The following is a 69826-nucleotide window of genomic DNA, read 5'->3' on the forward strand; positions in this document are numbered from 1 at the left end:
TCTGTCTTTTCGTCATTTAAAAATAATAGTAAAACCAGGCTATGTTGATCCTCTGGAGAATGTGGAAACATGAAATAAAATAAACTCCAATATTGAGTTTAAATGCTTTCTCTGTGCTCTAGGCTGTGCAGTACCCCCATCCATATGCTGAAGCCCAGACCCCCCATGAGCACATGGACAGGGGTTGTTCAGGGGGTCGGGTTCATGGGGCCACGGGGGTGAAGGGGCCCTGATAGGACTAGGGTCCTTGTGAGAAGACAGGGAGGCACCAGAGGCTCCTCTCCCCCAAGTGAGGACTTCCCTTCTTGGGAGTAGACCCTGCCGGCATCTCCATCCCAGCCCCAGAACCATGAGAAGTCGCCTCCTCTGAGCCCCTGGACACTGCTGCTCTGTGATGGCAGCCTGAGCAGACCGAGCCACCCCCTGAGACGATGCATCACCGACTCCCCCAGCCCGATGGACAGAGACCCAACCTGATTCTTTTTTTTTTTTTGATTCTTTTTTTTTTTTAAGATTTTATTTATTTATTCATGAGAGACAGAGAGAGAGAGAGAGAGAGAGAGAGAGAGAGAGGCAGAGACACAGGCAGAGGGTGAAGCAGGCTCCCTGCAGGGAGCCCGATGTGGGACTCCATCCAGGGATCCCGGGATCACACGCTGGCTGAAGCAGCACTAAACTGCTGAGCCACCTGGGCTGCCCCCCCCCCCAACCCGGTTCTGTCAGTGTCCCCACCGTGGACCTTCTACCGAGGGACATGCAGGTCTGTCCACTGCCTGTCCCCCCAAAGACCGTCTACCAAGGGATGTGCAGGCCTGTCCACTGTCTGTCTCCCCTGTGGACCGTCCACCGAGGGACATGCAGCCCTGTCCACTGTCTGTTTCCACCGAGGGACGTGTGTCCAGTGTGTCACCAGCCCCAGCAGCATTGCAGCCAGCCCCCCGACAGCCTGTCCTCATGTCCCGTGAGCCTGCTCTCCACAGCATGGGCTCCCTGAAGGGCAGGGGTTGGACCATGTGCTTTCGAGGGCATCATGTCCCCAACTCTCTCCCGGAAGCTTGCGGTTCCATGGCTCTGCCAGTGGTGTAGGAGAACTCTCCTGCATTGTCCCCAGCACTGGGTTCGATCATTCTTCATTGCCGGGAGTGTAGGTCACAGAAAGTAGTATTTCACCCGTGTCCCCACGTTGCTCTCACCGGTTCCAAGGGAAGCGAATCCTGTCTCAGCGGTGTGCACCGTGGACTCGTGGCCTGTACCCACCTTCTGTCGGCTTCTCTCTCAGGTCATGATTGTTTCAGACTCCGTGACAGGAACAGGAGCTGTGGCCCGCCCTATCTGCTGCACCTGCGCATCCCCGGGCAGGGGATGTTGGTGGCCTTGCCCCTTTTGGCACCAGACAGCCTTGACTCGATGACTGAGGCTTTCTGGTCTCGTTTAAGGCGGCCACCCTGCTCCATCATACCAGCAGTTTTCTAAATTTTCTCCCGGTCGTTTGTGCCCTTAGGTGTGAACGTTGCTGCTGCGTGGAGTGTGAGGTGGGTCCAATGTCCTCTCTGTGTGGGGGGAAGCAGGTCACAGGGGCTGGTGCCACCTAGGAAGCCAACCATGCCCCTCCTCACTGGGCCCAGATGACACGTCAGAAATGGAAACACAGACATATTCCTAACATCAAAAGTATTTTTGTCGCTTTTTTTAGAGCATTTGTTACCTTCTACTCTTTGTCTTAGCAGTTTGTAAACCGCCATAACCTTTGTCCCGAGCCCCAGTCCCTAGACCTCACTGCTGAGTATTTGCTTCTAGCGCCTTCTCAATTTCTGTGAACTGAAAGAATAAAAGAATAAATGCTTGCAGATGTGCCGCGTCTTCTCTATTGGTTCTGCGACATGTTTGGGGACTGTGCCTACGGTTTTGGGAAGACTCTTGGAAGGTGATGGAACATCAAGGGAGAAGGAGGATTCATCACCTGTTAACTGCCTGGTATTTCGTCTGATGCTGAGCGTCTGTGGACCAGGCGTGGGCCGGTCGAGCCCAGAGGAATGGGGAGTCTGTAGACGAGGCTGGTGTTTCTAGACAAGACTCAGGGGCTGCGGCTCTGTGCTCTGGTGGGTCCAGCTTACCCAAGGGGCAGCTCCCCACAGCCAGCCTCTGGGCCAGGAGGTGAGCCTGTGACAGGCCCCCCGTCCCCGGCTCTGCCCTCTCCCTGCCCCCGCGCTCACTCTCTGCTGTTAGCATTGCTGCTTGCATGGACTTGAAAGTCGGCCATGGTCACCATTGCGGGGGCAGAGGCACCATGGTCCGCGATTAATCGAATATTCTAGTGAAGGCAGAAAATGGCAGCTTTAGCATTTGGGCACGGAGAAGGATTAAATGCCACAGCACCCTCAGGGAGAAGGAATAGAACAGATGATTCAGTACCTTTGAACAGATTAGAAATAACAATTATGAGAGGGCACAAAGTGATGGGAGAGAACGGAAGGTTGTCGCTGCTTAGCACAGAATAGGGTTAATTAACCAGATGCTGGCCAGGCGCACTTCCTTTCGTCAGTACAGACAGCAGGTGTCACAGGAGGTGCCAGTCCCCAGCTGACCCCAGTCTTCCGGGGCCCCGGAGAGGATGGAAAGCCCTCCCCGTCCTGTCTCACCTCACATGTCCTGGGGGTATGTTCACAGCTCCACCCCAGCCCAGGGGACAGGGGGCCACCTGGTGGACCCAAAACCAAACCTGCATGTCTCTTGGGGTTGCTATGACAAAATACCGCAGATGGAGTGGCTGAAACAGAAACCCGATTTTCTCACAGGTCAGGAGGCCCAAGTCGCCAGCCGCGGTGTTGGCGGGCCTGGGTTTTTCTTGAGCCCTCAGGAGACATGGGTTCCCATCTCGCCTCACTTCCGGCAGTGGCTGTGACCGAAGTCTCTGCCTCTGTGGGCACAGGGCAGTCCCCTCTCGGGGCATCCGCATCTTCTCCGCGTCAAACAAGGACGCCAAGCCTTTCGGGTCAGGACCCATCTGGAGTGAATGCGATCTCATTGAGCTAATCGTGTCTGTGAAGACCCTGTTGACAAATAAAGCTGCATCCACAGGTACTAGGGGTTGGAGCTGGACCGTGCCTTTATGAGGGGGACACAATTTGACCCACGACAGGCTTGCTGACCAGGGGCTTTCCTGCCGCCTTTGTGCTGCCCTGAGACTGCAGGGTTTTCGTCTCTACCCTGTCATCTGCTGGGCAGTGTCGGGCGTTGGGGGTGCTGCAGTGGAGGGGGGGGCACTATTGCCTCTGCCGCCCTCGTCATGCTTGCAGGCTGCTGAGCCACGGCTGGCGGAGGGCCACCTGGCTGGGGCTGGCCTTCCCACCCTGCCCAGATCCCCATGGCGGGCACCGCGCCCTCTCCCTGCAGATCAATAAATAAGGGTGTTAAGGGAAGCGAACCCTAACGCTGGCCCCCGTGGCCCCTCTGGAAACCCTGCTCCCTCCCCCCGCCACTCCCAACCCCATCTGGCTGTGCGGCTGAGTGCCATACCCTTTGTCTCTGATGTTCGAATTCATTTCCGGTACATGAGGCTGTTCTCATCCAGGCTGGTTCAGACCATTTGGCAAGAATAATTTCACAAGCCTGGTATTAGGCGCCACACAAAAGTCTAAATACATAATGCATTTTGTAATTCTGTCACACTCAAAACAAGCTGTCAAAACTGTCTGCATGACTTATCCTTAATAAATCCCTAGTCCTGTTAATTGCTCCTTATTCCACTGAATAAGAGTTGTCGGAATCCACAAATCGGGTAAAGAATGGAGGGATAATGGGGGATGCATTTAGAGGATTGCCACTGTCTCTCCCCCAGGACAGAAGGGGCGAGGGCTGGTGGTGGGCACCGTTCAGCCGCGTGTGGGGAGGCCGGGTCTCCTGAGCCGTGGCCTTGGGCCTGGCAGTTTTCACACCATTCTTCCCACGGAGACTTCAGAGGGAAAGTGAGGCACTGAGTGCCTCCGACAAAGGTCACCAGGATGGGGGACCAAGTTCGGTGGCACTAATTCTCCTAGCAACAGTGACTTCGGGGGCACCTCCTTGGTGCTGCGGGGCGTGTACAGCAATAGAGATGCACAGATGGGTCTCAGGAGGACAGCAAGGATACCCAGGAGCACCCCATGGGGGCTGGAGGGGTCTCTGTCCACTGGCCCCCGACACTCAGGGAAGGCCTGCAGCATCGGGCAGACCTGCTTGCCTCTGGCTTCAGCACAGAGACTGGTGTGTGGACTTGAGCAGGAGCCCTCCCTGTCGGAGGCTGCATAGGCTCTGCTGTCTTGGGGTGGGGGAGCAGGAGCGGGCCCGAGAGCATGCCCAGGGGCTGCACACTGGCACTGGCCCCAAACGCTGGGTAAAAACAGCTTTGCTCTCCTTCCGGGGCGATGCAGCTTGCTCACCATGTGTGCACATGTGTGCACGTGAGTACACACGCATGTGTGTGTTAGACATATTTAGAACTACTGCATCCTCCAGGAGAGAAGTGCTGTTGGTATCCAGGAAGGGACGAGCAATGCTGGTGAAGGAGTGGAGACAGAACCACATCACGTGGGCAGGGGTCGCATGGGCAGGGGTTATGTGGGCAGGGGTCACGGGAACCGCAGGAACGAGACCACCTGGGCTGAGGGGCTTGGCCCACGGAGCAGGGCTAGGCACGCGGCTTCCACAAAGAGCCAGACAGTGCACAGTTTAGGCTCTGTGGGCTTGTCTGCCACTGCGATGTGGGTGGACGGAAGTGGCTGCGTCCCAGGAAGCTTCATCATGGACGCCGGTATTTGAATCTCATATTATTTTCATATGTCACAAAATCTTATTCTTCTAATTATTTCAGCCAATGATAAAATGTAACAGCCAGTCTTGGCTCACGGGCTGTATGCACACAGGTGAGGGCCCCCAGCACTAACAGAGGGCTCCACCCCTGCCCGACATGGTCCCTGTGTGACGTCAGGTGTGGGGGGGCAGACCACCAGGCCACCAGGGTTGAGAGGGCAAGGACCACCATGATTTCATTCAGTGCTGCCTCCCCATGTGTAGCACAACCTAGCACGTCACAGATGCTCAGCAGGCAATGGCCACGGGATTCGCTGTCACTGTGTAGGCTGTGACCTGTGCTGGACCCTCTCTACTGTAGGCGTTGCTTTATCCAGCATCCTTGGGGGTCCTGCCTGTAAAGCCCCTGGCTGTGAGTCCCCAGTCCCCAGCACAGCACTCCATGGATCGAGCTCAGTGAACTTGCTCGGCCTCCACGATCGTAGGGCCCAGCTGCTCAGCTGACCTCCTTGGGAGGCCAGTTGCACCCACAACCCAGGATCCCAGGGCCTGCAACAATAGTGGACCAGGATTTCTTCTCTTCGGGAGCTTTCTGGGGAGTATTTCTTACCCTTAATTTGGAAATGTAACCTTCCAAGGTCTGGGTACCAACCAGCAGAAAGATAATATTTATCGAAAGAAAGAAAGAGAGAAAGAAGAAAGAAAGAAAGAAAGAAAGAAAGAAAGAAAGAAAGAAAGAAAGAGAGAAAGAGAGAGAGAAAGAAGAAACAGATTTAACATTATCTCTTGGGCATCATAATTTTTAAATAGTGAAAAAGGTGATTCCGTTCTGATGGAGCAACATAATCTCCTACCTACTTCAGAATGCATTGGCAGAAGCTGCGGGGACGGCGAGTGCCGTGAAGAAGTAAAGGAGCCGGTGTGGCCGCCAGAAGGGTGGTGAGACGTGCCTCGGGGTTGCGTCCTGTGCTTCTTGCGGTCGTGATGGATCTGGGCTATGGGGCCTTCCGCCACCTGCTCTCGAGCTGGAATGAAGAGCAGAAACGGAGACCTGGGGTATCTGAGGAGCCTCAGGACTGGGCAGCCTGTGCTATCAGTTCTCCTTGGGGGAAACCATTGGAGAAATTCAGTGATTTGGTCAATAGCTTATTTTTAGAGTTGTCTTTCTGTCCTTAGCCTGCCTGGGTTTAACGGGCTGCCCAGAAAGGGCCAAGTTGAAAACAAAACTCGCTGAAGTGTGTATCAAGGACGACTTCGTTACCCCGAGTTGAGGGCCACGTCCTGAGAAGATAACCCAACAGAAGAAACGCTGCATATACAGAAATGCAGAGAGGACTTATTTTGTAAATGTCGGAGATCCTGTAAATGTCCCGACGTCAAGGTGCTGGGACCTGGGCTATAAATCCCCCGGGGGCGAAAGGCGATGAGACCGTGCCCCAGAGAGCGGTGTGTGCTGGAGGGCCCGCAGCTGAGGTTGCACGTGGCTGGAGCTGGAAGGGGACGGGGTTGGGTGGCCGCACGTGAGTCCTGTTGCTCGGGAAGAGGCAGCATTTTATTGAATACTCGCTCGTGAGCGTGGTGATTTATGAAGACTCGGGGCCACGATGAGGAAAACCAAACCAAGCCCAACAAAAAGCATGTTCTTTAACATGAACAAAGTAGATTTATTAATAGTCTCTTGGCCACAGACATGGGTTGGGTTGGTCTCCGCCAATTCTCACATTTGCACACGGTCTTCCCAGCCCAGAGGGGATGGCAGAGACCTGGAGTCCGAGCATCGGCGGGACAGCAAAGACAAGAGGGACCTCATCCTCAGCCCCCGAGGCCTGGCGGTCTCCTCAAACACTAAGAGCTTCCTAATGACCTCCCCACTCAGCACCTACACGACATCCGGTAGCCTCCCCATGACCTTTTTTTTTTTTTTAAAGATTTTATTTATTTATCATAGACACAGAGAGAGAGAGAGGCAGAGACACAGGCTGAGGGAGAAGCAGGCTCCAAGCAGGGAGCCCGATGTGGGACTCGATCCCGGGTCTCCAGGATCACACCCCAGGCTGCAGGCGGCGCCAAACCGCTGTGCCACCGGGGCTGCCCTCCCCATGACCTTCTGAGGCAGGAGGAGGGGCAGCCTCCCAGCGTGACGTGGCACAGACCTTTCCATGCTGCCTGGGTGGGCGCAGGAGGACATCGGGGTGCCCTGGGCCTGCAGGGCTCTGGTGCAGGAAGACGTGCTTCCACAGGCTTCCAGCCCCGAAAAGCAAAGTGGAGCATGGCTCACCACTGCCCCGCCCACCGTGCATTTGAAGAACAGAACAGGAAAATGATGCCACTCGGTAGGAGCAAAGCAATGGGTTGGAGAATGTTCCGCCCTGGGATCCAGTAGAAGGGCTTATGTGGGAGATGGACCAAGGAGCTGCTGGCACCTGATACCGTTCTTCGCTTCTCAGATTTCTCCGAGCATCCATAAAGGATCTCGGGTCTGGAAGTGTGTTTGCTAATAAGCAATACGGTGTCTCATTGCACTCAGCATTCGTCAAGAAAATGGGGGCATTTGGCTGCCCCCCAAGATGCCGTCTGCATGACATTTGGGTCTGAGGACCAAGGCATCTTTCTCAGGCCATCTCATACCTGCTTCTGAAGACGAGGCTTTCAACCAGATCACACCCTTCCTCCCATGCCTGTTGCCTGCTTTTTCTACATGAAACATGGCAGCAGTGACGAAGAGCCCGGCTTCTGCTACGGCCAGCTTGGGCAGCTACAAGCTCATCTCCACCATGGGCATCATCCTTGGGACACCGAACCTCACAGCCCACACTTACTTCCCTGTCCACACAGGCTGCCTGTGCACCCTGGTAATGTACAGAGCTGGGCACGATAGGTCTGGGCAGGGCCAGGGCTCTGGGACACCAGTGCCAGGGGCTAGAGACATGCTCTAAGTGCCAAGGGCCTTGGTGCCCATGCTGGCAGCCCTCGATGCTGAGCAGACAGGAGGGGGAAGGTGCTGTGAAGAGAGATTCGTAGGGCTCTGCAGCGATGCCGAGGTCGCCAGTGTGTCCCGCTTCTCTGACGCGTGAAGGACATCTCTCCTCGCGTCTCATCAGTAAGGAGGGCGCAGAAATCAGTCTACGCTCCTTAAATTGGCGTCACTTTAAGGACACCTGCAAAGTAAAACAGCCTCTATCAAAGTGAAAATAATAATAGCACTTTCCACTTAATGTGCCAGGCTCTGGAAGGATTTCCCTAGCAGTTTCTTGCCTGCTCAGGGACAGCATAAGGCCTGTGGCGAGGTTCCCGGACAAGCAGGCAGGTCAGCAGCTGGCTAGGCCAAAGCAGACCAGAATGGAGGTATCTGGAGGCTCCCCGGCTCAGCATGGCAGCGGGACAAACAGAGAATATGGGGTTCTCACATGCGCACCAGGGCAGACCCGTGCGCACACTGTGCTGGTCAGCATTGGTGGCTCAGCCGGGCCAGGGTGTCCTCATGGTGCCCAGCCTCTCTGGATTCCCCGCCATCTCTGCAGAGGTGCGGCGTGATGGGCTTGGGCTGTGGCTGCCATGGCTTCAGGTTGAGACCTCGTGGTCTTTGACTGTGTTTGTAGCTCGGGCTGCCACCAGCAGAGACTGAAGACTGGAGGGCCTTAAACACCACAAACTTAGTGTCTCTTCATTCTAGAGGCTGGGAGTCTGGATCCAGGTGTGGGCAGGGCGGGCTCCTCCCAAGGCCTCCCTCCCCGGTGGGCAGACAGGATGACCTGTCTGGGTCCTGACCTCTTCTTCTTATAAGGAGAGCAGTGACCCCAGGTTAGCTTCATGACCTCTGCAAAGGCCCTCTCTCAGAATGAGGCCACATTCTGAGGTCCCGAGGGTGAGAGCTTCAACACAGGAATTTAGAGGACACGATTCAGCCCCAGAGTGCCCCTACTTGGTCACTTGGTGGGGGCGTGGCATGTGGCTATGGCTGAGGGCAGTGAGAAAACAGCCTGGCCCCGAGGACTGGCTGGCAACATTCCCCAGCTGGGCTCTGACCCTGGCTCTGCCCTCTTTGTGCCTGTCTCCTCGCCTGGCAAGTGGGGGGCAGGCTGCAAGGTCCCCAGGCTCCAGGAGCTGAGGGTGGGAAGGCAGGAGATGTGGAGAGCAACAGCCTGGCAGTGTGACAGCTACCACCCCGGGGGTCTGGGCCGCGGCTGGCCGTGGACGCCTGGCTCTTCACCCAGAAATGGGGGGGGTTGGGGACACACCTCGTCCCACACAAAACTAGTGTTAGGGATAGAATAAGGTAAGATTTGTCCAAAAAAATGGATTTTTAACAAATATTCCAGAGGTATGCTACCGCTCACGACGGTCAAGAGCTCCTCTGTTGAACCTGCACACGGGTGTGCAATGTCTTTGGCTCTTTCTCCCATGGGAATGGATTTGGGTTTCCACGCCTCTGCAGTAAGTGTGACTCCATCCAGGGACTGGTCAGTGACGGACTGTTGAACGTGGCTGAGCCCTCGTGTCACCACGTGTGTGTGTGCACAGCACTCGGCTGTGTGTACAAAGAGGATGAACGCACACAGCACACCTGGACACACACACGGACATGTGTGCACATGCGGACACACTTGTACGGATGCACGTGCTGAAGGTTTCTGGCTGGAGGAGAACCAAGGTTCAGAGTCTGGGGTATCAGCCTCAGTGGTGTCTCCGCCCTTTTGTTCCTTTTGGATTTTTTTTCCCAATCAAGTGAATGTGTTCCTTTTTTTATTAAAAATGTTTTTAAAGGAAACTGCGCTGTCCTTCCGGTCCATGGAAACCAGTGCGTGTGCACCTCCACATCCGTGAAGGGAGAACACGGGGCTTCCAGGATCCCGCCCTGCTTCCTCTGAGCCGCTGCGTTTTCTAAGGAAATCTTATCATTTGCCCACAAAGTGGGGAGAGGCCACCGTAGATTTCAGAAACCCGAGTTTTCACCTTTTCCATTTGTGGAAAGTGTTTGGCGAAGGTGGTTAGAAACAAGCAGCCACGCGACTCAGTGTGTGTTTTGGGACCGCGATGGTAAAAGATCCCCAGGTTTGGGGAGAGGGCAGGAGGCTGTGAAATAAGGAGACAGAGACCGTGTGAATGAGAGCTTTAGCTCCACCGCTGGACAGGGAGCCACATGACCGCTCGGAGCAGTTGCTGGGCCTCCACCAGGCCGGCCCATCTTCTCCCAGGATCCTAATGTCAATTCAGAATCACAGAGGAGTCCCCTTCAAAACCACCTGAGTGATCCATCTGACACGTCATGGAGCTCAATAAACATGTGCTGAATGAACAGACACACGCACGTCTTACTCTGTGGACACTGCCACGCGGCTGCCTCTGCCTTGTTAGGCACCCTCCTAGCCACGTTTTTTTCTTTGAATCTGCCAGATCCTTCCGGGATTTGCCAGTGAGGGCACAGCTTAGGAACACACAGAACACACCAAGAGGGTACCCGGAGCCCTTGCTTAGGGTGATTTTTTTTTTTTTTAAGATTGAAAACATTGTGACACTTTCATGCAAATAAATGCATTTTCCCCTATTTTGCCTAAAATGTGTGAAAATGAAAGGTTTTTCTTGAAGATGAACAGACTACTCTATAGAGCGGGAAACCAAATGTGAGTGCCAATTTTGCATTTGATAATGAAAGTAAAGTTTTTTTAAACTTCCGGGAAAAGTCAACTTGAGTTCAATGACCCCATCTAGGGTTCAACAATGATGATCCATTATGTAATTTTTCTCTGATTCTGTTCATCACTCTGAAGTTGGAAATAGGCCCCAGAATCTTAAAAAAAAAAAAAAGTGATTGAAACTTTCAGTTTTGAATTGTAAGAAAATTTCCCCCAAAACCACATTGGTCTTTTTTCCTTATTTCTAGTTGCCTCAACAACCTGAGCATATACTTTGTTATAAGATGTCCAAGAATAAGAAAAGGAGACACTTGTAAAATATTTTATTTTAAATGATAAGAATGACTCTTTTCATTATTCAAATTAAAGAAGGCAAAAGTTGATGTTATTTTCATAAATTGACTGTGTCTTTGTGGCAAATCGTGCTGCAATCTTTGTGTTTTTTCCCCCAAGGTTTTATTGATTGCAGAAATTCACCTGTTTTCACATAGAATTAATGGTAACTGGAAACTGATATTAATTCTGTTATCTGTTGGCTGGCCTTAGTTCCCTAAACAAAGGCTACTTAAAAATCTCTGTTATTGATTAAGTCCAGATGGAATTCACTTCTTCCGATACACAAAACACGGGAAGATTTGTCCGTCTGTATTATTCCTCATCGAAATGAGCTCCTCTAGCTTTCTAATTATATTGTCTAATAAAACTAAACAGTCGATTCTATTTGCATATTATATGAAGTGTTATACAACAAACTCATAGCAGTCAATTAACATAAAAGCTAATTATATATCTCATCATCTTACAAGTTTCTGAATTCATACTTCCCCTGTTGTAGCCTAGAGCAAAGGAGGCTTGAATGTTCACTTCTAAATATTGACTTTCAACTAATATCAGAAGTGATTTCAATATTCTTGTGGATGAAAGGGGAGTGATTAAGCTAGATGCAATATTTGCTATCATGCAATTAAAATTTCTACACTAACTAAACCTCGCGAAAGAGAATCTTTGCAACAATATGAGATCAATTAGCAGCCACTTAGCAGGTTAAGTCCTGGTTCCATATCTGAGGAACGCTCAAAATAAAGAAACGTGGGATTTATTTGAGATGGCCGGACTGTCAGCAAAGAGACAGATCTACTGCGAGGATGTTTCCATGTCCAGTCGCACACTGCAACATCATCGCATCCCCGCCTAATTGTGATAGCTATCAAGCAAGAAATTCGCTACAAGAGGAACAGAGGCACAGTAATGAACGCACAGGGGAGGCAGCCTGGGACCGCGGGCCGGAAGGTGCGGCTCGGTGATCTAGAGCGAACCCCTCTCCGCTTTTCCAGAGAACCCAAAGCCAAAACTTCCAGCTACTCTCCACCTCCCCCCAGTGCCCCCTCCCCCTTTCAAGTGTGGGTAGGTCCTTCCACCCCCATTTCACTGCCCGCAGAACAGGCACAGGGGGGCAGAAGACGCGGAAAGAAGAAAAGAAATAGACACCAAGTGGGATCGAGATCAGAAGCTTTCAGAACGGCCAAAGTTAGGATTTCCTTCATTTACCATCGAGTCCTAACGGATCGCTTCCGTGCGCGAAAGTCCTAGCAGGGGAGTCGGGTGTAAAGGGAATGGAGATAAGGGAACAGCCAGTGGATCGGGTTTCTCCCGGCACAGCGATGGCGACGGGCTCCATTCATATTGTAATGAGGTTAGTATCTCCGGGCCCGGCCTTCCAGGGTGGAGGCTACCCTCCCCTCAGATTACAATAGGAGTTGCTTTATTGACAAGTACTATTCAAAACCTTCATAGTATTGAAAGAAAGACTTCGTTTTATTCCACTTGTCTCAAGACTTATTGCACTCTTATAATCAAAACACTGTGAGGGCAGAAAAAGGCCCAATTATTCTATGAACAGTCTTTAGATTTCCTGGAGGCCGCTCAGCCAAGTGGACTCATTTTAAACACCAATCGTGTGCGTTTTAACAAACGTGGAAAGAGCTGCGATGCTTCGGCGTCTTGTTCTTTAGAATCTTCCCGCAAAATGGGATGCTTTGATTGAGATTTTAAAATATATATTTTCTTAATCTTCTGAAAACAGCCTCCGGGAATCTCATGTGGGGTGCTTTTCCTTTCTTGTTTTTAGTGGAGATTGCCGTGAAGCACTTTCTGAGCTATCTGCCGACAAACATTTTCCACTATTCAAGAGCGCTTACTCAAAAGAGCCAACCAATGACATCTTTAAAAGCCCGTGTGCCTTCAGACTCGGAAAATCGACAACATTCGCGTGTTGATCTCTGGATATAACATATTTGTGTTAAAAACCGGCACCGTGCTAGTATACTCAAACATGTAAATGGACACTTGCAAAATTGAAAAAAAAAAATCCTGTTGTGTGGAAAGTTTTAAGGTAGAGACTGTTTTTAAAAAGTGCCAGCCCGGGAAACAGACAAAAAGCATCTCAAAAGTAAGCTGCGGAGGCCTTCCACCCATTAGCCTCTGGTTTGCTCCCATCTGAGATGCTCGGCACAGTTCAGGACAATTTAAAAAAAAAAAAAACATTTTGCAGAGTGGTCTCAAGTCAACGTGAAATACTGGGATGCGTTGAGGGTTCCCCAAGCTCTTCAGGCTCAGACCCCTGCCCCCAATGATCGCCACCCCCACCCTGTTTACTTTTCCAATCGGAAGGAGTGAGGAGGAGGGGAGAGAGCCAGAATTTCTCCCTTACACTTCGATTTTTTTTTAGGGGATAGAGTCTACTCCTCTCTGTGAAGTAAAATGCTGCTTTGCTGACACCCAGAAAGTGCCATGAACCGTGTCTCAAAGCCATCAGCTAAGGAGATACACTTAAAGCAGGCGCCTGGCAGAAGAAAACCATTATTCTGCTAATGATTTGCCTGATTAACTGTAATTAAGAATTTACCTCTGTGTTTTATAACTTGCAGACCCAATCCATATTCAATCCTTAGCTCCTGTAAGGTAATAAAACAGATTTTCGGTTTGCTAGTTAACCCGTGTATTGTGTTTGTTTGTTTGTTTGTTTGTTTGTTTGTTTAACAACGCAGGGCTCGGTTGGCATAATGGAAAGTGTAAGTAAAACACCATTTGTATTCGGGAGGCACTTTCGGCCACTTCCTTTAGGCTCCTTTGACTGTAGACATAAAAGCACACACACACGCTCGGGAGTTTGTAAAAACTTGGTGTTTCAGTGAATAAACAAATGCGGTGGTATATTCCAGCTCAATGCAGGATTTAACTGCGAGAAGGAAGGCGTGGGCCTGGAAAGGACCGGCCTCAAACCAGGTTTTGGGGGCCCCGGGGCGCGCCAGTACCGTGCACTCGGTGGGGGCCGCGGAAAGTTCATCAGTGGGGTGTCTCTGTGCGGTTCTCCCCCTCCGCGTCTGGAGGCCTCCCTCCCCCGGGGGCGGCGGTGCCGCGGGGCGCGGGGGAGGCGGGGGGGGCGGTGCGGGCGCGGCCCCGGCACCTGCGGCCAGACGGCGGGGCGCGCGGGGACCCTTTGTGCGCCCCGAGCGCGCCTCCAAGCCGCGCGGCCGCCGGCACCGGAAGGGTTCACACTGCGTCTGAAAGGGGACAATGGAGTCTGGATACATCAACATCGCAGAAACCGAGTTCATTTGCGATGCAGCCCCTTTCACGGCGGTTGTCATGCAAACTTCCTACTTTGATCAGCGGAGGGTGGAGAGGGAAGGAGCCCGCGGAGGCCGGGCCGGCGCGTCCGAGGCGCCCTTGGCGGGTCCCCGCCCCCTTCCGGAAGGAGCCGCGGGGACGCAGCCTCCTGCACCTTGACCTGTCTAGACGGGCCCGAGGTTTTGTCTCGGTTACCAAGGGCGAGGGGTGCTCTTTGACCCCCGCGCGGGGCGGAGGCGCTGGCCCGAGGGTCCTCGGAATCCTCGCCGGATTCCGGAGGGAGCGGGGCGCGCGGAGACGGGCACCAGCTGTTGCGGAGCCCGCGGCCAACCCGGCCGCCCCGGCCGCCCCTGCCGCCCTCTCCCCGGCGCCCCGGGCCGCCCCGCGCCGCCCGCGCCGCCGCCGGGACTCCCCGCCCCGACCCGCGCCCGGGCGCAGCCGCGCGCTCCACCTCGCCTGCCCGCACCGAGGGCGCTCGGCCTGGAGGGGCCCACGCGTCCCCGAGCCCGCCGCCGCTCTCGGCCTCTCCGCCTCTCCTCTCGGCCTCTCTGCCCCCTCCCTCCCTCCCTCCCTCCCTCTCCCCATCTCCCCATCTCCCTTCGCTCCCTCTCTCTCCGTCTATCCCTTCTCTCCCTCCCCCGCTCCCTGGCAAGTAAATAATCACAGCCGTTTTCTGCAGTCGGTGCCTTATCTGCATGTTCCGTGACCTTAGAAAATGATCACCTGTATAAGAGGACCTTCTCATTCGAATTTAGTTTTTTCCCGTCCACTCTCAAACACCCGCACTCTCTCAAAAACCCCGTGTAGGCTAACTTCTGAAATTCTGTAAGCTGTAGCATAGTCGTGCACAGATGAAAGGAGGAAGGCCAGCATCCTGGCGTTCAGGGGGTGGCCAGTGTCTCCGCGCGCCTTCCCTTCCCGCTCCTGAACCCCGTGCACGTGAAGGCAGCAGCCTCCCTGCCCTGTTGTCTTCACAGATGCCCTTAGCCCACTCGGAGGCTTTCCTAGCAGACCTGTTGGATGGAGTGTGTGAGCGGATGAACGACTACAAGCTAGAAGAAGACCCTGTGACCAAGAAGAAGGCGTTTAAGAGATTTGCTCCAAGGAAAGGAGACAAAATATACAAAGAATTTAAAAAATTCTATTTTTATTCTGATGCTTACAGACCTTTGAAATTTGCGGTAAGCTCTCTTCTTTGCAGGTGAATCCTGTGCTCCATGAATACATTTTTGTCCCCCCCCCCTTTTTTTTTTCTATTTGCTTGGGTTGTTGTGTTTCAATACACTGAACATTAAATTGTTATCTGTTTGCTTTATTGTCCTGCTACATTTTCAGTGTTGAGCAGGCATTTAGAAACTTGCCTTTGTGGAAACACCTCACGGGCTGTGGAGATGGGAAATATTTTCCAGAAAGTGCTGTTGCAGCCCCCAGTGACTTTAAGACACAGTTGGCATATTTCTGTGCTCCTATGGGGCTCCGGGAGGGATCCCAGTGGGTCCTGTGGCTGAGGCAGGGCTCCTCCAGGTTCCCACAGAAGGAATCAGGGGTTGAGACTCCTAGGTTAGAGTCTAAATTAAAATGAATGTCGTTTTCAAATATTTATCGCCAAATGATGGAGGAAGAGTGACACACATCCTCCTCACCCCCCTTCAGGCTTCACAGGAGAGAGAGAATTTCTTTCCTGAGTTAATTCAAGTATTTTAGCAGAAACTAAGTTAAACAAAGACTTAGGTATGGTAGCTGGCTTAATGCCAAACTTCCGTCCAGTATAGTGTTTATTTTAGATGAATGCTGGCCTCTGGCTTGCTAGAGTGTGCCTGGCAAAATATATTCCAATATATTTCACTTTACTTAATGCTGTTGAATCAGACAAAGTGATGGAAAAGCCTGTTTAAAAAATGTATTAAGTTCACACATTGGCCAAAATGTCAGGCATGCTGAACCCCTGAAATAAGGGCTTTAGCCGACTTTTGAAGATTTCATTTTAATTAAAAAGTATAGGCAATAATTCCAGGTTGAAAGTAGTCTGGAAGAGAAATTGCAATAAGTGAGTGTGCTTGCATTTCACAGGTTTTAAATAAATACATTATAGTGGAATTTAAATATTTTTAAATGCCATTTAAAAATTTTAAAGTCTTGCTTAATGAACTTGGAAAATGATTTGCAAGTCTCGAGTGAATGCCCTGCTGTAGCTTCCCAGTTCCTGAAACTGTAACCTTTGTGGGTCTCTAACACAGACATGTACTTACTTCACTTAGAATTTAAGATTTTTAAATGCCTGGGCAAACATGGGCTCCCTCTCCTCTGAAAAGTTAGATTATGGGGTAGGAGCAAAGTGAAATTATGACTGGATCTCTAAATGGTATGAAAAGAAACTTGCCTAAGTAACTGTCAAGCATGTTATCCACAGTGAAATTGAGGAGGAGTTGGTTTTGATTGCTGAGAAAACCTAATTGTTTTCACCCTTCAGACTCTGTTTTAAAACCACAACATGGATTATTATGTTAAATCTGAGGGAACCCGGTTTAACCATTTCGAGGAGCTGTGTCCTTTAAAGGGTGCTAAAAAAAACCCAAAAAAACAAAAACAAAAAAAAACGAAAACAAAAACAAAAAAACGGAAGGCGAAGACCTTTCAGCTCCACCCAGGAGACATTTCTTCCTAGTCTTGGCATTCCAATTTAAGGAAGAGGACCAAATACCAAATACAAAGGACTAGTTTTTCCTTCCTTACCCTTGTCTTTCAACAGGACTAATCAGTGGGTTAAGTCCCAGGAACATGATGCAATTAACATTCTGGGGAGAGAGTTAATCCAGGGCAATGATGTCTTAAACCGAAGGGGCTAATAAAAACGGACCACCTTGGCAATACGATTTTATATTTTCGGCTAAGAAAGTGTTGGTAAATGCTTCTTTTTTTTTTTTTGGTAAATGCTTCTTATGAGATGCCCCGTGCGTGTGGATCTAGCCACCTATGCCGTTATTCCGTTTCCGCAGTGCGAAGCCATAATAGAGGAGCATGAAGACGAAATATCCTCACTTATCGCCCAGGAGGCACACCACCTCGCTGACAAGCTGTGCAGTGAAAAAGCAGGTACTGTGTCTGATGTAACATGTGTCCTCCGCTCACCCACCCTTCTCCCTCAGCTCTGCAGCATCTTTTTTTTTTTTTTTTTTTTTTTAAACCGTGCCTTGCTGTCTCCCTGCCACCAATAGCTCTCCACTGAATCAGAAAGACACCCTGTGAGAGAAAACAGACAGACCAAACCACAGGGCTACCTCGGGGCTCTCTGGTTGGCACTTCTTTTCCTCTGCCTGGTAAAGGAAGTCTAAAGGACTCAGTTTCCAGATGTTAAGGAGCACATCCTCATCAGATTTGGATGGATCCAAAAACATTTTCTGTTTCTAAACTCCCAGAGATGGAATTCTCCATCCTGGATCAGGAAGGAGAATCTCCTAAAAACTTGCCTACAATGACAGAAGGTGGGGTCTTTATTTAATACAAGATTTTAAAAGTTTTTTTGTTTGTTTGCTGATTTGCGAGGGGTGCTGGATATTTTGTTTTTCAAGTTTATTTCCCAGAAATCCACTTCTTTAAAAAAAAAAAAAAGTCTTTTCTGGCAGAGGGTAGAAAATAATATTTGACTCATATTCTTACACTCACACCCCCACATGCACTCACACTCAGAAGCAGGAAAAAAAGGACCAGAACTTGATTTATACAAAGTTGAAACATATTACCCCCTTTGAGCCCTCCACCTGTTTGGTAGAGTGTAAGCCTTCCAGTGGAGTGTCACCGATGCTTTCTCAGTACATTTACAAGTCAGGAAGACTTTTCAGATATCTTTGACAAAATGAACGAAGCATATGGAGTGATTTAAAGTCCTGGGAGTGCTTTTATACAATTGCAGAAGCTTGAGATATTTAGCAATTGTTTATAATAAAGTATAATATACTCGTACCCACATTATCAGATTTAGTGCCAAACTCCTTAAAATAATACTCACCGCACCTTTGTAGACATATATCCATGTCATCAAAGGTTATCAAACAAGAAAGTCATAAATCCACGTTAACAGGGAAAAGTTTTCTTGCTCTGAGTAGATAATGGGATAGTTTTCTGCTTAAAATTCAGTTTAAAAAGATAATAAAAAGATGAAGTCCAGTTTTCCATGGAGTTCAGCTACATAATGTTGTAGTTTGTGAAATTCACATCTGTAAGTGCATAGCCACAATTTTCCAAAGAGAGTATTTTGGAAGTTATTCAGACAAGTCAGAGATGGATGTATGTATGTTTGAAGATACAAACAAAAATGGGATGATCAATCATGAAAATATCTGTTTTCCTATTTTTTCCTCACAAAGGGTTTGGATTTGTCATAGTCATCTATGGCAAATGCAACAATTTGCTCTATAAACACCTGTTCAGACCTTACAGAATGACCTGAGAAAGTTTGACCAAGTCTTCACAGCAGCCCTTGACACAAATAATCAGAGCCTGGGGGAAAGGCTCTGTCCCTAAATGCAGCAATTTGACTTCTTGAGTTTAATAATATCGTCTTTTCACTCCTTTTGCATATTTATAACTGGAAATAAAAATTCACAGGAACCCAAAAAAAACAAGAGCATAGGGTGGAAACCTAAGATTTATGCAGGACTGCTGGTGTGAAATAAAACATGAGATAACTAATTCTTAATAGCATTTGGTTGTTTAAAAACCGGTTAAGTGCTTACACTAATAAACATAAACATCAGTGCCTCAGAACTACTGAGAATCCATGCCAGCACCCCCAAAGGGTAACCACCTCCTGGCTTAGCATAGTGCAGGGGAGTGAGTTTTTCCAGGTGTTTCTCTGTGAGACATATTTATGGATGTTCTAAACCATTCATAAATTAAAAACTGTGAGCACAATCCATCTTAAAAAGAGGCTAGATTCGCCCCCCACCCAGACTTCCCCTACATTTAAAGTAAGTTAACACCACATAACAAGGTGGAGTTTTTTCAAACTTAAAAATTATTGCCAGAAAAGGCTAAAGCAGAAAGCCCATGGGAAAAAATTGCACTTAGTGACCCTGGTGACAAAGAAGTCGTGAGTTTGAACATACTGGGACAGTATCAGATTCCCATGTAAAAGGTGAGATGCTCACACTGTAGAAAAACTCGGCGCTTTCAGATGTAATGTATGTACAAGTATAGCAAGTGTCCTATGAGAGCACGGCGTCCATGCCCTGTTCCGTCAAGGTAATACTTTATCTTGTTCCATTGTCCAGCAACTTTGGTGTGAGTGATCTCCACGATTTAAAGATGTTTTAAAGATATGGCTGTGTGTGTGTATGTGTGTGCGTGTGTGTGTGTTTATGTGTGTACGGGAGGCTCAGAAACCACATTAATATGCTACCCAGTGTGTACTATGTGCAAGACCTTCTACACTTGAGGTCTGCTAAAATGTCTACATACTGCTTTTAGGGAGATTATTTCTTTTAAATAGATATTTCTAGAACTAGATGTTTAATTGGAAAGTTGGTCCCTTTTTATAATTTGTATATACGTGTGTACATATATCCATGTGTTTGTTATATGTGTGTGTATATATATATGAATATTGCTTTTTTCTCTTTAATGTAGCTCATTTCACTTTATTTTTTAATACTTACATAGGAGCGGATGAGGGTATATTCACAGACTTTAAAACCATCTTTCTTGAGGTATAATTGGCATAAAATTATAAGGGGTTTAAAGTATATATCTTGGTAATTTGATATGTGTATATATATTGTGAAAGATGCCTCCCATCTATTTAATTAACACTGGATCCTTTAAGTATTAGGGTCCTACAACGTACCCCCCCCAAACAGACAAATGAAGAATGATGGAAAATATATCTGTTACATTCAAAATGACCGTTTGGATTTAAAAATAACACATCAGTGGGATTTTCATGAACATTATGTGCCACCTTTTGAATAAATAAAGAAACCCTCAGTGAAAGGCGATAGATAGGATTGCAGATCGGTCTGTGGACGCCCCTGCAGCTTTATTCACTGCATAAAATAAAAGTTATCAAATCCGTCCTGTTCTTGGGGTGTGAGACAGAGTAATAGGGATACCCCATACATAATCTGTTTTTTTTTTTTTTCCCAGACAAAATAAGAAAAGTGAGTTCATTAGATTTCCTGATGGAAAATTTTGTGGCACATGACCCAGGCTTTGCCAGATTGTCATTTTAATGTCTTGAAGTCAAAATGGTGTTTCAAAATCTTAATAAGATACCAGGTCATGATAAAAAAAAATGTAGCTATATTCTACTGATGGCAGAGAACATACCACTGTAGATCATGGATGAATGGATACTCTGAGGTGTCTGGGGCTCTTTGATAGCTGGAGTGTGAGGGTATGGATGTAAATACAGAAATGTAATCTGTATACATGTTACTCCTGCTTTGATACTAAATCTTAACATTTAAACCATTAGACTGATGAATCTGTCACCTGATCATTTTGAACGCAACATACGGAATAAGGAACCAAGTATCCTGAGATGTTTAGCCTACATTTAAAGGAAAAGCATTTTTACCTTTTTGTGTATCCTTCCCAACACGAATGGGGGTGTTGAATTATAATATACCAAGTAATTACTTTCAAAGGCCAGTATATTTTCTTTTTAACGTAAATTCTGTAGTTAAAAGAATCCATAGCCTTTCTAAAGAGAGTTGGCATTAATTGCTTCCACTTAGAAAAGTAGTGTGTATCAAAGGGCTCCTTGAGTTAAATGCCAAGCATGCTGTGCCCCAATTTAAAGCATTTCTTAAATACTCCCAAGGCCATGGGCAAAATGGTACGATCCCTGGGCTTTGGTTTTTAAATATTCCAGGAAAAAATGCTGGAGGATAGAACAAAAATAGCAGAGCATTGGCAGGTGTTGAGGCCAGGTTTGGGGTCCTGGGGAGTAGATTCTACCCTTTTTTATGCCTTTGTGTGTATTTGAAATTTTCCATGATAAAAAAGTTTTTAAAATGTGCTTCTATAAAAACGTGTTTTTTACAGAAAGTTAGGGACTCACATGCTGTGATTAAATGTGATTGTAATGCTGTATAACTTTTTTTTTCTCCAGACCTCTGTGAAACCTCTGCTAACCAAACTGAGCTTTAGGATGCCAGTTCTACCAGTTAGTGAGGAGGAAAGCCACAGCTCCACAGGTCAACATCTGTTTCATATCTTCATTTCTTCATGCAAAGAAAGTTTATATCTCTTGTTTATGCCATGTTGTCTCAAGTGTGACTTTTTATTGAAAATCTGTTGTTTGGCATCATGACAAACTTGGTTCTTTCTATAGGGGAGGCTGAGGAGTGCATAAAACAAATTACCTTTGTGGATTTGGGTACTGACAGGTTTGGGAGTAAATAATTTAATTTTATAATAAGAAAAAAGTGAAGCTATTTCATAAATGAAATAAGGGTTTGATAATGCATACTGTATATTTTATCCACGTCTACAAGTATCATGTTCTATTTGATAAGAACTTGATTTGATTTCTTGAATACTTGATTGGTCATGAAATCAAGAAAATATATTGCCACAAATTCCAGATTATGTATACTTCTGGGTTATATATGATGATCAATAAAAGAAACCAACTTACTTTATATCAGGAATGAAATTCAAATTGCCAGCTTTAAACATAGAGTTTTAAAACTTTTTAATCTCTAAAATGTAATTGCGTAAAAAATATTTTTATCACGAACAATACGGTGGCCTTTCTCAAGCATACCTTTTGAATTCAGATGATTTAGAAAGTTGATTTATTATTACATTGTGTATTCTTCGAAGATGACACCAATGAGCATGCTTTGTTTTACTGAAAACTCTATTGCGTGTGTGTTGTTGTTTTTTTTTTTTTGAAAGACTTCCAGCTAACGGTTAGTAGGTATATTTTACTACTAACTAACCTATTATTCTCCCATTGGGGTGTTCTTGTCAGTGTGGAGATGGTGGGGAAGTGGGACTTCATGAGAAATTACCTATTGAACACATTTAGTACCAGGACATAATAACCTGTTCTCATATTACAATTAGTTCATTTTCTCTGTTAAATTTACATTCAATTGAATCTGATTTAATTATTTAAAATGTCAGGGTGTATCCTACACTTCTTTATTTTATTTATTTTATTTTATTTCATTTTATTTATTCATGACAGACACAGAGAGAGAGAGAGGCAGAGACACAGGCAGAGGGAGAAGCAGGCTCCATGCCAGGAGCCTGACGCGGGACTCGATCCCGGGACTCCAGGATCGTGCCTTGGGCCAAAGGCAGGTGCCAAACTGTTGAGCCACCCAGGGATCCCCCTACACTTCTTTTTAAAAAGAAATGCTCATGGTTGATGGTGAGAATTTACTAGGGAGGATGATCTAAATGCTGGCCCGAAGAGCAAAAGCTATTTGCCATGTTTTACATAACTGCCTAGAAAACATTCAGCTGAGGCTTTGGGGAAGGGATAGTTCTGAAACTTAGGAAAATTTACCAAAATTAAGAGGAAGCAGTTTCCACTTTTCTCCCTCTTCCATCCCACTTCTTTTTGGAAGTCAGATTTTTAAAATTAATGTCTCTTGTTTATCTGGGAAAACTGAGAGGCATGTCTTTTTCGGATGTGTCTGCAGCTGGTTACCAGGTATAAACCATGCATATTGTGACCCCATGAACCTGCATTACAGTGGACATAAGACGGAAATAGGATTTCAGAATCATTCGCACCATTTTCAAGTCACAGAGTAAAGTTGTGATTTAAAACACAGTCCCTACATCTTTATGTAAACCTGTCTATTTAAGATTAATTCAACATTTCGAATAGTGAGCTGTAAACATTTCCCAAACTTGGGCTTCCTTGTACGTGCGCTGCCCAGGAACGTGATGCCTTCAGGAAAACCTGGTGGATAGGTCCTCCCCACCACACCCGAAGCTGGAACATCTGTAATTGTGGAAGTGTGACCTCAGGCTTCCCAGACTCTCACTAGCAATTGTCACAAATTCTCAGATCCAGACACTGCTGATGCTTAGATCACAACAGAACATGTGGGCTCCTGTTTACAACCCAAGTGAACGTGAGAGGTATGCCTTCCTTCCCCGATGAAAGTGTCTCACGGATGGTTATGCTTTTGCTCCGACTGGAGTGAGCCACCAACCTTGCCTCTAATAGAGAACATGTAAGGTTTCACCGAATATGGCTTTTCAGTTTTTTCAGTTGTTTCTTATTTCCCAGGAAAAAGTCTTGTCTCTTATGATATGTTTGACATCTCATGCCTTTCTTTCCAGAGATTTTTTTAAAGTGTAAATATTGTAGTTAAGTCACTGATTAAATGTACATTTGTGGGATAGACACAAACCACCGCATTTCTTATGGCTGCAAATATTCTGGAGTTTCCCTGTAGGGCATAGTCAGGGTGTGCTGCTTTTGCTAATGAACAATAATGGGACAGAGTAGTTGCTCGCTTTAGCATCCCTCGGAGCCACATTCCTGCCTTCTTAATGACGTTTATTGACCCAAACCAAAACAAAGCAAAAAGCCTGGGAAAAAAAAAAAAAAAAAAAAAAAGGCAGCGCCCAGAGTGTGGCACAAAAGTTTCTCGGAGTCAATGAAAAGCAACCTAATTCTGGGTCAGGAAATTTCCTGAAGGAAAAAAGTGTGTGTGTATGTGGGGGGTGTGGTGTGATACTCATTAAAATAACGGGGAGGGTAGACACATTTGAAGCAGTGGTTTCAAGATGTGCTTTATGAGACAGGTTCTTTGGGTCTCCCTGGAAGACGCTGGGAACCTGTTCTCATAAAGAGAAACCAAATTGGCTGAGATGCACTGTTTATATTTTGTTATGTGGATTACTACTTTCTAAGAATAAGCCAAGACCAATGAATCCATTTCACCAAGGAGTGGAAAGTGGAATTGAGCCCAAGTCCCAAATGGGAGAGATCAATACTTTATTTACTAAGACAAGCCCTAAAAAAATAGTCAATAGCTGGTTATATTTGTTCTACCTATTTCTCTGCTAGGGTTGATATTTATTCATATATGTAATGGCTTTATCTAAATAAAAGAATTTTAAACTATCAATCTTAAAATTCAGATTATAATGGAATATGAGAAAAAGCTCTTCTCTGTTGTGATTTTGTGGCCTGCTTTAAAATTTGATACACGTTTTTTTAGCTAATCTTAAAAGAGCTCATCTTAAATCTTGAAGCCCATTCAAACATGTTGCATCATTTTATACCAAAATGCAATTAGCAGTGATATTAAATTGTCACAATACCTATTAGATACAAGTGTGCATTTTGTTTTGATTTTCTGCCTATAACTAAATGCACCTTTATACATTTCTTAAATTCCTCAGATTATTTGTCTACATTTAGGAACCAAATAGGTAAAAGACCTGATGAGATAGATGATACTGAAATACAGAATCATAGACAGTCATTGCCTTTAAGTTACCAAGGAAAAGATCCAGCAGGTGACAGTGTCCTCTCTGGAATCATACGTGCTGCCCCTGGCCCTGAACGTGTATTTGCTGAGGAGGAATCGCCCACTGATTTTGTCCATTTTCAGGACCTACCCTTCTTGAAGGAGATGGTGATTACATTTAATACACTATGAGCTCATTTGTCTGTAGGGACATTACCTGAAAAATCCAGTTTGGCTTCCTAAGGACAGTTTGTGATGTGGGATCTGAACTATCAGCTACAGTTCTCCACCCTTCTGAATTCTCGGAGGGCTCAGGAGACAGGTGGGAGGATAGAAACACAGACGCACGCCTGCAGATAGAAAGAAATCTGGGCACGCAGTTAGAAAGAAATCTGGGCACAGGGAAGTCAGCTGAGGCTGGGATGGCTCCAAGGTGGAGATCTCAGAGGAAAACATGTCTAGAAATTCCTGTAACTCCTTAAGGAAAAAAAAAATCATTCCTGTGATCCTTAATCTTGATGTTCAAGATTTTCAAGAAAGAAAAAAAATACCCTAAATCATAACACATCTAAGCAGATATCCTACCTCACAACAGCAAGATAGTTTTACAAAGCACATTTCATCTGCTAAGAAGTTCTTGGAGAACAACAAGCTATGAGGCTGTGCTAGAAGTAGAGCAGAATGGAATTGTGATAGGGCTCGTTATTATGGACCACAGATTTGATTTGACCAGCCACGGGTCAAAACTGTATCCCCCAAAACATAATGGCACAGAGTAGAAGCCAGTACAGTGAGGTGAGTGATTAAATAGGACAGAGAGAACCGCGTTCCCTCAAACCACTGCGTAGGCGACAGCCGACTGCACACTTGGCTGAGCTATGATACGACTCAGAGGCGCGCCCCTTCCCTCGGAGCAGATAGAGACTCCAGTTAACTTCCTCCTCCTTTTCGGGGATCTTAATAAACCAATATCTAAGGCATGCGAGTTACATAATGGAACGTCGGATGCCCAATGTCAGCTAATTAAGCATGGCTGAGACTCGGAAAGATCCTGTAAGTGATAAGTTAAAATATTAATACCAATTTTCAAACTTCATGAATAGCGAAGTTGGCACCTGAAGAGTTAGGATGTACTCCTGACATTTTATATTAAGGGTTTGCCTCAAAGCCGCTTTCCGAACAAGTGGGAATTTCTCTACAGCATAGTCTATGATTTCAACCCAGAAAGGCTCATGATAATCCTGGAGGTGACACCCCTGTCGACAGAGAGAGAAGATTTCAATCAGGTGATGTTCATTGTCTGATAGAAATGATCTTTATGGCTCTGTTGTTCTTCATCAAAGAGCGCTGATTACACACCTTCATGCCCTGTGGTTTGTAGAAGAGAGCAGAGAACCAAAAAATAGACTATTTGGCCCCCATTAAAAATGGACCCTATTTAAAGCAACATGGTATTAAAACAGGGCGAAGTCTAATACAAATGCACGTTCAATAAGCGTTATTAAATTATTAGACCTTAAGGTGAAAATATACCCTTGAACTGCCTTTATATGCAATCAGAGTGGTGATTAAATTTTAATGCCATAAGATTAAAGGGCCACTTGAGCAGGGGGGTGGGGGGGCCGGTGTTTTTTTTGTTTTTTAGCAACACCCCAAGTGGTGAACAGGAGATGTCGTGAATTAGCTCCATTTTGTACACTTTGTGGGTGCTGAAGCCTGGACCAGTTTCCAGAGTGGAAGCCTCCAGGCTGAGGCACGGGTGTGCCTGGCGGGCCGCTGTGTGTCTGCGGTGGCGCTGCCGCTCTCTGTGCCCAGGCCACGGGGAGCCCCGCCGGGCTGCGTCCGGGCACCGGCGGCGCAGCGGGGCCCTGCTTCAGAGATGCAGCCACCCCGGAGCAGCACCGCTGTTAGAACCAACACGCTCCAACATGGCCAAATAGAAGCTGCTCCCTTTCCACCTTCCTGAGTGAGGTACTTTGAACCTTCAGAAAAGAAATCTTTTTTTTTTTTTTTTTAAGAAATGCTTTTCCCCTCTACGTGGTGACTGAGTGTCAAACCCAGCTAAGTCTTTGTTCTTCTTGTTCCTACGACTTACTCCCAACGACGGCGGCATCCTCTTGCGCTCTAACCCGGTATTGAGCAACCACGCAGTGACATGATCACTCAGGGGCCCCTGGGGAGCACAGCCGGGTGACTCCAGCCCCTGGGCCCTCCAGCAGGTGAGGGGCCCAGGTGGGCAGCCCTTTGTCCCGCGCTGGCCTGCACCTCGCCCTGAGCAGCGGGAGCGCGGCCTGGAGTCCGGCCGGCCTCGTCCCAGATCCCAGACGAGCAAACACCACGGTCAGCCCATCAGGCTCAAACAAAGCCCTGGCTCCCTTCCATTTGTTCTCTCCTTGATGTGAGCCCAGCTCACCGCTCTTCTCTCAGGCTGGCCCCTAAATCCGAGCTTCATCCGCAGCTCAGAGTGAGCCCTGCACCAACCTGGAGAGGCTCCCCACCCTGAGCCCTCCTCCTGCGTGGACAGTGCCGGCCAGCCTCACGCAGACTCGGTGCCGCCTGCCTCAGGGGTCAGGTGCCCCTGTCCCCTGTGCCCCCTCAGCAACTGCCCCCTCCACGAGCCTCCTGCTGACTGCCACATTTCATCAGACCCCTGTAGGTTGTCAGGCCCCCCAGGGAAAGGCAGAGAGGCGGTGGGCAGGGTCCCCCTACATTCAGATGGGAATTTGGGGATTTTCTGTGGGAAGGGGGCCCATGCGGAGACCTCCCCAGAGGTGCCCTCCATGTGCTGGACAAGGATGGGGTCCTCGTTTTTGTCTGGAGAAGGTCACCTCCTCCAAAGCCACCACGTTTCTGAGGTCACAGTGGGAAAGGCAGACCCAGGATTGCCCCCCTCACTGGTGACAGGAAAAAATGCTGACCAGACCCCTACTGATGAGAGGTGGGGGCTGGAAATGTGTTCCCTGCCCAGGGGCCTTTAGGGGGAGCTTACCTGGACCCTCAGGGTCCGCTGCCCTGAGAAGGAAGAGGCAGAGACCATAGTGAGGGTGGGGAGTGACTGGGTGGTCCTTTCTCCATGCCCCTGGTGGCACCTTGGTGGGGGACGGTGTCTCCCAGGTGGCCCGTGACCCCAGCCCAGACAGAGCGGGACCCGACCTGGGTCAGCTGGCGGTTTTGCAGACAGGCCTGCAAGAACGCTGGGCCCTGCGAGCCTCCCCCGGGGCCGCTACCGAGTGGGTGTCCCACAGGCCTTTCCTTCCCTGCTCGCCTTCAAGCTAAACACAAACTCGGGTCATGAAAATATTTTGTCTCCTTTTGCTGATTTTTGATACAACAGAAAGCAGTTAACTTTTCTTTGTGCGGGGGGTCCCCAGGGTGGTGGAGAGCACGTGAAATCCCTTGGACCCCTCTAGAGTTTTTATCTATTTGATTAAGGGCCTGTGACCTGTTCACATCCCTGTCATCTTGCCTTTGAAAGCCTCGGGTAGGGAGAGAGTCTCCGACTGGAGCTACGAACTGAGGGACCTGCTCAGCCAAGGACCCTTCATCGAGCTGACCCTGTGGACTTCCATCCTTGGTTTATTTGCCAGCCTGATCTGCTCAGTCTCGAGCCCACTTAGCAGTCACTGCTGGTCTGTGTCTCCTCCGTTCTCCTTGGAAGACCACGTCCAAGATGGTCAAGTGCCTCCTGCCCCTGCTCCTCCTGGAGGCCTCAGGGCACGTCGGGGTCCCAGGGGCCACAGAGTGGGAACCCTTGGTCCTCCAAACAAACACTTGGGAGGTGCCATTCAGATCAGAGCAAGCTGTGTGCTGGACGGGGGTAGGGGTGGTTGGTGCCGCTTCCATCTGCCCCTCGCAGGAGGGTTCAGAGAAGGCACGTGGGTCTCTGCAGCTTGAGTCTCCTTCTTGAAAACCAGACAAAACAAAATGGAAATCACACACACACACACACACACACACACACACACACACACTGTTTTTTCTTATAAGTAAAAAGAAATACACATATTTAGAAAAATGTAGATTTATTTTTTTTAAGATTTTATTTATTTATTCATGAGAGACACAGAGCGAGAGAGAGAGAGAGAGGCAGAAACACAGGCAGAGGGAGAAGCAGGCTCCATGCAGGGAACCCGACATGAGACTCGATCCCGGGTCTCCAGGATCACGCCCTGGGCTGAAGGCAGCACTAAACCGCTGAGCCACCCGGGCTGCCCAGAAAAATGTAGATTTAAAAAGAAGAAAATAAAAATGTTCCTAAGTCCCGTCACTCAGATAATTGCATCATGTATGTATGTACACATGCATGTGCGCTGGTGGGAGTGTGTGTGTGCGTGTGGATTAGGTGTATACACCTGTTGTTCCCTGGCCCAGCCTTTCCACTCAAAGTGCTATGAGTTTCTTCTCATGTTGTTCGATACTCTCCTGCAATGTAACCTGTCATGGCTGCAAAGCACTTATTTCCCGGAGCGCATGTCACCTGTACTTACCCCGTCTCCCATAGTAGGTCCCTCAGATCATTTCCCGTATCTACCTGAATCTTTAGCAGATTAAAAAAACTTTCCATTGACAGAGGTTGCACACCGAAAGTGCTGAGGATAAGCACCTGTGAAACTGGTGCCGGGCACGGGGGTGTGAGCCAGGGGGTTTGCCACAGGGGGTTCACCACAGTGCCGCTCCCGCCCCCTCAGCTGGTTTGTTGCCACAGCAGAAAGGGCTCGGACGACCCTGGGCCCATGGGACCAGTGATGCCATCAGAGTCTAGAACAGTGCCTGCCCTCCTGCTTTGGTCCCCTATATGTGAGGATTCCAGAAAGTCTTTTCCCGTTTGGGACATTCTGTGTCTTCAGTCCAAGGACAAGATGACCTGGACCAGCCCGAGCCCTCTTGGCATGCCTGACGTGTCCCAGTCCCTGGGATGTGGGGCTGAGCACCTGCCAGGTAAGCTGGGCCTCCCGCAAGCACCCCATTGCTCCCGTGACAGCAGTGCTGGGGATAACCATGAGCACGGCCCTTGCAATCCCTTCTCCCGGCACCATGTCACACAGCTTTGTGCAGAAATACAATTCTGGGAATGTCTGGGTGGCGCAGCGGTTGAGTGTCTGTCTTCAGCTCAGGTCATGATCCTGGAGTCCCAGGATCGAGTCCCACATTGGGCTCCCTGCATGGAGTCTGCTTCTCCCTCTGCCTGTGTCTCTGCGTCTCTCTCTGTGTCTCTCATGACTAAATAAAATCTTTAAAAAAAAAAATAGAAAAAGAAAGAAATGCAATTCTTTTTTATTTTTTTTTTTTAATGCCAATTCTTATCTGCACCTTGCAGATGAGGAAACCAGGGTCTGGAGAGACTTGAGTGACCTGGTTCAAAGGTCCCGGTGTCCCGACTGTAGCATCGGTGTACCTGCAGCGTTGGGGGAGGGGGAACTCCGATGCACTGAAGGTGGGACCCTGAGATGGAGGTCCTCCGGGTTCTGATGTGAGAATACGGCAGCAGAGGACCAGGGTCCTGGGCTCGGCGCCTGCAGTGCCCCCAGAAGCCCTGCGCACGGAGCACCAGAGCAGCAGTTTGCTGCACAGACAGCAGGACTCTAGAGGCGGCACCGCTGCTGCTCAGATGTGGGCTTGTCCATGGGTGGCATCATGTCAGGAAACACTGTGTCAAGGAGAGGCAGAGGATGTGGCCCTAATGTGGGGGCTGAGCTCAGGGTGGGGACAATTGCCGTGGTCATGGGGTCGCAGAAGCTGGGTGCGGCCAGGTGGTGGTGGCCAGATGCCGTGCCCACGGCCACAGGCAGAGCTGGACTTGGGAGCAGTGGCCCCAAAACCACCCTGCAGGACTGGCTGCACTGAATACTAATAATTTAGGGTAATGCCACAGGGTCAGCCCTCTGCTCCTCAGAGCTACTTCATTGATTGTTCTCCTTGTAAAGACACTGTTCTTTGAACTTCCTTTTCTTTCTTTGGCCCCAGAGAGCTGCTGGCCCTTTAGTGAACGTGCATTCCACGTCTCAACATCCCTCTAAAGCACAGCTTCTTAACCTCTTTTCATGCCATGGAGCCTTTTGGCAGCCTTGGGAAGCCCATGGTCATGCCTTTCCTAGATGGATACATATGCGTGCGTAAAACAAAATATACAAGATCACAAGAAACCCGAGGAGATTAAAATACCTATAAAATATATTTTAATTGTGATGCCTTTCTTCTTTTTTTTTTTTTAAGATTTTATTTATCTATTCATGAGACACAGAGAGAGAGTGAGAGAGAGGCAGAGACACAGGCAGAGGGAGAAGCAGGCTCCATGCAGGGAGCCCGACATGGGACTCGATCCTGGGTTTCCAGGATAACACCCTGGGCTGAAGGCAGGCGCTAAACCGCTGAGCCACCCGGGCTGCCGATGCCTTTCTTTACTAATAAATTAGATAAGAAGATGCACTTACAGGTCTAATCAATGATTTTGAGGTGAGCAATGAGCAGAAACGCTCTTCCGCTGTATCTGCAGTAACTATAGTTCTATACGAAAGTATCTGTGGTTTCAACTGGCAATAGGGGTGCAAGAGTGTATCGCACTAAGGGAAATGAGTTAGAGGAAGGCAAATACCCTGTGCTCTCACTCACAGGTGGAATTTAAGAAACAAAACAAACCAGCAAAAGGGAAAAACAGAGCAAACCAAGAACCAGACTCTTACCTACAGAGAACACAGTGCTGGTCACAGGGTGGGGGTAGGGGTGGGGGGACAGATGATGGGGATGGAGGAGGGCACCTGTTGTGAGCCCTGGTGGTTGTGAAAGTGATGAATCACTACATTGTACACCTGAAACCAATGCAACACTGTATGTGGACGAATGGGACAGCAAGCAAAAACTTAAACTGGCAACAGGGTCACAGGCACTGCTGAATCCTCCCACGGTATCACCAGGTCTATTCTGTAACGGAAAGAACTGGTAAGTTGCTGGTGGTCATAGGTTAGTGACAACAGGATGCACTTTCCCTGCCGGAGCTCGCAGAACCCGATGAAGAACGTAAACTAAACAGAAGGAAGTATAGTTTACTAGTAACTATAGTACTATAGTAACTAGTACTAGTAACTAGTAACTATAGTTTACTATAGTAAACTAGTTGTTTAGAGAATAGACTGGGTCCTTCTCTGGGCCGAGAGGCTCGCCATTTGGTCTAAGGCAAAGCAGCAGGTGCTAACCCCACACAGGACTGGGTGCGGAAGGCATAACCAGTCAGCCCTAGCTCATATGTCCTCGTCCTCATTAGTGTCCCAGAGATTTCATCCCAAAACGCTTCCGCAAAGATCACTGAACCACACTAACCACCCAGTGAAGAAGACTAGCGACAAAAGTATAAGACGTTGGAAAAAGCATTTTAGGAAATAGGAAAAGGAAAAAAAAAAAAAAAGGAACTAGGAAAAGAGTTCCTGATAATATAAAACCCAAACCTAAATCACTAGTACAGAGTAGCTCAACTGGGGGGAATTCAAAGATTCATTTTATCAGACAAAAATCTCAAAAATTCAATCCATGGTGCTCATATTGGGGAGGACTATAAAAATAGTAACAAGATTAGTAATATGACTGCAGAAAGTTCAGATTTAAAAGAAATATTGACAGGTGTGTTAGCTGCCAGCTTCACTTATATTTTGATTGCAACAGAGGATGAGGCCATTGGGTCTTCAGGTCCCATGTGGCAAAATTCTGTGTAAAATAAAGTGTTCTGGGGTCAGGTAGCCCCCAAAATAAAAATTTCATACATTTCTGTGAGTATATACCAAAAAGAATGGACCCATGCATGACTATTTATTCATTGAACAAGTGATCCAAATGGGAAGGTGGGCAATTGGGCTCTTTCACTGGTTCCATAAATCGAAGGTGTAACTTCCACCCTTGTGTTTTCACATCCTATGGCAGCAAGATGACTGCACGACATGCGCAGGGTCATTGCTCCCGAACCAGAGATGCTCTAAGGCAGCTGCCGTGTGGTTCCTCTGGAGGAAGCGAATCGTGCTCCCTCTGTGGGTGTCGTCCTCTCCTGTTTCCCAGTGATGGCATCTCTGTTGTACGCTCCTGCCTTATGTGCACACCCCACACCAGTCCTGCATCAGGCCCCCCTCCCCCCATGCCCTGGACAAAGATGATACCTAACACCTCTCCTCCAGCTGCTCCCCCTCCTCCAGCTGCTTCCCCTCCTCCATCAGGTCCCCGTCCTTCAGCTGCCTCCCCCACCAACTCCCCCTTCTCCACCAGCTCCCCCCACCAACTCCCCCTCTTCCACCAACTCCCCCTCCTCCACCAACTCCCCCTCTTCCACCAGCTTCCCCTCCTCCATCTGCTCCCCCTCCTCTATCTGCTCCCCCTCCTCCATCTGCTCCCTCTCCTTCAGCTGCCCCCCACCTCCACCAGTTCCCCCTCCACCATTTCCCCCTCCTCCACCAGCTCCCCCTCCACCATTTCCCCCTCCTCCACCAGCTCCCCCTCCACCATTTCCCCCTCCTCCACCAGCTCCCCCTTCTCCACCAGCTCCCCCCCACCAACTCACCCTCCTCCACCAACTCCCCCTCTTCTACCAGCTCCCCCTCCTCCATCTGCTCTCCCTCCTCTATCTGCTCCCCCTCCTCCATCTGCTCCCTCTCCTTCAGCTGCCCCCCACCTCCGCCAGCTCCTCCTCCTCCACCATTTCCCCCTCCTCTACCAGCTCCCCCTCCTCCACCAGCTCCCCCCACCAACTCCCCCTCTTCCACCAACTAACCCTCCTCCACCAACTCCCCCTCTTCCACCAGCTCCCCCTCTTCCATCTGCTCCCCCTCCTCCATCTGCTCCCTCTCCTTCAGCTGCCCCCCCCGCCTCCACCAGCTCCCCCTCCTCCACCAGCTCCTTCTCCACCATCTCCCCCTCTTCCACCAACTCCCCCTCCTCCACCAACTCCCCCTCTTCCACCAGCTCCCCCTCCTCCAGCTGCCCCTACCTGTGCCTTCTTGCACTGCACCCCCCATGCAGTCTTCACAGCCTGAGTTCTGCCCTCTTGCTTCCTGTCCATTTGCTTCTTCCCTCTCTCTCAACATCATTTTTGCTCCTTCCAGGGTCTGTATCCCAGAACTCCAGGGTGACTGCATATTCACAAAGCAGGCTGGATATATGGCAGAGCCATCACCAAGATGAGTTTAGAAAACATCCATCACCTTACACAGTTACCAAATTATCTGCGTGTGATGAGGACTTTTAAGATTTAGTCTCAGGACACCTGGGTGGCTCAGCAGTTGAGCGTCTGCCTTCGGCTCAGGTCGTGATCCCAGGGTCCAGGATCGAGTCCTGTATCAGGCTCCCTGCGTGGAACCTGCTTCTCCCTCTGCCTGTGTCTCTGCCTCTCTCTCTCTCTGTGTCTATGAATGGATAAATAAAATCTTAAAAAAAATTTATTTATTTATTCATGAAAGACACACAGAGAGAGGCAGAGACACAGGCAGAGGGAGAAGCAGGCTCCACGCAGGGAGCCAGATGTGGGACTCGATCCCGGGTCTCCAGGATCACACCCCAGGCTGCAGGCGGCGCCAAACCACTGTGCCACCAGGGCTGCCCTAAATAAAATCTTTTAAAAAAAGATTTAGTCTCTCAGCAACTTTCAAATATGCACTAGAGTGTTGCCAACCGCAGTTGCCATGCTGCACATGACACTGTTTCATAGTAGATACAAGTAATCACCGTGCCATACACCTGGGTCACTGTAATGTTATAGGTACAGGGTACCTCAGGGGAAAGAAAGAGAGAGAGAGAGAGAGAACAAATCATGAAGAGCAGGTCAAGTGGTGCCAGGGAAAAGAGCTTGCAGCAGAGGAACCCAGAGACCTGGTGGGGTGACCTTGGGCCATCCCCTCACTGTTGGCTTGGGAAAGAAAGGGGCTGGGCTGGATGATGGCTAAGCTCCTTTGATTGTTTCCCGATTGTGTGGAATTCCAGCCCTGCTCTCCTTAGTGACGCACACGTCTTCCTCGACTGGTCCTGTCCACGTGTTTCCATCCTGCTTCCGTCCCCCAGCTGCCCCCTCCTGCCCTCAGGAGCCTCTCTGATGCTCTGCACACTCTCCGCCCCCTCGCTGTCCCCCGTGTGTGTGGTGGTGGGGGGGGAACACCTCCGCCCCGTCCCTCACCCCCCTGCTTGGCTCTTCCCTCCTCCCTCCAGCCTCATCTCAGTGCTGAGTCCAGCTTGGCTCTGTGCCCTTTGTTGCTTTGTCTTCCTGTCTCCTCCTTTTGTTTCTGTGGGGCTCACTAAACTGTTTGCACACTTTTAGAAAAATTTCCGTCTTCCCCATGAGCCATCCTCTCCTGCCCTGTGGAGTCCTGCCACCGTGTTTCCTGTCGCCCCCGCGGATGCCTGCAGCTAACCATGGCAACGGCCAGAGGTGCTGCGGGCGCCTGGCCGGCCTCTGGGACCCACCGCCTGAGCCCGAACCAACCTCAGGCAGAGAGGGCTAGAAGGAGCAGCCCTGGGATCTTGAGGGACAAAGAGAGAAGGTTCTGGACACTTGGCCCTGAGTCCAGGTGCTTCGGCCTCCTGGCCACAGGTGTCTGGATGCTGGGCCATCTGCGAGGCACGAGGGGAGCTCAGTGGACCATCAGCTCCCTGCTCATCAGTCAGACCCTGCTCATCAGTGATGTGTCGCTAAAAACCACCAGGTCATTTGAAGTGTATAAAAATTACGCCTTAGTACCAAGACGGAAAAGAACAACATCCAGCAACCCCAGCGCCAGGGAGGAATTTCTGCCTTGCCGAGGGGTCCCATGGGTGCTGCAGGTCAGGACCCGCTTCCCTCTGGGCAGGCCCAGCCAGCTCCCTGAAAGCAAGCCCATCCTCAACTCTGGGCCGGCTGCCCCCCAGCAGTGCCTGCTGGCCTCACCACTGGCCTCACCGCCCCCACCACCAAGCCCTCCCGGCCCAGGCCCGGCTCCTGATTAGAAATTTAAAAGAGCCTCTGTGGTGAGAGCAGATGCCCCATCACTTCCTGAGATGTTCCTCCTTTTCTCTTCGGCCTCAGCTCTTCCCACTTTTAAAGACGCCCGGCACACAGAAAGCGCAGCCATGCGTGCAGCCTGGACAGGCCCCTTCCGGGCCCTCGCAGACTCTGGCAACGGCCACCATTCACCCTTTGCCTTCTGGTGGCTTCTGAACCATGAAGTCCTGACCGGTGGTGCTTAGGACAATCCCCGGGAGCAAGGGGCAGGCCAGGGGCAGGGGCCGTGGGAGGGCTCCCCGGGCCGATGCCTCCCATGCCAGGGCTGCCTCCTTCCCTGCTGACCCCGGGTGTGACAACAGCCTCACTCAGCCCCAGAGCGTCGGCCTTCACTCATGGCAGTGTGGCGCGAGCCTTGGTCACCCCGGCCGGATCCATGTGGAAGGGATGGGGTGGGGTTTTGAAGGGCCTTGTCTTGTCCTCCCTCCACCACCAGAAGCAAGTGTCTTCATGAGAGCAGGCTCGCCCCGCTAGCCACCAAGCCCCGCTCTGCATGTCTGCCTCTGCCTCCTCTCCCGGCCTCCGTTTCTCGGCCTTCACCACTGAAGGCAAGGCCTTCACTTGCTGTGCCCAGCAAGGCCCTCAGCCTCCATCCAATCGCCCTTCGTCTGCCACCAGATGTACCTCTGGCATCAGGGCTCTGACCCCAGTTCTCTGGCTCCCGAGGCCTCCCGCAGAGGCTGGCTCCGTGCTTACTCCCAGCCTCTGTCCTCTGCCTCCTTTCTGGGCCCAGCCCAGCAGCAGGAGTGATTCCGACTTCCCTCAGGCAGACCGTCCCCCACCCCGAGCCCTGCTACCATCTGTGCCTCCCTCTAGCCATGTAAACTCCCACCCGGCCACTGTGTCTGGGACCCCATGGCCACCAACACCCTTCCCTGCCATTGGGCACTAGCCCAGGAATGGAGAGGATGGAGCTCTAGGGAAGCATCCACGTGGGCCTGGACCCGAGTCCCAGGCAGAGTGCCCTACCCAGGAAGGTGTGCATTCCGGTGCTTGAACACAGGTGACATCTGCCCACCCTGTCAGCACTCCACCCATAGAGAAGGAAACTGCTCTGCCTTATATTCCTGACTCTTCCCTCTAAGCCTCAGTCTCTTTGCCTGTAAAGCAGGTGAGGAACGGTGTCGACTGCACAGCTCTGCTCTGAGCAGTTGAGGAGCTAACTGTAAAGTGTGTGTGTAAACAGTCAAGCTCCTGTGGGGCGACCACAGAACCCATCCTCCAGCCTGAGACACTGGAGCGGGGAGGGCTGGGAGCAGCCAGTCTGGGCCCCGGGTGTGAGTGGGGCACCCTGGGGTCATGGCTCTCCAGCTCCCACTGTTACAGAAAGCGGTCAGCAAATATTTATGGACTAGGAAAAAAAAAAGTCTGAAATGATCACATTTCCTGTTAGAGTGGGGATGAAGGGGGCAGCCGGACAGACCTGGCATCTCTCTGGTTGACAGGAGGGCTAGACGCTGGGGCTTCATTAGAGGGAAGAGGACTTAGGGGAAGGCTCCTGGGGGATGCTCCCCCCACACCCCACCTCCACCACCCGGCCCTCTCAGCATTGCTAGAGAGATGGTATGAGGCAAGAGCTATCTGGGTCCTTTGCCCATGATGTGGGAAGCTTTCAGGCTGCTCAGAGCCCAGGGCTGGGGTGAGGTGTCCCAAGGGCCACAGGGCCAGTCCCCAGAGCAGTGAGGCACTGAGGGGCAGGGAGCCCTGTCCAAGGGGATCAGAGAAAGGTTGGCGACAGGCAGGCGGGGGGGCAGCTTGGGATGGGCTCCAGCATCACATGAGGAAGGGTAGGTGGGAGCTGAGGAAAGCAAGGTGGGGGGCTCATCTCTAGTCATGGACCCCTTGGTGTGCAGTGAGCTCCAGGAGCCTGCAAGTCCCTCATCTCCCCAGCGCGTTCACGCACAGAATACACAGCACCTCTCAGGGTTTGGTGGCCCAGCTCAGGCTGACAGCAGTCTGCTGGGACCCCTCTGTCCCTGCACAGCAACTAGATGCATCTAATGGTTGCTGCCCAGTCTGTCCCTTGCCCGACTCCTTGCTCTGAGCAGCAGGGCTGACCCACTGCGACAGTGTGAGCGGACACAGGGTCCCCCTAGGCCTGCCCCCTCTAAGCAGTCTGTCCCAGTGGGGGCTGGGCAGGGCTGGGGTGGGGCCTGCTGTCCTGCACAGTGTCACTGGCCCCGGGGGCAGCTAATTTAAGCAAGCCAAGAGGAGATAAAACCAAAGGTCCATTTCTGGTTGCACCAGCCACATGGTGAATGGCCCAGTGGCTGGTGGGCTAGCAGCTACCATGCTAGACAACACACACGCAGAACGTTTTCATCATCATGGGGAATCCTACTGGGCAGCAGCTGGAAGGAACACGGGTTTCCAAATGATCCCTGGGAACAGAGCTGCCCACCGTCCAGGTCTTGTTCACTGCAGAAGTGTGTCATCTGAGAAAAGTAAGCTTCTGTATTCTCCACAGAATACACCATATTTGGGGGCCTCTTTGTTATAGACACTTACCTTTATATATGTATTGGTGGGTGTATATGTTTATATAAATACATATATTTGTGGGTATCTGTTTATAAATATATATTTGTAATAAATATATATTTGTACACCTGTGGGTGTGTGTGCTTTTGAACATATATTTTTGTGTATATACATATGCACACATATATAAATTGTGCCTTGAATACATGTAGGTGCTAATGTGACTGACAAAAGCAAAGGTTTTGGGGTTTTGTCTATGTGTTTTCTCAGAGAGCACTAAAACTATAATGACCATCAGGTTATGGACCTCAAAGTCCGTATTTGGATGTTAAAAAGAGACCCTTTTACCTGAAAAGGTTGAGACTCATTGTGGCGGACAAGAGAGACAAGCCCAGCTGGAGAGAAGGACATGGGGCTCCCGGAGGATAGGTGCCTGGCATGAGGTTTGCACGCTGCTGCGAGGAGGTCATGTGGATGCTGGGGGCTTGGACCACTGACCCTTGATCACAGGCCCAGACCTGGGCTCTTGGAGCAGGTGACTCAATGCAGGCAGGGCCAGCAGGAGTGTCCGGGTGTCTTGGGGGTGCAGCTGATCATCCAACAGCCTGATGTGGAAACTGAGGCACAGACAGACTGAGAGACTTTGTCAGTTTCACACGGCTGGGCTGTGGCTGGCGATCCAAAGCCAGAGTCCGGCTCCCGGCCGCCCTGAAGTGCATCCTCCCCAGAGGCAACTGATGGTGGGACAGAATGGGGATGCGTGGGACACCCTGGCCAACTCCCTTCCCCCAGGTCTTACCATCCCCCCAGCGGGCCTGTGTTCAGGCCATCACATTATAGGCAACTGTGTGAATACATCCCCTGGGAATTCACACGACAGCCAAGAAATTAATTTTGTACAGGTCACCCAACACTTCCTGCTGAGTGATGACAATGCTCAGTACCCCCTGTGCCTCAGATATGGGGACATGGTGGGCAGGGCCCGTGTTTGCTTGGTAGGCTGTCTCCCTTCCCACAGCCTCGAGGTCACCTTCTTTGGGTCTGGGGGCCCAGTGGGTGACCTGAAGCTCAACGAATTCTCCCCAGGAAGAGTCCTCCTTGATCCCCCGTTCTAGGCTCCATCAACCTGACCCCCAACTGAAGCAGAGATGGCCTAGGAAGCTCCCTGGGATGGGCCCTGCCTGGGGAGGGAGCCCGCGAATCTGGGGTGGGCCAGTCCACAGGGATGGCGGCAGATGCAGGGCGGGAGGAGAACCGGGGAGGATCCTGGATCCATGGGCTTGCATGGGCCAGTGGCTGGGGGACAGTTAGGTAGTGGCTCCAAAAGCCACCGAAGGGAGGCCCGGTCCAACTGGGAGGATGGAGCTCTCATCAGAAAAATCCCACAGGCCAGCACATTGTCATTACATCTGTGCCCAAAGGCAAGCATTGGGCAGGTAGTGACCTGGAGCCCAGACTGTAAGGGGACTTCTCGCTTCCTGGGATGCAAATGGGGTCTCAGGGACAATGAACCCTGGGGTCACGGCTCAAGGAGGAGCCAGTAGCTGGACAAAAGGACAGTGGTGCCCCTGAAAGTCACTGCTGGACAAATGCAGAGCAGAGGTGAGTGCTGCCCAAATGCACACCTGGTCAAGACTTGCAGCAGGAGATGCCCAGGCCTTGCACTGACCCCCGAGCATGGGCTCACAGTGGACATGGTGGGAGGGGACAGGCCATAGGGGAGAGGATGAAGAACAGAATCTCCAGAGGAGACATTAGGATACTAACATGTCCGGGGTGCTTGGGTGGCTCAGTCGGTTAAGTGGCTGACTCTTGGTTTAGGCTCAGATGGTGATCTCTGGGTCCTGGGATTGAGCCCCACGTTGGCTCCAAGCTCAGCGCAGAGTCTGTTTGGGATTCTCTCTCTCCTTCTCCCCTGCTCCTCCCCTACTTATGCTCTCAAAATAAATAAATAAGTAATAAAATCTTATTAAAAAAAAAGGAGACTAACGTGTCCTAAGAGGGGACTAGCCGACAGGACTCAGCCAGGGGTTGGAGCAGGGCTGGGGTGAGACCAAGAGGTCTACAAAGTGGCAGGACCCCCATCCCCACCCTAGGGCAGATGCTGTCTTAGCACCTGTATGCGCTCCCCAGGGTGGGGTGAGGCTTGTTTGCAGAGCCTGCCTATCGGTCCCTTACCTCCTGTCGGCCCCATTCTGCTTTACCCTTGTACTCTCCCTTCCACGCAGGACCTGGGTGCACAGTGGGAGGATTGGCCCTGGCCCCAGCTCCAGGGAGGGCCCTGGCTGGGTGGATCAGCCAGCACATCACTTGATCATTGGCTCAGGGAAATCACATGACCCAATTTAAACCCACGAAGCAAAGTTCACTGGGAGTCTTTGGGGAGGTTCCTCTCCCTGAGGATGGGCTCTGGAGTGGGGGTTCATGACCCCCACTTTTGCAGATAGCCAACTTATATCCATGTTGGGAGGAAGGTTTAGAATGAAGCTGACACCATGGCAGGCAATGGGAAAGACAAAGGAAACCAGCCCTGGTGACACGGGCAAGCCTTGGTCAAGCCTTACCTGATGCCATCCTGCTGAACTGTGGGGCTTGTCTAAGCCAGGTTGAGTTGGCTTTTACTGTTCCTCCTGATTGAAAGCATCCTAACTGACACAACTATTAATTAATTCATTTTATGTTAAGCAGTTCTGACAGACTGGATAAATGGAGTGTTTCATGTTCATACAAGTTGGTATCTGTAGATGCCGTTGTGATTGCTGCATCTAAAAGCATTACTTAATTCATCATTATGTCTTCTCGTTGTGCAGTTGCTTAGCGAGCGGATAGTAAAGGACGGCGGCCACTGTGCAGCATCCCTCAGGTTTGGGATGTTTAAAAAGGCCTCCTGCTGGTGGGAATCAACCAGACAAGAAAGACAATTTGAAATTGTGTAGGAGGAAAAATGGAACTCTTCCTATTTTTCGGGATTGCTTCCAGATTGATCTCTTCTCTCTTCCCCAAAGTTGGAGGCCTGGTGGGCAGAGCTGGTGGTGTGTCTGCGGAGGCTCCTGGGCAGGGGCCCCAGCCTGGCAATGTGCACTGGGTATTCTCAGGACACGGCCTCAGAGGCTTGAGTCCCTATTAGCAATCTTGATGCCCCCAACCCCAGACCTGCTGACTGAGGATCATCCATCCCCACTGGACATGAGGTGCTCCCGACACCCAGCTGACCCCCGGGATCTAACCTCACACACCCAGAGAAGTTGCATGATTAGTCCCTAGAAATCTGGTGGGAGAAGAGGTTCTGTCCTCCTGTTTACTACACCATGGTTGGACCTCAGGTCCCCAAACAATCAGCTGTAGGTGACAAATACAATAACAGAAACTGGCCCCCACGTGTACCTTACTCACCTGATACACAGATGTGTGCATACACGCAGATACTTGTGGATGTGCACACATGAATGCATACATACACACATATGCATGTGTGCACACTCACAATGCACACACATACATACATGTATACACACATGGGAACGTGCAGGACCACACATATGCATGGACACATGCGCACACGCAAGATCACACATGCACAGTCATGCAGACATGCACACAGAGACCATGCACATACATGTGTGGACACACATGGGCACACACAGGATCACACACATGCAGGCATGCGCGGGCTATACACATCACACATGGTCAGACACTGATATCGCACAGATGTGCATGCTCACCCACGTACATGCACATCTACTTCCCAGGTCAGCTTCCAAAGTTGGCATCCAGATAATGTGAGCTTTCCCAGGGCAGATGGATCACCCTCTCTGACTGCTGTGCTCACTCAGGGCCCTGCCTACCCCCTACCCCCTGCCGGGCTTCGGGGTCTGGAGCCTCCCTCACTCTGCTCTGGGGACCCTCGGCTCATCTGGCAGGCTGGGGTCTGCCCTCAAGCCTCTACAGAGCCATCAGCCCTCTTACCCCTGTAGGCCCTCTCACAGCTGTCCCTGCAACGGGTCCCTAGGCACATCTGTTATGATCTTGGTGAGCTGTCCCTGCAGTTCTGAGGTTAGCAATACCACCTTTTGGGCCTGTTACCATGTGACTTGAGGTCGGCCTCTATGGTCCCATCCCAGCATGAACTATCACCTGATGGGCGTGCCTGCATGTACAGATCTCCCACCTCCCCACTCTGACCTCGGACACTCAGGCCAACCATGGCTCTCTGACCACCAAGTTGTGGCCCAAAACCTGAGCCCCTTTTACCTGCCCCTCAAGTAGAAAAGCTTCAGGCTGGCCTCCAACCTCTGGTCTGGGATGGGGGTACTTGCACCCTGCACACCCCTTCCCTCCTCCTCCCACGCCTGAGCTAGTCAGGGTACTAGGGGCCTGTGCCAACATGCCGCTAAGACACAGATCATGCTTCCTCCAGCGCCCACAAGGTCTGAGGGCCGTGGCCAGAGGGCAGGCATAGACGTGCATGTGAACTGTCCACTCAGGGCTGAGCTGGCCCGAGCCGGGCAGGATGGAGACCCGAATGTCCTGGCGACTCTGCCATTTCCTGGGCTCGGAGAGCAGGCCCCACACAACCTCTTGGGTATGACCAGGCCACTTCTAAGCAAACAGGAAGCTCGTGGACCATGATGCGGTCCACGATGTGGCTTTCCTGAGTGCCCAGGGCAGACTTCCCATCACAGAGGTCCTTCCTACACTACACCGTGTTGTGTGTTCTCTGCATCTGGTCCTTCCTCTCGATCTAGGACAGGCTCTGCCTCGGGCCTGGGCTTTGAGAGCTGGAAGCAGCAGGACGAACCACTGGGACTCAGCATGCCCAGCATCTTCAAGTTGCCTTTATAACCTGTAGGAGGCCCCGCTGGCGCTGGCCAGGCACCCATCACCTCTCTGTCAGAGAGGGTCGGTGCATGGGCACAACGAGGCCCCCCATATGTCCCTGTGGCCAGCTCTGTCTGGGTGCCCCAGAGCCAGGTTGGACTGCAGTGAGTGGTCTCTCTGCTCTGTCACTTTACCTCAGAGGTAGAAACTGTAGAAGGCAGGAGGCATCCCCTCCGCTCTGTCACCCCTCCCAGCCTGGTCCTGGTGGGAGCTCTGGGCGCTCCGTGTGGCCGCAGGATGCCCCACCTGCTCCGGCCCCGCTGCTCGCTCCCAGCCTGGCCTTGATGCCCCAAGTCCCACGATGAGCCTTTCTCCTTCTGTGAGAGGAGCCAACGCTGGAGGAGGAAGACGTGTAGGGCTTGGGAGAGAGGGAGCGATGCCTAGGACTCCTGAGGGAGGGACAAGAGGGAGGAATAGGGCATAACCGGAAGGGCCTGGCTTCTGACAGGACTGCACCTGCGGAGGAGTGAGAAGGAGGCATGCTCCGACCTTTCAGGTTGGGGCATCAAAGAAATGAAGCAAATACCAAGCCTCGCGACAAAGTCCTCTCTCGTGTCTGGGGTGTCCCCAATATCAGCCTTAGCCAGTGTAGTGGCCTACACTACACAGCCATGCAAGTGACCCTGTCCTGGCTCTTCAGTGGACACGGGCTGGCTCCCCCGTCGTGCAGGCTGGCCCCGAGCACTGGGTCTGCACGCCAATAAAGGCATGCTTCTCCCACGGCCCCTCTCCTACACCAGCCCAGTCCGCACATGAGGGGATTGAGTGGAATTTCATTTAAGTTTATTTAAAACCCTCAAAAAAAGAATCAGTCCCAAATTCCAGATGTGGGCAAAGAAGACATTTGAAGGGGTATTCCTGGCTATTCCCAGTGTGGTGCGTGAAGCGCTGCAGACTGAATAATATAGAGCTCAGGGGTGGGGTGCAAGCGTGCTGCACATCCGTTCTGCTCATGAGTCTGCAGGTCAAAATGTGGCTCCGCTGACCCAGGGCAGGCACTGTGGGCAGTTCTGCAGCAGATTGCCAATCAGCTGGCTCTGTCCCCATGCTTCAGGGTGGGTTCGGGTCTGTCACGTGTGCTCATCTGGGGTCCAGGCTGCCCGAAGCAACCCCTTCTCATGGCCAATATCACAAGGGCACTAAAGTGAAGCCAGAGACTACTGCAAATGTTTTATTGACCAAAGCTCAGCGTTGGGGGGATGGGAAGTGCCCTCAACCCAAGGAGGAGACGGGGAGAAAGAGGATAAGTGGAGTGAATCCTTGCAGAGAAGAATAATCCTACCATCAAGGCTCCTGGGCAGTGTTTTGTGCTACTGTAGCTTCTGCTTCTGAGTTTTGTCTTGTTTATGTCAAAACAAATAGAAGGTGCTGGTGCTCCTGTCCACACAGAATACAGGTTGCCTCCCTTGGCCTCTTCTTCACTAGTCTCCCAAGCATTTCTGCTTTGGGCAGTCACTGTGGATGGTCGAGTACAAACCTTGATGAGCACGTAGCAGCTTCATGCAATTAAAAAAAAAAAAAAACGCACCCCTTCCTTGAGGCAGAGGTGGCTCTTGCCGGGACACAGAGTTTGGCAAACACCACTCAACAGTCCAGTTCTGTACCGCCTGTCTCTGTACTAGCAAAGGACCAGAAACTCCAAGGTAGGTCCACGGATGCTCTCTGAAAAGCCAGGGGAAAAAACCCACATCACTGCTTCCAGTTTTGGGGTAGCATATAAACACCATGTTTTGGGGCAGAGGGGTCCCACAAGACATACAGCCAATCACATGAGTTCAAACATACGGTTTTCTCCTACAAAGTCAGTAGACTCAGCACAAGCTGTCCCCAGAGTCCTGCGGTAAGGGACAGGGTACGGGGAGGCCACTGCTCAGCCCACGTCCAAATGTCCAAAGTGGGTTGGCGGCTCTGCTCCACACAGCCAAGTAGGGACCCAGGGAGATGTGGGCCATGCTGCTCTGTGACATCATGTGTCACCTGGGGGGTCCAGAGCTCTGAGGTCAGGAAAGCAAGAATGTGGGGAAGTCACACTTGCTTCTAGTGGCCTCAGACCCAGGGGGCCAAGTGGGCCACTCTGCCCCCGGATCATCGGTCATTGCTAATCGGGCATCCCTGACCTCACTGCCAGGGAGTCTGGGAAACGCACGGGTAATCCCGTGGAATGTCTGGGGGGTACCACGTCTGTGCCACAGTCCCCTCCCCAATGTGTGTCCTGACACGGAGCCTCCATCTCGGTGAGGAGGCTCTCCTTTGGATTAGCCAAGCCTCTGCCTGGAAGGAAATCTCAGGTCTGCCAGGTACCAGGTTGGAGGCTTTTGGGAGTCCCTTATCCTCCTCCATGGGCTTCACCAGAACCTTGCTAGTAATAGAACTCACCCCCTAGAGGTGAGCCAGCCCGTGAAGGCCTTGCGTGGCACCTGGCTCTCAGAAACATTCGGCAAATGCTCGTGGCTCCCGCTGTTGGTGGTCAGCATCAGCATGTGGCAGGCCCCGAAGTGGCCAGAGGAGGGACTCAGGCAGAGCCCAAGACCAGGGATGTGCCTTCCCTGCACAGCTGATGTGCCACCAAGCCTCTGAGAAAGTGGAGAACAGGGGTCTCCAGCTAAAGCTGCCCTCAAAGCCCTTTAACCAAACAACCACCTTCTGTTCCCCTTTGCCTGAAATAGAATCTCAGGCCACAGGGTGTCTGGTTGGGAGCCTAAGGACAGGCTCCACCGTCTGCCACTCAGAGGGCTCCAGTTCCCAGCCTGAGACACACAGTCCCACATGTCCCTGGTCTGCCCTGTGAAGACTGGACATGCTCACGCGGGAAGTTAGTGAGACAGCAGGGGCGTGATGACACAGCCACCCAGTAACAATCACTCTGAGGGCCCAGGATGTGCTCGACAGCACTCGGCAGGGGCACAGGACGGCTCACCTCTGCTCCCACCTGGGTCACAGCGCCAGGGGCCTCCGCAGAGAGGCCCCAACATGCAGAACGCCCACCACCCTAGGAGGTGGGTACAATTCTTTCTGTTTTGAGGAAAGCAGGGCCCAGAGCAGACAAGAGATTTGCCCAGGGATGCTGGCACTCGCAGACAGGTCTGGCTGGTTCCCAAGTGTAGGTTCCTCCCATGGCCTAGAGAGCCCTCAAGGGTGAAGGAGGGGTTGAGACTTTCCTGAAACCCAAGAGCCTAGAGGGCAGCACACAGGAGTTCCCAATGCAACACTTGCACAACCAAAAAAATCGTATGTAACCTTGGCAAAGAGGAACGAACAGGAGGCTTTGGTCCTAATGAGAGCTGATGCCTGCCCATAGCATGACCACCCGGGCCAGGCCTGATCCCGCGGTCTCTGGGCAAGCCCCCCACGAGCGTACGTGGCAGTTTCTATCATACACACTCTCCGGGTTTCAGACAAGGAAAACAAAGCACAGAGGGGGAAAGGGGTGGTCACTATGTAGCAACCGTGTGCTTTGCTCTGACGAAGCCCCTTCACACGAGCTGTGCCACAGGAGGGCCAGTGTCTCAGTAGGTCCCAGGGACGGGGGCTGGCCAGGCCCCAAGCAAAGTCAGGGATGGTGCCAGCCACGCCACAGAACAGCGGAGGAAGCCGGAAGGCCATGTGGCACGGGGAGCCACAGCACATGCAGACCCAGGCACACTCACCCTCCAGGAGGAGCTCACTTCCAGGGTCCTCGCCCCTGAGCTGGTGATAGGAACCCAGCCCAGCATGTGGGGCCTCATGCTGGAGGAGTTTAAGACCATGCACGTTGAATGCCGTGTCCTGGCTGCCCCCACATCTGTGTCTCCCTAAGTTCAATATAACCGGCGTCTTAGAAAAAGGAGAGCTCTGGACGCAGACCCCCAGACGGACCAGGCCTGTGGAGACAGAGGGAGGGACAGGGGTGGCACACCCACAGGCCGGGGACCCCCAAGCGTGGGTGAGTGAGGCTGGGGCAGGTGCAGGACCTCACCGCCTGGGATGCCCCGGAAGGCACCCACCCCACTTGGGCCTTGGTTTCTGACTTCCCATCCCCAGAGTGGAGAAAACAAATTTCTGCTGGTGGCTCTTTGTAACCTCGGCCTTAGGAAACTGAGGCACAACGCAGGGCCTCTGTCGGCGTTAGGCCAGGTCATGCTTTAAGACAGAAGGCCATAGGCTGGGTATGAGGGAGCCAGGGCCGCTGGGACCAGGGGCACAAAGGAAGTGCTAGCATGCCTTCCAAGGTAACGAAGGCCAAAGAACAGACCCTGAGTGGCAGGGAGAGAAGAACATCCCAGGACGGTCCTTTCTGGGGTCTGGGGCCCCAGTTGCCCCACCACCGACTGACTTTGTGTTTACAGTCATCACAGAGCAGCTTTGGGACATGAGGGAGACTTGAGAGGATTAGGGCAGCCAGACATTCCCAAGTCCTGGAAACCTGGGCGTGCCCAGGGTGGGGGTGGGGGTGGGGGGAGTTGGGGGACTGCCCTCCCCATTCAGCCCGCCAGCCCCTCCACCGCCTCCTGGGGGAACCTCAGGGTCAGCCGGGCCCCCAGGCCCAGAGCAAAGGCAGGTCTTTGGAATGCGGGGATGTGCTGCTGGCTTTCTGGGAGTCAGGTTTTATGCCTGAGGCAGAGGGAATTCTAACACACACTAGAGCAGCAAGACAGAAATTACCTTTTAGATGGCTGCCATCAGCAATATGCACAGGCAGCTCTGCAGGGCAGTTTAACCTTCTGTAACCTTACGGTGAAGTGCGGTGAAGTGCGCGCGCTCGCTCATTCCTCTCCCCCCCACACCGATGTACAGATACGTCTGCAATTATATATCACATTTTACCATAATGGTTTTATTTGCTGGGCAGCTCGACACACTGACATTTTCTTCCTCCCTATGTAACTAAATTCTCCATATGCATACGAGTCCGACTTACACATTCACATCTAATCGGAATTGAAACTCGGGAGTGGCAAGAACCTGAGAGCTTCTTGTTAATCAGGGCAGTACTGAATATACAGTTGGAGCTCAGCAAATAATTAATAGTAATGAAAATTGACATTGTAAAAATTAAAGTGAGGAGGCCGATAGAAAGGAATTGGTTTGGTTGTCAAACCTCAGGCCTAAAGGGAAACAGATTGCTTTGGAGAATCTTTTAATTAATTTCAGAGTTTCCCTGTTTCTTCTCTGTCAAATGAGCCGAGTTCCTTTCTTGGCCATCAGGATCCTGTGCAGAAAGAGGGAGGCGCGGGGAGTGGTAAATGGTGGCAGGGATCCTCAGGTCCTGGGAGCCTCCCGATCCCTGCGCCCCCCACCCCCCACCAAGCAAAGCGAGGTCTAGGTGAGGGGGATGGCAGCCCAAAGAGGAGTTCGTTTTGTAAATTTACTTTTACTACCTATGAATAAACCAGGAGGTCTACCTCATTCATAGCTAAAATAAAAATGGATCTCTACAGTCTGACCAAGTTCAGCCACTGAGCTGCAGCATTAACTTGTATTCTAACAAGATTAAAATATATTTGTCCTGGGGATTAGCATACTTAAGTCCCCTTTTGCCTTTTTAGCAGTGGCAGGGCACTTTGATCTGCCTTGCGTGGCGAGAGCGAGGCTTGGGCCTAGCTATCCGACTGCCAAGTGTGAAATCGGCCTGATGTCATCCTCATTCTTCATCTTTTACATCTTTCACCAGTTTAATTATATTTCCGCCACAAAGCTCTGGCGCCTCATTGCATATTCAAGTTAGACCAGGAAGCATTTAGAAAAAAAAAAAGGTGCAAATGAGATACCCCTGTAGAGGGAAGGGAGGGGCTGCAAATCTCGGGTACAAGGCCCAAGGCCCTCGGTGGGCACCCCCAGATGCTCCTACCTGCATGGAAACGTGCCCCACATGCCTGGCTCCAAACTATGCCCAGCTCCCCCATTCCGGGCCAGGAACAAAGGCCATTGTCATGCCCCCGTTGGGGTTGGGGTTGTTTGGCTTGTGACTCCAGTGGTTTGTATTAGGTTCTTCCTCTGACACTGGTTTTGTCTCCTTAGGGCTCGCAACCTACAGGGCGCACTCCTGTGGCTGCATAAAAGCTGCCTTTCTGCCAGCCAGGTGACGATGAGTCACCGGTGACTTGCCCACTTTGCGGCAATGTGCAGTCGGCAGCAGTACATCCTGGGGTTCACCTGGTGTCCAAAAGGAATGTGTCCGGCTGACCTTTGATCCCCTCACAAGAATTAGATGATTTCCTTCTCCACCCGGATCCCGTGTACTGCCCCAGCAGCCCTCTGCAGATTCCCCAAAAGGCCGGCTTGCCAGCAGAGGAGGCCTGGAGTCGATCCCAGTGGAGCACCTCTTAAACTACCTTGCCTCCCTTGCCAGCAGAGCTTCCTGCAGGGTGGCTGGGGGTGGGAGGTGGAGGGGAACGAGGAGGGAGGGGAGCCGATCCCGTGGGCCACACGGGGCACCCCTCTGAGGGCACTAGTGTTAGGGAGAGGAAATGAACCACCTGCAGAGGTGGCTGGGGTCTGACCTTCACCTCAGCCCCCGCTCCAGGCCGCAGGCTCCATTCACTCCCAGCTGGAGCGTCTCAGAGACAGTGCATTCTGGGGGGGGGGGGGGGGAAGGGGGGGGCTCTCCCGTCAGGGACGTTGGGTGTTACTTCCACATACAAGCTGGACAGAATAGAAATGCAGATAGGCTTCCTTAGCATTTGAGAGCAGGTCAGCGCTGGGAAATGCTCTGCTCCGAAGGCCCCCTTTGTCTGAGGCTTTCCAGCGTTTTCCGCAGTTCTTGCTGGGAGTGTGTGCAGGTAAAGGGGCAAGATGTGGGCTGAGCTGACATCCACTTTTGCCATTTAGGCAGAATGAAGAGACAGCCTTCATAGGTCTTTTAAAAGGTCCAGGTTTACGACTATTTTTGTTTTGAATCCTTACTCTTGTAAAAAGGGGAGGTTAACAACACATTGCTTCTTAAATTGAATGATATAATTATAAAATTATCTCCACATAATTAACTCAGGATTATGTTTCATTCTGGTTAGCATGTAATCAAAGCCTGTTATGCTTTTAGCTATAGGAACAGCAATTAATTTAAAAGAGTTACTTAGACTCTTCGCTATTTAGACCAAACAGCTCATCAGACCATCAGGACACCCCCTCGCTCTCGGAGGAAGAGCCTCGGGGGAGAGGGGGCAGCAAGATGCGTGAACACAGGCTGGGACCCACGTGCAAGGTGTAGCCTGGCTTCCAGCCTCGCTGTCCAGTAGGATGCCTGCATCCCATGCTCGGAGCCAGACCGGGTTCCGGGCCATGGGATGCTGATTAAGTGCAGCGACCGCGGGTGGGAGACGGAGGGGTGTGTGAAGTTACCAGGCTGTTGTGGAAACACCAGGCGCAGCCTCTTCTGTATTTTGTGCTCAAGAAAAATGTGGGGGGAAATCCTATGTCTGAGCCCTGCAGTAACAAAGCACACCCAGCAGTGTTTCAGAGAAGGGGGCAGTGTTTCTGGAAATTGCAGACTAGCATCCTGAATTTCTTCCAGCAAAACCATTTGCTATTTTCCCTTGGCTCCTCTCACGGTTCCACTTTGTATAACCGTGTGAATATTGTCTCTGCTAGTCACGACTTCTTCTTTTTATCCCCCTCTCCCTGGACAACTATATAGAGGCGGCACCGGGTAGTAGGAGCCAGGAAGGCTAGGCGCTCCATCAGGAATGGCACAGCCCGAGCCCAGCACGGGTGTAAGTGTCCAGGAAAGGCAACCTCTCACTTCCAGAGCCCCGTTCTGTGCCAGTTGCTTTAGGCTCATTTTCCCTGGCAGAAAAAACTCCACGGGGAAGCCCATTAGGTAGATTTTCTTGCTATTGGAGAGATGAATGGCTGGCTGGTGGGGGGACAGTTACAAAACTGTGCCTTCACTGTAGGACACTCCTTTCTGTGCTGGGTGATGTTCCGTGTTTACATGAAAAACTGAACCCCGAGCTGACCGGGCCCACGTGTGGAAGCACAGACGTTTGGGCCACAGACAGCAAGCTCAGCCCACTGCTTTCTTTGCTGGCTTCAGCCAATCCCCAAACAAACAGATGTTTGGAAGCCAGCATATTCATCTTTTGAGGGATTGAGATTTTCCCAACTTCCAGCCAGATGTTTTAACATCGGAAGGGGTAGCTGAGACTTCTGAGTTATAACTTAAGTGGTTTATTGGGGGGCACCTTACTTGCAGGAATACAAAAGGGGGACTGGTCTTGGTGGTAGTAGAATTCTGCAAAGAGCTTCATGATCCCACCATGCCCCCGCCCCCGCCACCCACTGCCTGAATCCAAGGAAATGCCAGCTGCCAGGACACACATTTTGTCAACAGGAGTGGGAGAGTACAGCTACCAAAAACCCCAGGACAAAGTTTTGGCCTAAAGGGAAAAGTGGGATGGAGCCGCCCCTGGCCACTAAGTGACGCCAGAGGGCAGGGCCGGTCTGGGGAGGTTGGGGGAAGCGCCAGTCTGCTGCTGGGAGGGGCAGCACACACAGAACCCGGGCAGCAACTCCTCGCAGCGCGCTTGGCAGCTGGAGCCTGTGATTACCCATCCAAGGAGGAGAGAAAAGCCGAGGGAAGAAAGGGCAGTTAGCGGAGGGGGTAGAGGTTGGGGGAAGGAGGAGGCAAGCAAAGGCGGCAGAGCTGACAGTCCCCTTCCAGACAAAGGACTTGGCGGGAGGAGAGAACCCCGAAGGCGCGGCTGAAAGGCTCTGGGCGGCCCCTTCCGCAGGCAGCGCGCTCCGACCGACCGCACGGCCAAGTTTCGCAGCCTGACAGATGGGGATGAGCGGCGGCCCGCCCTGACTCTTCCAGACGGTCCATGCACGCAGTGATCCCCACCATTCCTCGGCCCCACAGAGCACCCCTTGGTGCCAGAAGCCCTGCGGCCCACGACCCGCTCTGTGCAGGAGGAGGCGACACAGGCCGAGCAGAGGCGCAGCCCTCTGGACCCTCGGCTCCTCTTCCCTCCTGGCCTTTGGGGCACCAGGGCTGGGGCCTCTCTGGGACGCCTTCCAGGCATAGGGGACGGAAAAGCACCCGGGAGGCTGATCTGGCTACTCTTTGTTCCTGCTTCAGAGCACAGCGTGGGGCTCAGCCCTGAAAGGGGGGCCCCCTATAGAGGGGGGAGGTGTCCTGGGCTCTGGACCTAAGGCTCCCCTTCCCGGAAAGCCAGCCCTGGTGTCCCTGAGGGACATGGAGGGCCTAGGAGTGGGGGGGTCCCCTGCCTCCACCAGGCTTGCTGCCCAGGCCTTGACCGGACCTGATCCACAGGGGCAGTAGGCTTGGGCCACACCTGTTCCCCCAGGCTCTGGAGTCATTCTGCCCCCCTTCCTCCATTTGGCTCCCCAAATTCCCACACTGAAGAGGTGGTGGCACTCCGTCGCCTGAGAACCCTGCTAACAACAACAATAATAGTAACGCGTCATCCCTGGCCTCACCAGCCAGCGCCAAGCACTGCGAACCACGCCTGATTAAATCTCATAATTAGGAGCCACTTTAATGAATATTATTACATTTCAGGCGACTTCAAGAACGGCCTTTTCTTTTCCGTGGGCAGGCAGCAGAAATACAGTGCAGCGTTTTAAGTTCACAGCCTGACTGTGTGGCCGGGGTCACCGACACGCCCACGCGCCCCACTGTCCGCCGCCGGGTGCACCGGGCGCTCCCGCCCGCTCGGTCCCCAGGCCGCAGCTCTCGGGCGCGGGCCGGCTGCTCCACGGAGCCCGCCTGGAGCGGGGGCCCGGAGTCGACCTCCCTCGGCTCGCGGGGCGCCGGGCGGGTGCGGCCGTGGGAGCAGAGGGCAGTGGGCGCTGCGCCCCGGCCCTGGGTCGCCGAGCCCGCGCGCCGGCCTCCGCCGCCGCTCCTTGCAGCAGGCGGCAGGCTTCGGCGGAGCCGGGACGTCCCGGGGCCGCCCGGGGCGCCGCGGGGGCAGGCGGGGGGCGCGGAGGTCGGATTCTACGGGAGCCGGAGCCGGAGCCGGAGCCCGAACCACCCGGCGCGGAGCCGCCGCGAGCGCGCGCGGCCTCCCCGCCTCCGGGCGCCCCGAGCGTCTTTGCATCCGGCGTCCGCGGAGGCGCCCTGAGCGCCGCGCGCCCGCACACCTGCGCCCGCCGGCTGGAAGCCCCGGCCCTGTCACCTTTTCCCTCAAGGAGAACCCTTGGAGCCTAGACTGGTGTCCCCGCGCGGCTCCTTCCTGGTCTCCCCTGAAAAAGACACAGGGCGGGTCCACACGGGGGGACCCTCGGGCCGGGCAGACCCTCGGGTTCTGACCACGTAGGGCAGGCGTTAGAGGAAGACCCTCTGAACCCTCAGGGGCCCTGCCCGGCCGCTCTACCTGGCGCCCCCGTGGGACCTGGGGCGCGCGGCAGCAATACGCACCCCTGTCCACACCTGCAGGCCCGCCTAGACTGTGGACTCAGCCGGGCCTGGGGGGCGGCAGGCCTGCGCCGGAAGGAGGAGGGCTTGCCCCCGAAGAACGCGTCTGCGACTGGCCTTCCGCAGGGGCAGCAGTCTGGCTGAGGTCCAGCGGGAGGCTCCAGCAACTCTCGGCGGCGCTGCGGTCCCGGTCAGGGTCCAGGGCTCGGTAGGCCCCAGTCCAGGAGGAAGGGAGCAGGCTCCCGAGTCGGAATCAGAAAGGAGCCTTGCCTCCCCTGCAGGCCTGGCTCTGGGCTCGACTTGCCGCTAAGTGAGAGAGACGGTGGCTCTTCATGAGTCTCACACTTGGATTCTATGCTGAATTTTCAAATAAACATAGGAGCAAGACCAGAATCTCAGCATTTCGAGGGTCTGGGGGTTCACTCAGCCCAAACCCCTACCAGAAACAAAAAAGAAAAACTCCTTATGCTACTGCAGGAGAAACGTTTGCTTGCACTCCTTTGAGGATGGGGAACTCATTACCTTACAAAACCGCGCATTGCCCCTCAACAATGTTATGATTTGTGAATTGATGAAAAGAACAAGAAAGATGGATTTGTGTAGTTATGCTGTCTTTTTATTAAAAAGAGAGAGTGGCCAATTAGGTAATAGAAGCCCCATCCTAAAGAATCCTCAGAATGGTACAGGGGGAGGGGAGAGACACTAGGGTTGCCTGAGTGATTACACCCCATTGACAATGACCCTGGAGCACTCCTGGGACCGGGCAGCTAGGGCCCCAGAGCCTCTCTCTTGTTCATTCCTTGCATCTTTGCAAATCTTGGGAGCAGCCAGCCCCCCTCTCCTGCCTGAAGGCCCAGCTTTCCGTTGGGAAGCCTATGTAGACCCCAAAAATGCCTATCAGGTCTCCTTTGGCAGCAGATGATCCTCACTAGTCTCTGAGCTTCTTTTACTGGAAGAACAATCTTTTTCAAGGCAGGAGAGTCTGGACATAGACCAATTGGGCACCCAGGGTACACTCCACCATCCTGCCTGGCCACACTGGCCCTCACCACCCTCCCCAAAACACTATCCGGATGGATGCTTTGAGTCGTCTGGTCAGCTTGGGCTAAGTCTGTCCTTTTCCCCACATCTGCCTTGGGATATGTCCATGTCCTTTGCTTTGGGGGCTAAAAACAAAAGAGGAGAGCCCTCCCCAAGGGACCAGTGTCTCTGTCCCTCCCATTGGAACAGTGGGGAGGATGGCCACCTGTTGCTTTCTGTAGGATTTTCAACAATTATGCAATTATGGAATAGTACCATACTTTTAAACAGTTCCTTCTGGTAAAGAAATGTACTTCAATTACTTTGGTGGTTCTATGCTCACACAGGGGATATTTGAAGCGTCTTCTTTCTTTTTTCTTTTTTCTTTTTTTTTTTTCACCTCCCTGCTCCGATGGCAGCAAAGGCCAGGAGCACCAGAGCAGTTGGGCTGGACTTAGAAACACACTTAGAACAACTAGTCATTCCACCTCGGACATCCGATATTTTACAATAAAGCGATTTTTTTTTATTTAATGTAACTTTCAAGAATTTAAACACACAAAAAAATGCAAGGGGAATGTTCACAATGCTGATAACCACAGTTGTAAATAGAAACATTCATTTCTCATAAGATTATAAATATTTGATACTGGGACTGTAAAATGCACGTTTCATAAACTAAAAAATAAAAATAAAAAAATAAAAACCAAAAAACTTTGCTTCCTGCTAAAAAGGCATATCATTTCATTGAGTTTCCTAAGCAGCAGATGGTTATTCACAGAATTTTTAAATTACAACTTTTCTTTTTATAGTTTCCTTTTTAAAAAGGTTTGCACTAGTATGTACAAAGTGAGACTATTATCGCAGTGAAATAAAGAGGTTTAAGGCAAAGAGAGAAGTTCAACCTCAGCCCTCAGGGGTTCAGCGTGGGTCTGGCTCAGCCATGGGCACACCCCCTGGGCTGTCCTGGCTGCGGATGGACATTTGGACACGATTCTTTTTCCATACACTAGACAGGAGACAGTGCAGAGTTATATATATAGATAATGTGTTTGTTTATATATATGTACTTGGTGGGGATATATTGAATATATTTAATTTACACTGTACCACACCTTCAAAAATAAAATGTATATTAAAAAAACAAGAAAAGACAAAAAGTGATAAGAAATGATTATTTACATATTTTCTTCCTTCCTTTCAATCCTGGAGGATTCTGAGTTCCATTAAAAATCAAGGTAGCCACATGTTCCAGAACTATGGACTCATACACATTTGCTCGTGTGTGCGTACACGCAGTACATAGATTATGCACACACACACATATTTAACTTGAAAGAATGCTCTCCAAAACATGAGGCAGCCACTAAAAAAAAATTTAAAAAAATTTTAAAAAAAGGAAGGGAAGAAAAAAAAAGGAAGAAAAGAGCAGGTCCCTCTCGGGAGCTCTCTGCCTGTCCAGAGGCAGCAGACCTCAGCCACCTCTGGGGCCCATGCAAGTGCCTTGGTGAGCCAGTGGGGCCGCAGGAGATTCCCGGGGCTCGGAGGGCTGAGGGGCAGCTCTACCACTGCTGGTCTCCGCCACAGGCTGGGCCCACTGGCCTGGGATCCCTGAAGTGGGGCCTGGAGGCCAGAGGGCTGGCTCTGGCGGCAGGCGGCTTGGTAGGGGACAGCGACAGACACGACAGACGAGAACAGAAGCACACAGAGAGGTGCTGGGAGGTGCTGGCCAGGCCTTGGTGAGAAGGAAGAGAGGAGGAGGAGGAGGAGGAGGAGGAGCACCCAGAGAGAAGGCAGGAGGAGGGGAGCCGGGTGAGGCTGGGGGCCTGGGTGGCCCAGCACTATGGACCCAGGGTTCCCCAGGGGGTGCGCTCCTGACCACAGCCAGGCCCAGGCCGCACACTCCTCCCAGGACCCCAAAGGTCACCTGGCCCAGCCAGGGCCCCTGCCCTCCCCACTTGGGCCGGGGCCAGGGCTGGGGGCGCAGACCCTCCTGCTGTCCTCACTGAGCCCACACAAACAAAGTGGCAGAACTCAGAGACCAAGTAGGAGCTATTTATTCGGTTCACAGTCGTGTGAAATGCAGCAATAAAAATCTTTGGACTTCAGCAAGTTGTTTTAATTTTTTTCTTCTTTTGAAATTAAAAAATAAAAGTGTCCCATGTCCCACAACGGAGCCTAGGGGATTAGAAAAGATGAAACCCTAAGCAGCCCCCTTTGCAAACAAAACATAAAAATCATAAAATTAGCATAATCTCATAAACACAGAAAAACTCAAAAAATACTTTATAGTCAGATATTTTGGATTTTACACCACCTGTAAATTATATATACATAGAATATTGCAGAACCATAGCTAATACACGATATCTTCACTATGAATGCTGGTATAATCTTTATACACTGGCCCTTGATGATTTTAAATTATTGCATTGTTGAGCGCGGACTGAGACCAGACTCCGGGGCCCGCCCGCCCTACTCGCTGTCCGACTTGCCCTCCTTGGCGGTCGTTGAGTGGTTGTACAGGCCCTGCGCCATGAGGTGGACGGCCAGCGTGTTCTTGTTGCCTGTAGCCTTCTTGATCTTGGCGCGCTTGTTCTGGAACCAGATCTTGATCTGTGACTCGTTGAGGCTGAGCTCCTGCGCCAGGCTCTGGCGCCGCTGCTCGGTCAGGTACCTGTTGGTCTGGAACTCCGCCTTGAGCCTCTGCAGCTGCTCCGCCGTGAAGGCGGTGCGGGGCCGCTTGTCCTCTTTGTTGGGGTTCTTCTTCTTTGGTTTGCGAGATCTGGGACCTGGGTGGGCACGGTGGACAGAGGACACGGTGGTTAGGAGGGCTGGGGCCTGCCTGCCTACTCAAGGGGGAGCAACAGAGGGGCGAAGGGGCTGGGGAGGGAGGCGCCCGATTGGTCGGGGTCCGCTGGCATGCCGGGCTTGCTCTCTCCAGCCTCAAGGACCCACCCCACGAAAGGGGTGGAAAGCCAGAGGTGGGCCGAGGAAATCTGGGTGCAAGGGGCTGAGTGCGGGTACAGGGCAAGCTTAGTGGGAGGGTCTCCAGGGGCGCCTGGCTGGCTCAGGGCAGGGAGCCTGGAGTTCTTGATCTCGGGGGTCAGAGTTTGAGCCCCACATGTGGCCTAGAGTTTGCATAAGGTTAAGGAAGGAAGGAAGGAAGGAAGGAAGGAAGGAAGGAAGGAAGGAAGGAAGGAAGGAAGGAAGGAAGGAAAGAGAAAGAAAGAAAGAAAGAAAGAAAGAAAGAAAGAAAGAAAGAAAGAAAGAAAGAAAGAAAGAGAAAGATCGATCTCCAGATAAAAGGGAAAGTCTTACAGGAGAGCAAAAGCCCCAAACTTCCTAGCATGGCGTCTTTCTGTCCAGGAGTAAGGACTGGGTGGCGCAGGAGGGGGAAGAGGGACGCTGGAGGAGGGGCAGGCAGCGGGAGCAGCAGGAGGAGCTCAGGAACAGCACCGGATGTCCCCAGGGGCTGATACCCTCAGGGCTCAGGGGCGGTGGGCAGTAAGGGGGTCTGCCTCCACCCTGGCCTCTCTCCTCCCCTAACTGGCCTTGTGGGTCCCAGTTCATTGTTTCCTTTCCAGAGGGGAGACCGCACACACATCCTTCCTTTCCTGGATGGGGAAGGACCACGGAGCCACCTCCCGCTGAGGCTCCCAGTACAGGCACCCCCTCCTGGACTCGGGCTTCCCCAGTGGGGGCCACAGTGGAGCCCAGCTGACCTTGCATAGAGGGTCTCCTCCTGCTGGGATGCACCCTCTCCGCCCAGCACCACTGGAGGCTGGTCTGGGACAGGTCCTAGGACCCAGCCATCTGGAAAGGCCGGGATGAGGGGAGCAGAGAGGAGAGCCAAGCCTTTCTTTATTGTTGGTGTCTCGAAGTTCAGCCCCACGAAGGTGTCTTTGAGGGAAGAGACTGCAGAGGCCGCTAGGGGAGGGAGGCCAGGCTGCACATGTGTGGGTTTCTTACTCAGTACAGTGATCCAACTTTGGGGAGCTCCGGTCCCAGTTCCTCCCTAGAGGCTGATGGCGGGAGGCTGGACCCCTGCCCGACCCCTCCAGCAGCTAGAACCCCCCAGGTCTCCGCAGCATGCCCACCAGCCCAGCCAGCAGGGCCAAGGGACAGCCCCACCACCCTGCGCAGCGGCTGCAGAGGGAACTCGCCGGAGGCCCCCCCAGCTGCTGCTGAACCGACCTGGAGGGCGCGGAATGCACCCGGGCTGCTCGGGCCAGGGGTGTGGGCCAGCCAGAGCTCCCTGCCCGTCGGCCCGGCGGCGCGCTCCGGGAAAACCACACTCGGGAAGACGGGCTGGGGGCGCCGGCGACGGGGCGCCAAGCCCCATTGGGTGCAAACCCCTGGTCTTCCAGACTCTAGAGCAGACCCCCACCGATCCCCGCGCCCCCACCCACCCCGAGCGCGCCCACCGTCCCCGCCCCTGCTGCGCAGAAGCCGAGGGCGCTGGTTCCGAGCCGGCGGGAGGGCTGTGCTGGAGAGGCTGCCCGGGTGCTCGAAGGCTGGGGTGGCTCCCGGAGCCCTGCTCCGACCGGAGCGCGGCCTTGTGCTCTCGGGAGGCCCGTGCTGCGCCTCCCCGGCCCGGGCAGCACGCTCCCTACCCTCCATCCCCTCCGGTCCCGAGGGCTCTTGCACACGTGAACCGGCCCATAAGAAGATACGCGGCATTTTGCAGAAACAAAATTTCCCTAAAATCAGGATTTTTAGTTCTCTTTCTTTGATTTTCTTTCAAAACGGAAATACTTAAGAGTCGCAGCAACAGAAGCAAACCTCAGCAAAGAAAACTCTCTGCCTTGCTTCTTTCTAAAAGGCCCAGAAATACACATGTTACCTTATGGGTTTAAGTCCGGGGATTCCATGAGGCCGGGCCGGGCTGCGGGGCTCCCGCGGGCACTGGGCCTGACGCGGCCGCCACTCGACCGCCGCACAAAGCTGGGCCAAGCCTCCTCGCTGGCCGCATTGTGAGCCTCTATGTTAATTAAATATTAACAAAGGAGGGAGGCGAGAACAATGGAGCAAATTTCAGATCTAGCGGGAGAAATGTGGATTTCCTTGGAAATACACACACGGGTTTCTGCGGGAAGTCGGCCCAGGGGCGACTGGGTTGCGCTGATTTGGGTAAACAACCCCCGCCAAACAGTGGAGGTCTGGGGGCCGCCGGTTGGGGACAAATGGAGCCCGCTCCTAATGGCGGGTTTGCAGCTGCAGCACCTCCCCCCCCCCCCCCCCCGCCCCGTCACCCCATCTCAGGCAACGGAGGATTTCCATCAGGACATGCATTCAGCTTTTACAAACCTAGATCTATGGAGAATACACCCAGAACCTCTGCACACCCCCGTGGGCCCCTGCACCCCACCCGGCCCAAATTGGCTCTTTCCTCCCTGGAGCTGCCCGGGGAAACCTCTGCAAGCAGGTCCTTTATTTGGGGGGGGGGGCTGCGGGCCTCCGTCTTATCGGCCGGGGTGCTGAGCTTCCCCACCGGGCCAAGGGCACCTCTGTTTACACCCCTTCCCTACTTCTAGCCAACCCGCCCCCCCCCACACACACACCCAGCCCAGGCCAAAGGAAGAGTCTGAAGCCTCGCTCCTTCTTTCTCTGCTTCCTCTGGGATAACTGGGTTGGGGCGAGCTGGGCATGGGTCCTGGGTCTCTACTGAGTTGGAAGGACGGAGAAATTGTTGAGTCCAGCTTCTAGGCCAGTCTTGCAGCCACCCACCTCTCGTCTCACCAAATAAACTCCAGGCCGGGGAGAGAAGAGCCGGGGACTTTGGGGAGTGGCCCCAAAACCAAGAAAGAGAGGGAGAGAGAGAGAATCCTGTCGCTCCTGCTTTTCTAAGCGGTCTGTACCCCCCTGCGATTCCGTCGAGCCCCCTCCCCTCGGGCCGCTGCCCCGGCCGGCGTCAGGCGCACACAACGTCCCTGTTTGTGCGTCTTTGTGTGTGCTGGGGCTGGGGGTGCCGTCCCGGCGTCTCTTCCTCGGGGTGAGTCCCCGGCCGGCGCCTCCCGCAACCCCGCGGGCCTCCCCGCCTGCCGCTCACCTGAAGAAGGCCGGTCCGAGTAGCGCGTGCAGTAGACCCAGGCCGGCCAGAGCATGGGCTGCGCGCCCAGGTTGGCGCCGGCCTGCGAGCTGTCCGAGTCCGAGCTCACCGACAGGTCTCCGCCGCCGCCCAGGGCGCGGGCCTTGAGCGCCCCGTCCAGGGGGCCCCCGGCGTCGCCGCCTTTCTTGGCGCCGCCGTGCAGCGAGAGCGCCTTGGAGCCGCCTTCGCCGTCGCCCGGAGAGTCGCCGCCGCCGCCGCCGCCGCCGCCGCCACAGCCGCCGCCGCCGCCGCCGCCGCCGGGCAGCGGCCCGCCCGCCCCGGGCGCCCCGGGCGCGCTCAGCCGGGCCTCTCGGCCCGACCCCGGGAGCCGCTCGGCGCCGCCCGCGCCGCCGCCTCCTTCCGCGCCGCCCGCGCCGCCTTCCCCGCCGGCGCCGCCGCCTCTTCCTCCTCCCGCGCCGGCACAGCACGTCCCCGCGTCCTTCCTCCGGCCGAACTCGGGCCGCAAGATGTTGTCGATGAAGAAGTTGGTGATGCGGTGCGGGTGCTGGTGGTTGCCCGGCGCCTGCAGGGCCGCGGGCAGCATCAGAGCCCGCCGGCGGCCGGTGTCCGCGTCGCCCGGGCTGCCGCCGCCTCCCGAGCCGCCGCTGGGGCTGGATTCCGGCTGCCGCTGCCCCTGCCCCTCCGCCGCCGCCGCCGCCGCCGCCGCCTCGCTGGGCTTGGGGTCATGCTCCTCCATGCTGTTCACCACAAATCCCGAACCGGCTCTCCGGGGCCCCCCTCCAACCAGCCCTCGGCCCGCCCGCGGTGCGCGGAGACTGTCGCGGCCGGCTCCCGCTCCGACCCCCCGGGGCTTCCGAGGGCGCGCGCGGCGGGGGCCCGGGCCGGGCTCCTGCGAGTCCCCGGCCGCGCTCGGAGCGGAGCCACGTTCCAATCCACGAGCCGAGTCGGGAGACACCGGGAGTGGCGCGGCGCGCGGACGCCGGCGATTCAGAGCGGGGTCCTCGTCTCTGCCGCGCGCCGGGCGCTAGACGGTCACAGCGGGCCGGCGGGGACCCGGGGCTCCTCCGCGGCTCTGCGCGCCGGTTCCGCGCGCGGCCGCCTCCGCCGCCGCCGGTGCTGCTGCCGCCGCGGCCGCCCGGGCTGGAGCTGCGCGCATGCAGGCAGCGCGCTCCCCGGCGCTCACGCCCGCCCGGGCCCGCTCGGGCCGCCGCCGCCGCCCGGCCGCCCCCGCCCGCGCGCCCCGGCCGGCCCTCGAGGGTGCGGGGCGCCAGCGGTCAGCGCGCCCGCCGCCGCCGCCAGCACGCACATGGAGGCCCGCGGGCCCGCGCTGCGCTCGGCCGCCGCCCCGCTGCGGGCCGGGGCGCCCCACCGGCGTGCGGGTGCGGGTGCGGGTGCGGGTGCGGGTGCGGGTGCGGCCGCGCCCCCGCCGAGCCCCGCCGAGCCCCGCGGCCCGAGGCGCATGGGGGAGCGGCGGGAGGCGCGGGCTGGGCCGGGCCGGGCCGGGCCGGGCTGGGCGGCCCCGCTCCCTCGCCGTCTGCGCGCCCTCGCCGCCTCGGCCTCCGCGCGGGCTCGGGCGGCTTCCAGGCGCTCGGCGCAACCTGAGACACTTTCACTCCGGATTTTTGTTCTTATTTTTAACAGAGCCCCCTCGAGTGACGTCGCGGGCCGGTCTCCTGGACACGTGCCTCGGGCCAATGGCCGCAGCGCCGCGCGCCCACGTGACGCGCCGGCGGCCGCTCGGTGACAGGAGCCGCCCGCGCCCCTCCCCCCGCCGCCGCCCCTCCCCCCCTTAAAGCGGCCGCGTCCTCGGGCTCCGCGTGCGGGCGCCGCGGCCCCCGCGAGCCCGCGACCGCGTTGCCTGCGCTCGCCCGCGCTTCCCCGGCCGTCCCTCGGCTCGCGGGCCCCCGGCGCCCCCGCGGCGGCCCCGCCGGCTCATCCGGGCGAGCGTCGGCGGACACGCGCTGGAAGATTGCTATTTTTAACATTTCCATATTGTTTACCGTGGGGAAAAATCCCACAATTCCTTGCACAAAAATGCATAAATAATATTAAATGAGCTGCCGACATACAAAGGGACTTTTGTAGTCTCCTTTCCTGCTGGCGGAGGGGGAACTGTCACTTACACTTGACTTTGGTAACCTGGCAGATTCCTGACTTAACCGCAGAGCTGGCGCGCAGGACCCTCCTCCCGTAGACACTCCCTGTAAGTGTGCATGTGTATGTGCGTGTGCGTGTGCGTGAGCGGGGAGGCGCGTGCATACGGCGCGATTCCACCCGGGAACGCCGGTGCTCGTGCAGCCTGCGTGTAGACCCCGAGGAGCGCGGGCATAGGACTCGGGGCTCCGCGTGGGAAGGAGCCGTAAAGGAGCACGGCACGTTCGCCCTGAATCTTCTGTTTTGGGAAGGAGAGGAGGGTTGACGATTCGGTCAAAGCTTCAACGCCATCCAGAGAGAAGACCCCGGGGCAGCCGTGGCCCCGCGGGTTCTCAGACCACCCTCCCACCCCCACATCTCTACCCCCACCGAGGGGCTGGCTGCCAGGCCCTTCCTTCACCTCGTTTTCTTTGTCCTAAAATCCCTTCAACGAGTTCCTCCTCGGGAAAACAGGGGGTGGACGGCTGAGGGCTCCAGTTCCCTTCTCCGCACTCCTCCCCCTTTTTTCTCTACGCCTTTCTAAATTTGCTCTCCAGTCCTGTCAGATGTCCACCTTGAACTTCTGTTTCCTCTTCGCCTCCCCCTCCTCTTTTAGGCTCCTTCCGGTTTGCTCTTCCCTCCTCCCCCAGCTGCAGATACCCCACGGACCATCCCTGTTCCCCTAAGCTTGGCTGTCCCTCAATCAAAATGCATTTTTATGGAGATTTGCAAACTTCAGGAAGCCTCCGAGAGGACGGCTCCAAGGCTTTAGGAGCCTGACACAATAAAAGTACTCCCGGTGGAAGGAGGGATGGGGAGGAGGAGGGAGAAAGGCGCATTGGAGCTTTGAGGCCCACTGCAGAGCAGCTCCAGCCCCGGGGCTGCCAGTGGGGGACTGCCAGGCTCGGCAAGCGGCCCTCTCGACTGTGGCAGTGGGGTGTCCGAGCCACCTTGAGTGTTGACGGCCTCACCCTAGCCTGACTGGACTCTCTGCCCATCATACCCAGGTTCTGTGATCTTTCCTATCCACTCTGTCCACTCCCTGCAAGCTCCAGAGTGCAGGCCTGTGGGGGAGAAGAAACAGCAGTTACAAGCGTTCTGTTCCCAGGCCAATTAACCCTCTGAGGGGGTACCTCGGTGGGGGACAGGAGAAGGTGATGGGCTGGGTCAGCTGGCCACTAAAGGTGGACTGCATGTTTGTAGGCTCCGGAGGTAGATGGAAAGGTTCACTGATCCTCTGTGAGACTCAAACAGGGTAGAGAAGGCAATTCTCACCTGGGGTGACTCACATCTACTACCTCCCTCGCCCCTGTTTCCTCCTATTGGAGGGGTCCTTGCCAAGTTATCCAACTAGGTACGTAACTGCCAGGGGCCCTCCCTGGGTCTCAAAAAAAAATCAAACCTCACAGTCTGCCTGCCCCTAGGAAAATGGGGCTGGTGAGGTTTGAGGGAATACCCTATCCACTTGTGTTGATGGTTTTCGGGGAAATTTTCCTGCAACTCTGAGAACCCTAATCATCACCATCCAGGGAATGTCCAATTACTTTGGGTCTTCAGAACTCGGAGGGAGCGGAGGGAAGGCCCAGGGCTGGTCTGCTTCCTGCAAAGCCATCCCAGGTTAATTTCTCCACCTGTCCCATGAAAAATCAATTAGGCCGTCTCCTGAGAAATATTTTCTAATTTCTGGGGGAAACTTTGCCTCTGATTGCCTTAGCATTAAGCAAGCCCACGGGCTGGACTTCCACTGTGTTCTTTCCTGCAACCCAGACCCATATTTATGGCTGCAACAGGAAGTCTGAAAAGCAGCACGCTATCCCCAGGCAAACCTAGCCTGCTTGTGGGCAGCAACCTTTGGACACCAGGTCTCCAGGGTCAGGCTGGTCTGAGGAAGAAGGCTGGGAGAGGGGAGCCAGAGGTGCAGCAGCAGGAAGAGAGCAAAAAGGAAGGAATATGGTGAGAAATAATTAGAGTATCAGGCCCCCAAAAGCCAACGCAAACATGACAATAATTCCCGAAAACAGCGCCCCTCGAGAGTGAGCACCATACAAAGGGCCAGGGGGGCAGGGAGCAGGGGAATCTGGGCCCAAGTTGCCCAAGTTGAGGGAATTCTAAATCTTACAACATGGGTGTCGCAACAAGCTGTCTCAGGAAGGTCCAGCTGGGCCTCCTGCGGAATCCGGTACACCAGCCCGGCTGTGCTTTATGGGGGGCGGGGAGGAGGTGGTGGGGCATCTGCAAGTCCCTCTGTGGAGCACGGGGATGCCTGCCCTGCAGCTGTTTTGCCCCGCGGGCCTGCACCCCCTACTGCCTGACCCTGCCGGCCACCGCTGCACTCCGGTCGGCTTCTCGGTGGGCGAACCGCTGGCCAGAGAGCCACCGCTGGACGTTTGTCTGGTCCCTGGTGGAAAGTGAGGTGGAGGCCAGGAAGCTCGAATACTCCCACTCTCGCAGGTGCAGGGGAGCGTCCTCAAACCACCCACTTTCAGAGAACTACCTCCGTACTTCCCGGGCTATCTGCACAAAGACGGGCCAGGGAAGAGCATCCAAAGGAAAGGGCTTCCAGACACGTCAATTTAGAATAGAGACACTAGTATCACAAATAAAAGCTGGCGCATGGCTGCGGTTGGCAGCCGATGGCAGGAGCGCTCCTGTGGAGGTTAGGTGCCTGGCTGCAGATGCAGCCTCCTTTTTCTCCTCCCTAAAAGAAGGCTGGGGGAGGGTGACTTTTCTGGCAGCTCTGTTGTCCTCTCACTTCCTACACTTGTCTAGGTGGGTGTGAGGACACTTGGGGAAAAAACAAAGGTGGTGAGAGGAGCCTTCGCTTGCAGGGGTCCCTGCCACTCGGCTGGTGGAGATGCCCAACAATTCCAGACAGTGAGACTTTGACCCCAACAAAATCAGCCCGGAGGCCCCTGCACCCCCCTGGTGGAGAGCTGGCTCCTCACGGCCTGGCCCTGGGCCCTGAGACCAGCTGAGCTGGGGAAGTTGGGCCGAGCAGAGAGAACCGTCCCCAGCCTGCCGGACCACCAGACAGCCGGACAGCTACCCTTGGTGCCGTGGCCATTCCAGGCCCGCAGACAAAGGTCTAAGTGAAGGGGCCCCGGGAGCAGGGGGTGGGTTGGGTGGGGCAGCGGGCAAAGGGAGCCTGTTGGTGCTCACCTCCAAGGGAAATACTGGCCTATGGATCCAGCCGGCAAACTTGGGGCCCAGGGTTGTGGAGGCTGGGCCTGGGGTCAGGGGCCTCAGCTGGGTAACCCCAGGAAGGAAGGGGTTAAGCACAGCAGGGGCAAAGCCTGGGAGAGGCTGAAGCTGGTAGGGAGCAGAGGCACCCAGGCTCCTGGGTCCTATGCTCCAGGCCTCACGCCTCTCCCTGTCCCAGGCCAACAAGGGTCATCCAGCTCCCCAGAGGCAGTGCCAGGTGCCACGGAGAGCCTGGTGGGCAGTGGGGTGGCCAGGGAGGCTGGGCTGAGGAGGGCCACACCGGGCTGCAGGCAGCGCTGGCTGCCTGGTCTCTGCTTGGAGAGCTGGAGAAGTGGCAGCTTGTGTTCAGCAAAAGCTCCCTGGGTGTCAGAGGGTACCAAGTGTGAGAGACACCCCCACTGGAGAACACTGTCCTGTCCAGACCACAGGGAGAGGTCCTCATGTTGATGCTTAGCTCAAGAGCTAGCCTGGGAGAGCCGGGGAGATGGGTAGAGGATGGGCAGATCTCCAGAACTAGAGACTACGGTGCACAAAGCGTCCCTAACCTCATTTCTCTTGAAAACAGAAGCTTCTAAAGGGGGATGTGTAGGCTGGCCGTGCTAGTGCTGCCGAACTCACACCGAACTCCAAACACCGTCTTGGCCCATGCCTACCCTCCCTTGACTTTCTCCATGGCCAGGTGACTCGTGGCTTAAGCGACCTGACTTGGGGATTCTTTGGGAATCACTTTGCACCCTGGAGGCCCCTTTCCTGCTATCTCAACCTGTTTCACTGCCATTCCTAATCCTAGTCAAATCTGGACCCCTCCGGAAGTGGGGCCCAATTATACTCCAGAGCAATCACAGCTCTGGGGTCTGGCTTGGACGTTTTTTTTGTTTTTGTTTTTTCCAGAGCAGCCTGTGCAGCGTCACATTTGGGGGTCAGACAGACTGTTCCATGACCTAATGCCTCTACTGTAAAGAATGTGTCCCCTGAGAATCGCAGCCACCAGAAGAAAGTGACACATTCCAAGTAACCCAGAGGAAAATGGGTAACACTGGTTTGGCAAAGGAATTTGAAGAGCGGCACTCATGGTTGGAGCTGTCTCAGCACAGCAAAACAAGAAGACATGTAAAAGGATAATAGTGGAGGAAACCAGCCACCCTCTCCAACGTTCTGATTGCTTACAAACAGGGGAAGAACTTCAAATATCTACCCAGTGTCTTCCTTTTGACCTTTGGAAGGAAAGCAACAGCTTCGAAAGGAACTCCCACGACACCTGCTTCTCCTCATGGAGCATGAGGGTTTTCCCCATCTCTTTCCCTAAAAGCCACAGGTAATGACGGATAGGCTAGCAGAGCATAAACTCACATATGCTGACTTTATGCTGTTTTTGGAAATATGGTTTGAGTAGCTAGAGATTTTCAGAACTTTGCGCAAGTTTAGGCTTAACGTAGAGTGCCTGGATCCAGCCTGTCAATCTACCTACAGCTAGAGAAACAAATGGGCTCAGGAATCTGATTTGATGTCAGGGAGAACATGTCTACATGATCGCTCTCAAATATACGGGGCTGAGGAGCACCTTACTGGGGAGGAGGAGGGTTATGTAGAGCTATGCACTTGTTCAGTTGAGGGAGGGAGGATTTTTTTAAAAACTGTTCTAGTTAGTTTTTTTCCCTTTATTAAATAGAACACTGTAGTTTGATATAAAATCGTAAAAGTACCTTGTGATTTAAATTCATACATTCTCAGAGACTTCAACGACATTGGTCACCTCTTGAGCTTCAGTATCTAATTGGTGAACATTCTGAAATGTCTGGTCTAGGGAGGTATGTCCCACTTTGGTAAATTCCTGTGCTGAGTGCAGCAGAGCCCTGGTGGGAAGAGGGGTGGCCCTTCACCAGCACAAAGGCTCCTGCCCCAGCTTGCTGACTGGGCAGGCTGGGCTAGGCACGGTGTCCCCTGCACAGTTGGGTGCCTGCTCTCAGTAACTTCTCGGGGCGAGCTGCCTTCCCCTGAGCCCCTCTGAAGGATAGATGGTCCTGCTAGGGCTGGGGGACACTCTCAGAACCTACCTCCCCGCTAGCCTCTGCCTGTTCCCTCACCCCAGTTCCTCTACTCCACTTAAGGGAGAATTCACAAAGCGAGGTTTGAAAGTGAGGGCACACGGCAGAAGTGCTCTCTTTCTCTTCCAAAACTCTTCCATCCCCTCCGTTCCTCTACAAAAAACAAAACAAAACAAAAACAAAAAACAAACAAAAAAACCCCAAAAACAAAACAAACAAACAAACAAAAAACACAAAAAACTCCATTCCTCCACAGGCCTTTGTGTTGTGTTTTATGTTATGGAGTTTCAGGATTTTGTGTGTGTCTCATATCAGATAATCCCCTAAGACACAACAGCCTCTGTGATGCCGGCAAAGTCCAGAGACTATGCCATTTGGAGAATTAGCACAGGCTGGGAGACAGAAATGGGATACGAGCGAGGATTTCCCACATATGCAGCTAATGCCCTTAAATTCCTTGGGATTTACACCTCCCCATCTACCAGGAACAGGAAATAGAGCTGCTCTAATTAACTGCCTGTTTTTGGCTCTCAGTTGGCACTGCCAGGGCCGACCCGGGCGCACTGGGGCCTCTGGGGTACAGACGTGGGAGCCGCGCCTGGGGCTGAGTGGTCTGGGGCTGCCGGCCGGCCGGAAGGCTTGGTGCCACGGCATGGCAGACACACTCGGAGGGCACAGCTCGGGTTCCGCAAACACGGCACACTTCAGGTGACAGCTTTTCTGTTATATTTGCAGATACAAGTCCAGCAACTCCTCGTGCAAAGCAGCCAGGAGCAGCTCAGCCCTGAAAAAAACAGAATGTACAACGAAGGGTGGACCGGTCGGGCGCCCCACTCCGGGGGCAGGCTCCGCAGCCAGCGATCGGAATGGATTTAGGATCGAGAAGATCCGCAAAGGCGAGCGTCCACCGGGGCTGGAGACGGCCGAGTGCGGGCGTGCGGCCTTTCTTCCCCGGCGGGCGGAAACCTCCTTTCCACGGTGGCAACAACTCCTGGAAAACAGAAAATCGCGCGAGCAGGAGAGCGGCGGCGCCTGCCTGCGGCCCGGGCGCGCGGAGAGCTCCCTCTCCGGGACCCCGGGCGCGTCGCGCTTGCAGGCTCCAGGCGGGGTGGGGGCCCGCGCGCGCCGGCCTGCTCCGCGAGCCAGAGGGAAGGGCCGCCCCGCAGCACCCCGGAAGGGCCTGGAGGCGTCTCGGGCCAGCGGCCAGCGCAGGCCTCCGCTCCCGGGGACAGCGGTCGCCGCGGCCGAGGCGGGGGTGGGGCGCCCCGTGCTGCAGCCTCCCGTCGTGCGCGGGCCCCGCGGAGCTGGCCGAGGGGCGGGAGCCGGCGGTGCGCGCGGGGGAGGCGGGGGCGGCGGGGGCGCGGGCCTTTGCTCGCTCGAGTGTGACCCGAGCTCTCCCTTCCAGGGGTGGCCGCCCCGGTCGGGGGCGCGGCTCCTCCACCTGTCTCGCTGCAGCGTCGGGTGAGGTGAGGGGTCCCTCGCCGGGGCTTCCAGCGCGGGACCCCCAGGAGGCCCCGGAGCAGATTTCGTCCGGGGGTCCCCTTCCGCCTGCGTATCAGAGTAAGCAGCGAAGCCCCGGGCAGGCGCGGTTTTAGGGGTGACTCCTTGTGACTGGCCAGGTGCCCCGCCACGCCCCGAGAGGGAGGGAGGGGGCGCTGTGGCTCCCGCGCGGGCCGGCCGCGGAGGCCGAGAGAGGTCTACACTCGCGCCCCCGCAGGCTCGGAGTGGGCCCTCGGCGACGCACCCCAGCAACGCTCTGCTTTTGGGAGAGGCGGGGACTCGGGCCCAGTGAGACTCTGGGCCCGACAGCGAGGGCCCTGGAGTCAAGGCCGGATCCCTGGGGCGGACTTCTCAGCTTCGGGCTCTTCCTTCGAGGTGAAAGCCGGTCCCCTCACCTCCCGGGTTCGAGGCTGGCGAGGCCCCGGGCGCCCGCGGGGAGGCGAGGGCGCGGCGGGAGCAGGGGCGCGGGGCCCCAGGCTGGGCGCAGCGAGGGCGGCCCCGGGCGCGGATTTGTGAACGAGCCGTGAGCTCTCCGCAGCTCACAGATCAGAGGGCTTGCGATCGCCCCACCGACGTGGTCCAATGAGCCGCTGCAATGAGCGCTTAGCGACAAAGCAGGCGCGGCCCGGGCTCGGCGGTTCCGCGCGGCGCGGGGCGG

General features: G+C 53.4%; 2 protein-coding genes and 1 long non-coding RNA gene across 3 annotated transcripts; 2 read left to right on the top strand and 1 right to left on the bottom strand.

Moving 5' to 3' along the window:
- The first annotated feature begins 14648 nt into the window (after positions 1 to 14648).
- On the top strand, positions 14649 to 24271 carry CNPY1 (canopy FGF signaling regulator 1). Its single transcript, XM_077849543.1, has 3 exons — positions 14649 to 15232; positions 17048 to 17144; positions 21163 to 24271. The coding sequence occupies exons 1-3, from the start codon at positions 14903 to 14905 to the stop codon at positions 21198 to 21200; spliced, it is 465 nt and encodes a 154-aa protein (XP_077705669.1). The 5' UTR covers positions 14649 to 14902; the 3' UTR covers positions 21201 to 24271.
- Positions 24272 to 54738: 30467 nt separating this feature from the next.
- EN2 (engrailed homeobox 2) lies at positions 54739 to 61336 on the bottom strand. Its single transcript, XM_077849544.1, has 2 exons — positions 60290 to 61336; positions 54739 to 57029 (listed from the first exon to the last, which is right to left on the bottom strand). The coding sequence occupies exons 1-2, from the start codon at positions 61023 to 61025 to the stop codon at positions 56713 to 56715; spliced, it is 1053 nt and encodes a 350-aa protein (XP_077705670.1). The 5' UTR covers positions 61026 to 61336; the 3' UTR covers positions 54739 to 56712.
- An 852-nt stretch (positions 61337 to 62188) lies between these two features.
- LOC144284032 (uncharacterized) lies at positions 62189 to 68709 on the top strand. The gene is made up of 3 exons (XR_013352508.1): positions 62189 to 62492; positions 66515 to 66938; positions 68404 to 68709. It is a non-coding gene; the product is annotated as an uncharacterized LOC144284032 (long non-coding RNA).
- The last annotated feature ends 1117 nt before the right edge of the window (positions 68710 to 69826 follow it).

This window comes from Canis aureus, chromosome 15 (assembly GCF_053574225.1).
Source record: "Canis aureus isolate CA01 chromosome 15, VMU_Caureus_v.1.0, whole genome shotgun sequence".
Lineage (NCBI taxonomy): Eukaryota > Metazoa > Chordata > Mammalia > Carnivora > Canidae > Canis > Canis aureus.

Excerpts from the sequence above, each read along its gene's own strand:
- EN2 (XM_077849544.1), bottom strand. The coding sequence starts at position 61,025 with ATGGAGGAGCATGACCCCAAGCCCAGCGAGGCGGCGGCGGCGGCGGCG. Across the intron at positions 57,030-60,289 it reads CTCGGACCGGCCTTCTTCAG|GTCCCAGATCTCGCAAACCA; the intron begins GTGAGCGGCAGG and ends GTGCCCACCCAG.
- CNPY1 (XM_077849543.1), top strand. The coding sequence starts at position 14,903 with ATGAAAGGAGGAAGGCCAGCATCCTGGCGTTCAGGGGGTGGCCAGTGT. Across the intron at positions 15,233-17,047 it reads ACAGACCTTTGAAATTTGCG|TGCGAAGCCATAATAGAGGA; the intron begins GTAAGCTCTCTT and ends CCGTTTCCGCAG. Across the intron at positions 17,145-21,162 it reads GCTGTGCAGTGAAAAAGCAG|ACCTCTGTGAAACCTCTGCT; the intron begins GTACTGTGTCTG and ends TTTTTTCTCCAG.